At 44.9% G+C, this 72,089-nt stretch overlaps 1 protein-coding gene across 2 annotated transcripts; it reads right to left on the reverse strand.

Moving 5' to 3' along the window:
• Window positions 1-280: 280 nt before the first annotated feature.
• On the reverse strand, window positions 281-45,868 carry IGFBPL1 (insulin like growth factor binding protein like 1). 2 transcript variants are annotated; one of them, XM_066618132.1, is made up of 5 exons: window positions 45,356-45,868; window positions 5,181-5,290; window positions 3,734-3,850; window positions 2,722-2,880; window positions 281-499 (listed from the first exon to the last, which is right to left on the reverse strand). In XM_066618132.1, exons 1-4 carry the CDS (start codon window positions 45,807-45,809, stop codon window positions 2,731-2,733), a joined length of 831 nt encoding a protein of 276 aa, XP_066474229.1. In that variant the 5' UTR covers window positions 45,810-45,868; the 3' UTR covers window positions 281-499; window positions 2,722-2,730. The 2 variants fall into 2 exon arrangements, with proteins under 2 accessions (XP_066474229.1, XP_066474230.1); XM_066618133.1 differs by having other exon boundaries at window positions 2,718-2,880.
• Between the last annotated feature and the right edge of the window lie 26,221 nt (window positions 45,869-72,089).

Below are 72,089 nucleotides of genomic sequence, written 5' to 3' on the forward strand. Positions count from 1 at the left end.
AGAAAAGAAAGTAGCAATCCCCTTTCTATTTCAAGAGCCATGTGCATGATAGATTAAACACAGACTACTGCAGCTGTACAAGCAGAAGTCAAAATGTTAACAAGTTCTCCAACAGTCAGGTTGCCTCACTTTATACATGCAAGTAATATAAGCACAGTTCTGTTGTTGATTTGTCTCTGCAGAATGTTGCATTGAGAGGCAGGGATGCCATTCAGTGTTCTATTTCAAGGTGCACCCAGATGCTGTGCTACAATTGTATCCAGCTGCCAATCAAAAGACATTTTAAAATGGTAAAAAACATGCTTTTATTGAGCATCTGTTGCATTATTAACTATGTCTTATATTCTCTAGAAAAAGGTGTACAAGCTGCACCATTAATCAAGAAGCATATCAAAGATGTTTGCCTTCTAGTCCTTGGCAAATAGGAAAGTAAAGCAAATCACTAATTCACTGGTTTCTAGTCTGTGTTCAGCTGACTTCTCTCAGAGACAACTTCTTCCTAGAGAGATAAGGAAACAAATATTGTGAGAGTTGTTTGGTGACAGTGCCGGCAGGTATGGCTACTCATTTGTACATAAAGTTCTTCTCTAATGCAGAGATGCACAACAGGTTATGCACAACAGCACATATGGCTACTCATTTGTACATAAAGTTCTTCTCTAATGCAGACATGCACAACAGGTTATACACAACAGCAGATATGGCTACTCATTTGTACATAAAGTTCTTCTCTAATACAGAGATGCACAACAGGTTACGTCAAGAGCCACTTTTACTCAGGCAAATGATTACATTATTCAGTAACTGCTGAAAAGCCATTTGCTACAGTTTGAACTTTTGTTCTCTTTTGAACCCATTCTGTTATTTTCTTGTGCTCTATAGAGCTCTGTTCCTTTGCTCTCTTCACAATAATCAATGAATTCTGCTAACCCTCCTTTTTTCCTCTGCTCCATGGTAAACACTATCTCCTGTCTGTACTGTTATCCTTTTTCTCTGCCCCCCACAGGCTGCTTGGTACCCCCATCTGTTCCCTCTTTCTTCCTCTAGTTTTCACTCTGCTGGTGTTTTCTGTTCCTCTTCCTCAGAGTTCAGTTGCAACAGGACACAAAGCTTTCATTCTCCTAGCAGTCCACACAGAAAGGGAATCTCAGGTGCAGGTAGGCTAAGCAGTAGGGATAACTGATTGCAACAGGATACAGGACTGTCACCAACTCCATCACATGCCTCTGAATCCAGGAGCAATGCAGATGAAAACATCCTATCCCTATCCCATTTTTGATGAACTTTGGTAAGTCTGTTTCTAAAAAGAGGGGAGAGGATCATAAACAATGGGTGTTCGGTAGACCTGTAGGTGGCTACAAGTAAGGGGGAGGGCTCCTCTAGTGGGCCATGTGCTGGCCTGTTGTAGTGTGTCCCTGTCAGTAAAGCAAATGAAACACAGCACTAGCAGTGAACAATGGAACTAGGGCAAGTAAACTGTTATAGCAAAAGGGAAGACACTTCTGCCTTCCCTAGAGAGAGTGCTGCCTTTGCCCAAATGAAAGAATGAGGAGAGACTTGTAGGTATACAATACAATAGTACACTCAAAAGATGATCATTGTAGCAGAAGATATCTGGTAAATCACAGCTGAGAGGGATACAGCAGTGGTCTTGAGATGGCTTGTAACAAACTAGAACTTCCCTGCTTATTGAGACTAAGAGGCGATACCCAGTGTATCTTCTTCTTAAAGCCAAGAGCAAGGAACTATAGTGCTTGCATTGTTCCAAAGGCTTTTCCCATTAGAAGGTGGTTCTTGCAAATCCCTAGGCAGGATTCTTGTGCAACTGCATGGTGGGAATACTGCAAATAAGGAAGTTGCTTCCTCAGGCTTTCAAATAAAGGTTTTCTACAAAAAGTACAGTAAAAGACATTTTTAAAATCATGATTATGTAAAAAAAATTCACAACTCTCAATTAGAAAAAAACTATCCATGTCTTGGCCTTCTTGCAGAAGTTCAGTACAGACTGGGCTAGATGGGTTTTTCTAGGAAGTAGTCTGTTCTATAGCAAGATGTGGGTAGAGGAGGTCTGCTGAAAAAAAACAACCACCAATTCCTTGTAGCCACACACTTTGCCTCTGAAGGCAGAGACAGTCAAAGCAGGATGCCCTTCAAGCACATGGGGGATCAGACAGGAAATATGGTCCACAAGACACTGTTCTCAAGTCTTGAAGAGTTCTAAAGGTCAAAGCCAGCATTTTGAATGTTGCCTGGAAACTAAGTGAAAGCCAATATAGTTCCTTGAGAACAAAAACGATTCATCAAATAATGAAAAACTTGTTCCTACAACACATGTGTACTGCAGAAGTCTTCCCGGTATGGAAAAATGAGACACCTTGGTCCTTTGCTGAGAAGGGCAAGATAGAGTTTTTCAAAATAAGTAAACATGGAATTCCTATTGATTCAATTCCCCCTTCCAGGACCAAGATTAAGCTAAAGTAGCTTAACTCCCTAGCCTTTACTCAAATAAAACAAAGCCTAAATACACTTGCTTACAGTCATTCCCTGAAATCCAGACAGTAAGGTATCCCCAGGCAGGGCTTTTTGTTATGACATTCTGTACACAGACATTTTATTATCATCACCATTAAGTCAAACAGCTATTTAATTGCTGATCATCATGAATGGTGAGCATATCTTAAAATGGCATTCCTAGAATCAAAAAGAACTAGTACTACCAACATTACTCTGCTACTTCATGTCTTCTGATGCTGGGGAATTTGCCTTCTTATTTTTACTTTGCTCTAGGACTTTAATATTTCCTTCTGCGTGTGTTTCTCCAACCATATTTGAAGCATGACACTGGTAAACACCCTCATCTTCTTTTGTCAGTGGGTTAATCTAGAAAAACACAAACAGGAAAATGTTAACAGAAGCAACAAAATGGCTATCATGCAAAAGCTCCAGAAGATATAGCAGAATATAGGAACAGACTGAACGCTTCATACAAGTGAAACCCATTGACAAAAACATATTTTCAAGGACTTCAGCAACTGTAATCAGAGAGTACTAAACAAGTAAGTAAAAACAAGTTTTTAGATATAAACTTAATTTATATGTGATGGCTGAAGTAGTTGTATGTTGTAATAAAGTCATAACTTGCATAGATGTATGCGTTAATCCTTTTTGGACAGTGATTTTGGACAGACATTCCTCTGTGTTAGATAGCACTGCATGGATTTTAATTACGTCACAGTAACAAAAGCAAATGAAATGGCAATGATAAGCACAGTTTAAGAATTAGAAAAGAATGGCAAGCTGCAACAGCTGCCAAGTAGCTCTGCAGACTTTCAGGCAGGGGTCTTTTCCCAGATTGCGCCCAGGATCTTCTGCATACAAAGCAGGTATTCTACTACTGAGCTGCAGCCTCTCCCCAAATTTTTTGAGTAACATCAGTATGTACCAAGTCCACAGTAGGAGCACGCAGCCCCTGCAGACACAGGAAATTTGTGTTCTATCATGTATTTTTTGCATGAGTGGGATATTGCGTTTTTGTCTTTGGAAAGGAACATGCAGGAAAACTACCTAATAGCTAACATGTGGGTCAGGAGCCTGCTCTGCTTCACTGTTAAAAAGGCCCAGAGTCATTTTGAACTTTTCCCTTCCCAAGGATAGCCTTCCAACCCGCATCCTATATAGAATTTCCATTGGTTGCATCATCACAGACTTCCTTCTCCATCTCATGTGAACTTACCAAGACCCATCCTGTGCTCTCATGCTTAGAAGGGCCACCTCGAACCTGGACAGCCATGTTGACTCTGTCTCCAGGCAATTCCTCCAGAAGCTTAACTCCCTTTGGGGATTCCGTGACCTGCAGATGATAGCAATGTCAGCACACTGTCACCAGTTTTTCAGAAGCAGGGCCAGGTTGCTCTGCCTCCCCAGATCCTGATCACACTTTGGACAGTACTACTCCCTCTAGCACTGAAGATTCAGAAGTTGGGCAGTAGGGTCACTGATGGGCAAGGGTCCTCAGCCACTACTTAATTTATCTGCCATGATGTCATCCTGTTTGGAAGTGATAACAAAATTCACTCTCTGTGGAGCTGTAAATACACTGCAGGAGAGAAGAATTAGGGCCCAATCTTATCCAACTTTCCAGCGTCAATGCAGCCCTTAGGTAAGGAAACGAAGGGAACAAATGCATCTATGACTGCCCCCACCACGAGATGCAGCCTGTGCCCCACTAGAATGGCTGCATCAGTGCTGGAAAGTTGGATAGCATTGGGCCCTTAGTGTCCCAAGAAGATCAGGGGCTGCCACCTGAATTTTTTTAGACCTCCTGCTGGCAGTAAATAGAATTACTAAAACCAGTTCTATGAACATATCTAGACCCTGCAAATGAACCACCTAGACTTCTTGGTCAACTGCAAAGTCTGTTGGAAGCCCAACAAAGATCAGCAGACTACAATTGCCTATGTCAGTCTCTAAGCAGGGATCACAGGCTATCAGTGTAATCCTATGCATGTCTACTCAGAAGTAAATATCACTGAATCCAATGGTACTTACTCCCAGGTATTTGTGTTTGCATCCTATTTTTACAAGTAAAGTTGGGCAGCCCAATCCTAACCTGCCCTGGAGCAGGCAGAACAATGGGCCTGCCCTGCATCCAGAGCAGGGTTGGGGCTGAAATCGGCTCAGCCCAGGGCAAGGGGAATCACTTCACCTTACCCCGGGTAAAGCGGCAATAGCCCCAATGGGGATGCATCTCAAGAGGTGGCGCAGATCTGAGCAGCCTGGAGCTACCCCGGGCTGTCTGGTACCAGGGATAGGATCCAGCATAAGAGCCAGATACTGGCACTGTCCCCCGCTAATCCGCCTCCTGCCCACTGGTCTGCCTGCCCCCCCCCCCAGACCCCTGCACCAGCCCAGCTTGGCCAGTGCGGGCTTATTGTTGTGCAGGGCCAGTACGGCTTGGGCTGGCATCTGGAGTCGGCCTCCCTCCTCTTAGGTCATCATGAAAGTACTCTATGGCACTTTTGCAACTGTCATCGGCTAGTGCAAGGGACTTGCACTGGCCCAAGAGTGCTTCTGGACTGCACTCTCAGTATCACATTCCAGTGAGAAAGTGGACTGGCTTGGGTCTAGGAATCACCCCCTATGCAACATTTTGGAATTCAGAAGAACCACATATGACATACCTTTTTCCAAGTGATGATGGGTGTTGGGACTGCTTTCACTTCACAGGACAAATAGACTTGGGCTCCAGTTATATTGTGAATCTTTTTCGGTGGCACAACAATAGCAGGAGCTAGCAGGAGGGGGAAAAGTACATTTCAGAAATAGCTCTCATATATGTAAATCGGTTGAAGACTGCAGCCTTTGGCACAGCACATTTTCCAAGGAGTGCAAATGAGCTATTAAAAATAATCTGTTGAACAATTTCATTGTTGTTAAAACAGTTTGATTATTCATAGCAAACAGCAGTAGTGTACAAGCAATGTATTCATTTGCTGAAGACGGTCTCTGATTTGCAGTCCCGGAAAACTCTTCAGATATTCATGACACAACAATGCATTTGGAACCTGATGCAGAATTTGGATTCTTAAGAGCCTCAAACTTTGTTTAAAGTGAGCAGGCCTCTATAATTGTGGAGTTACATGGGACAAAGTTGCAGCTACTCAGGGCATGTTGCTCCTGTGATCTGTTCCACTTATGGGCTCCAGACATCTTTCCTTGCCAGGAGATCATATTGGATCATACATGGCTGTCTTCCTGCTACCAAACTGCTCTTTGTAGGTAATGTAATTTTCTTGCAAACCCAGTTTAAAAAAATTAACACATGCAAAGGAATTATGCAAAAGAAGAATTATCACAGCTTGTGGCCTCCATAATTTCGTTGCAGTATTTGAGTTTTCCGAGATCAGAGTTATGTACAAACTTGAGTGCAGACGCAAAAGATCAGACTTCAGAAGATCAGAGTTCAGAGAAATGGAATAATTTATACACTTAAAGTTGTTTAAAATTTCCAGGCAAGTAGCCTATATTCAGCCAGGATTGAAATACCTGATCACCTAGTTTCATGCATCCCAAGAGGGCCTTATGCACTTCATGAACAGCAGCCCTCCCCCCATGACACACTATTTTTGAAACTGAGCCAAGTTGCAAATACATCTTGTGACATGGCAGGACATTCTACTGTTCCAAATCAAAACTCCCTTTATGGATATGCAAGGCTTTGGGTGACCCCAGGTGTCTTTGGTTCCCAGCCATCATGTGCAATGGTTAGCTATTTAAAGTTCATTAAGAAGAAATATTTCATCCTATGCCACACTAACGTATAAGGAAAACATTTACATGATGTCTCAGTGCTTTCTTGTAGGGAGTCCCCCACAATGGTAGGCATTTCACAAGCAGGGGTGGAACGTGTCTCAATATTGCCCCCTCTGCTCGCATGCATCCCTCCGACAGGGCAGGCGGGATAACAAGGCGGCACACTCCTGTCCCCCCCCCCTTCCCTTTAGTCACAAAGCATGTGCTGTGTGGTGTCCTTGGCAAGTGCTTCTGTTTGAAATGAACAGGCACAGGGAATGCTGGGAACCCAGTATCCCTGGCTCCTGTTCACTACAAATGGAAGAGGAGCAGAGCAGAGAGGCCAAATACAGTGAGGGGTGGGCAGGCTCCAAATCACCTTTCCCTGCTTATTTGGTGCTTCATAAGCACCCCCACCCACTTGACAAGTGATGTGAAACTTCAGCAGCTTCCTCCCCTTACTTCTCCCTCCGGTGTCACTGGAGGAGGAAGGAGGTTGCTGCTTCAATTCTCTTACAACTTGCTTCCAGCAAGGGAGAGGAGCTTCCAGAGGAGTGGCAGGCTGGAGGGAGCAGCAGACAGATGGGTGGGGGGCATTTGGTGCCCCCCCACAAGCGTTGCTTCACACATTCAGGTGGCCTCGGCTGGGCCACCACATTCACGATCCAACTGCGATCCTCTTAGATATTCTGTGGCCTAATAACGGAGAACAGGGTTTTCATTCGCTAGAAGAAATGGTGGCACACCAGCTGGAGACGGACAATATTTTTTTCAGGGAGAGTCAAAAATGGCAGGGGGGGGGAAGATGGTTTTCCCCAGAATATACATGCATTTCTTGTTTTTTTCTTCACCTGTCTGAAAGAAAACTAAACCCAAACCTATTGTGAACCACAGTGGTAGCTTTCTGTGCCGACGTGTCTTGATATCTCCATTTTCATTTCACGCAGAGTTCTTTCTTAGCTGTATCTATGGCAACATTTTAGAGTGACAGCAAGCTTCCTAGTTAGGGGCACCCTTACCAAATTAAACCAATTTTCTTGCAAGCTTTTCATAGCTCTGAAAAAGAGGCAGACACCCTGCATACCCTCATCATTAGCCCTCTGCTTTCACAGACGACAATTATCACAGGAGGACACCTCTGAGTCAGTGTCTGCAAATACAGTATTGCTCCTGCTAGAGTCCCTTATCTAAGTTAAGCTTAGCTTTCCAAAGTTGACATGGCAGGATGTATCCCACACTGTTGGTACCACCACACCTGACACACTAGAGGTGCTAAGCCCTCTGTCTAAGATGCCCTCCATTTAGGTGGAATGAAGGACATGGACTTTCCACTGCTGGCAGCTGTCCCTGGTCACAGTTGCTCTTTGAAAGGCGAAGGGGAGGGGGAAAAAGACCATCTGTTAGGAGGGAACTCCCATCTGTAAAATTACCACTGACAAATGAATATTTGTATTCATGCCACTTAACTGAGTCTGTAAAGAGCTGAAGCCTCCCATTCAGAAACCAGAGTGATTCCCTTTGGATCCCAGGATTAATACCTGCTGAGCCCCTTCTGTTTCCCACCCTTGCAGTGGTCTAACGGCATAATTGTTTGCATCTGCTTTAAGATACAGTCACTTCTCAGATGTACATTTAAGGTTTTGGGGGCAAAAAACCTGTGCCTTGAACAGGAATTTTTTGATAAGTTCTTTCCAATATATTGTTCCTAAGATTAGTTGTCAGCAGTTCATTGAATAACAGAGGGCAGTCCCACAAAAATGCTTCTGGTTCACTTCCCAAGGCTTGCTAAGAACAACCCAAACATCAAGCAAAAATACAGCATTCCACTACCTCCCGTATTGGCAACCTTCAGTCTCGAAAGACTATGGTATCGCGCTCTGAAAGGTGGTTCTGGCACAGCGTCTAGTGTGGCTGAAAAGGCCAATCCGGGAGTGACAATCCCTTCCACACCGGGAGCAAGTGCAGTCTGTCCCTGGTCTGTCTCCCTGGCTATGGGCCTTCCTTCTTTGCCTCTTAGCCTCAGACTGTTGGCAAAGTGTCTCTTCAAACTGGGAAAGGCCATGCTGCACAGCCTGCCTCCAAGCGGGCCGCTCAGAGGCCAGGGTTTCCCACTTGTTGAGGTCCATCCCTAAGGCCTTCAGATCCCTCTTGCAGATGTCCTTGTATCGCAGCTGTGGTCTACCTGTAGGGCGCTTTCCTTGCACGAGTTCTCCATAGAGGAGATCCTTTGGGATCCGGCCATCATCCATTCTCACGACATGACCAAGCCAACGCAGGCGTCTCTGTTTCAGCAGTGAATACATGCTAGAGATTCCAGCACAGTTCCAGGACTGTGTTGTTTGGAACTTTGTCCTGCCAGGTGATGCCGAGGATGCGTCGGAGGCAGCGCATGTGGAAAGCGCTCAGTTTCCTCTCCTGTTGTGAGCGAAGAGTCCATGACTCGCTGCAGTACAGAAGTGTACTCAGGACGCAAGCTCTGTAGACCTGGATCTTGGTATGTTCCGTCAGCTTCTTGTTGGACCAGACTCTCTTTGTGAGTCTGGAAAACGTGGTAGCTGCTTTACCGATGCGCTTGTTTAGCTCGGTATCGAGAGAATGAGTGTCGGAGATCGTTGAGCCAAGGTACACAAAGTCATGGACAACCTCCAGTTCATGCTCAGAAATTGTAATGCAGGGAGGTGAGTCCACATCCTGAACCATGTCAGCTGGACAGCTGGACATTTCCACTACCTCACCTCTCTATAATTTTCATGCTGCCTAGGATGGCAAACTTCTGGAAAACAGGCATTTGGACTAGAAGTTCATTGGTCTGGTCTAGGAAAATTCTTCTCATATGATGTATTCATGGGGGCCAATATTAACTAATGGTTCATAAGTGTATTTTGCCACATAACATGGATCTCCATCACTCATGGTCAGGTTTCATAATAAAGTTGGTACCCTGGAAGGGCTTCATGGTTGTGAAGCATACAGAATTACTTATAAATATGTATAAAAATCAAAGAGATGTGAAAAGAATGAAAGCTATTTCTTACCGCCCAACCCTACGGTGGTTGCTGGTGCCATGATACAGTGGAGCCAAAATGGCCACCTCTGTAACCCACGGGGCCAACCAGCCAGTTGGAGGTCTCCTTGGGGTAAGGGAACCAATGTTCTCTTACCCCATGTCAGGACCAGGCAGCCCCTATGGAGCTACTCTGATCTGCACCAGCTCAATTGCTGGTAAAGATTCAAGTAGCCTGTGTAGGGTTCACAGGTGCATGAGGGCCCCCCTCCCCCCACCCAGAAACAGTCCTTGATGACTTTACCCAACAATAGCCTCTATGTTCTCCTATGGGAATTTTACCTATAAAAAGCTGGTCAGACCCAAGCATACCCCTTTCCTCCACTACACAAGGACCACCATGTCAGCTGGCACATTACATGCCTGTTCTTTCTAGCTTTTTCCCCAATATTGGGCTAGCATCCTTCCTGAAAGGGCAACCAGCTCAAGTGCACACTGAGCTGCCATCCAAGAAATCTTCCCCTGGCAAAGCAATCTCAGCTCCTTTGCCTTGCTCCTCTCCCTGAAGCTAGTTAAGGCTACTGCCTAGCACTCCTGAGCTTGCCTATAAAAATAATCTTCTTGTCAGAATTTCCTCCTTTTCTTTCCTCTTGCTTAGAAACCACTGATGCTTAAAGCCTCATTGTATTAGTATTTCACTATCTTTTTGAATCCCCATTCCAGTTATTGTATTATCCTCAAAATCAAAGCTCAATATTGTTGCACCTGTTTGCTTCCCTCTCTCTTCATTTAATGCCAGTTCATTGAGTTGTGCCATGAAACACTGCATTTAATTTTCCCAATGCATGCATGTTACATGTGTCTTAACATCCTTTTCTTTCCATCCACAAAACTTCCTAGACCTCTCAAACTTAACCACCCTGCAGGATTACTGTAAAAAGGAGATAACCCTCATGTATACCATCCTGAACTCCTAGGGAAAAAAATGACAGGACACAAATGCAATCAATACAGAGTTGGATTTCTATTGTCTTATGTTTTAATGAAAGATTATGCCTGGATTTGTTCCAGATATTTTTAGTACTAATTTTTGATAGATCATTTTATCCAATCTCACATCTGATTGTGACAGATACAGTATTTTTCTCCCTGTTGTCGCCCTATTCATTTTTTTCAGTTCACCCCCTCACTCTTCATCTTCATAGCACATTTCTGCAGAATTGGATTCAGCCTTCCTTCTCCACCCACTCACTTTCTTATCAGCACATTTTGTGTCACAGATGTCAACACAATTCTCTCTAGGTAGAATTCACCCCAGCCCCATTACAAAGACTGAATAAACAAGCTTTGTACGGGGAGCTCAACTAATGTTGAAGGGAGACAGCATTATCATTCACCATGGCTCTTATTTTTCTCTTACAACTTACCCAAGGTTCCTAGCAAGGAGAAAGGGGGTGTGAATTAGCATACAGTGCATCCTTTCCCAGAGTTCCTCAACTACCACTATTTGCTAAACAGAAGGAACTGCCCTACATATATCCAAGGCTACGTCTTTTCCCCCCCTCTCTCTATCAATGAGACCCAAACAACAACTACTCTGCAAGCTCTGTGCCTCCAATCACAAACATAAATATGAACCAGCCATAAGCAAGTCTAGTGAAAACACAGGCCTTTTATCTGCAAGGAGCCTCCAGTGCTGTTCACATTGGGAAAGAGGAAAAAGTGGTTGAGCTGCATAATGTGGGTCATGTGTGGGTATCCTGGAAGGTGGGATCTGCAGGAAGCCATCTGGGAAACCTATGGGGTCCAAACAAAGCTCTTGGGTTGCCCATTGCATGTCCTAATTACATGTACTCCGATATATGAAAAATGAGTCTCGAGACTTATTTTGTTTTGGAAATGAAGCTGCAAAATTAAACAAAACAAAATAAATGATGAGTAACAGATGCTTCTATTCATTGACCCCAGAATTTGTATTCATGGGGGTGGGGGAGAGATGGGTCATTTCTGAACATAAGACTTCTTTCAGCATTGCCACAAAGCCATCGTCAACATCCATCAAGTCTCAAAGTTGTGCCAGACACAACTTTGGAAAAGCTTCTTTTGCAACAAATATGTAGAAGGAATCTCCTCTATGGTCTTTTCTCCTAACTGGCATCTTTCCTCTTCAATAGGAAGAGACAGAAGCAACCCATTTGATCGGTGGGGGCAGAGGGTGTGTGTGTGCATTAGAGAAAGAGAGGGATAAGGCAGTTCCAGACGGCAATGCTCACCTGTATCAAAAGCTCCTTTGTGTAGGGAGACAGTAGATCTCCCTCTGTCCTTAATCTTCAGTGTCTGTGAGGTCACAAAAAAGGTTTAATAAAGAGAGGTGGGCTGAGGTTTATTAGTGAGTTACACTGAATTACAAGGTTGTCCCATCTAGTAACAATGGGTCAAGATGAGAGGCAGTTTACAAGGCACATTGATAAATTAAAGATCAATAAGCCACCGGACCCGAATGGCATCCACTCAAGAGTTATTAAGGAATTAAAGAATGAAGTTGCTGATCTCTTGACTAAAATGTACAACTTGTCCCTCAAAACAGCCACAGTGCCAGAGGACTGGAGGATAGCAAATGTCATACCAATCTTTAAAAAGGGAAAGAGGGGGGACCTGGGAAACTATAGGCTGGTCAGCCTAACATCTATACCGGGTAAGATGGTGGAATGCATCATCAAAGATAGAATCTCAAAACGCACAGATGAACAGGCCTTGCTGAGGCACAATCAGCATGGCTTCTGTAAGGGTAAGTCTTGCCTCACAAACCTTTTAGAATTCTTTGAAAAGGTCAACAGGCCTGTGGATTCGGGAGAACCTGTGGACATTATATATCTGGACTTTCAGAAGGCGTTCAACACAGTCCCTCATCAAAGGCTACTGAAAAAACTCCACAGTCAGGGAATTAGAGGACAGGTCCTCTCATGGATTGAGAACTGGTTGGAGGCCAGGAAACAGAGAGTGGGTGTCAATGGGCAATTTTCACAATGGAGAGAGTTGAAAAGCAGTGTGCCCCAAGGATCTGTCCTGGGACTGGTGCTTTTCAACCTCTTCATAAATGACCTGGAGACACTGAGCAGTGAGGTGGCTAAGTTTGCAGACAACACCAAACTTTTCTGAGTGGTGAAGACCAGAAGTGATTGTGAGGAGCTCCAGAAGGATCTCTCCAGACTGGCAGAATGGACAGCAAAATGGCAGATGCGTTTCAATGTAAGTAAGTGTAAAGTCATGCACATTGGGGCAAAAAATCAAAACTTTAGATATACGCTGATGGGTTCTGAGCTGTCTGTGACAGATCAGGAGAGAGATCTTGGGGTGGTGGTGGACAGGTAGATGAAAGTGTCGACCCTATGTGCGGCAGCAGTAAAGAATGCCAATTCTATGCTTGGAATCATTAGAAAAGGTATTGAGAACAAAATGGCTAATATTATAATGCCGTTGTACAAGTCGATGGTAAGGCCACACCTGGAGTATTGTGTCCAGTTCTGGTTGCCACATCTCAAAAAGGATATAGTGGAAATGGAAAAGGTGCAAAAGGGAGTGACTAAGATGATTGCTGGGCTGGGGCACCTTCCTTATGAGGAAAGGCTACGGCATTTGGGCCTCTTCAGCTTAGAAAAGAGATGCCTGAGGGGGGACATGATTGAGACATACAAAATTATGCATGGGAAGGATAAAGTGGATAGAGAGATGCTCTTTACACTCTCACATAACATCAGAACCGGGGAATTCCACTAAAATTGAGTGTTGGGCGGGTTAGAACAGACAAAAGAAAATATTTCTTTACTCATTATAGGGTTGGTCTGTGGAACTCCTTGCCACAGGATGTGGTGACGGCATCTGGCCTGGATGCCTTTAAAAGGGGATTGGACAAGTTTCTGGAGGAAAAGTCCATTACGGGTTACAAGCCATGATGTGTATGTGCCACCTCGTGATTTTAGAAATGGGCTATGTCAGAATGCCAGATGCAAGGGAGGGCACCAGGATGCAGGTCTCTTGTTATCTGGTGTGCTCCCTGGGGCATTTGGTGGGCTGCTGTGAGATACAGGAAGCTGGACTAGATGGGCCTGTGGCCTGATCCAGTGGGGCTGTTCTTATGTTCTTAAGGTGGTAATTAAGAGCTGCTTATAGCTTTCTAATCAAAAACTTTCAATGTAAATTTTACATTATGTCATCTTTTTTCTTCTGTGGCGTTCATTTCTTTTGAAGCATTGAGGGCTATCTGCTCCACCCTACAAATTTGGCTTTTCTCTTTTTGTCTAAAAAAGGTGGCAGAGTTAACATGCCACAAAAGCACTATTTGAAGAAAAAAAAAATCCCACAAAACCAACAATAGAAGGGTCCTATTTAACCTTAAAGACAAAGATCTTGATCCCTCTTGATACAGATGTGTGCATCAAGCAGCAGCCATAGATGGGAGCATGCAGCCGGCCAAGTTAGCAGGACTTGGGGGAATCATCTTGATGTGGGTGTATGTCTGCAGCAGCTGGGGATAGGGAAGGCTTTCCCCCTCTGATCTCCCTTGCTAGAATGGAACGGGAAGACTTAACCCTGCTCACAGGCTGTTGAACACCCACCAATTTCATAAGCTTAGAGTGCCAAACTAGACAAGATGTGAGAGACTTATGACCAGTCCTCAGTCATCATCTTCTCTGAAATGCAGTCAGCAAAGGGCTGTCAATTTGACTGAGTGACAGGCAGTACAATCCACTCCCAAGATGGCACCTGTTAAATCACATGGGGGAGTTTCAGCCTCTAGCAGCCTCTTCAGGGTAAGAAAACATTTGTTTCCCTGTCCTGGTCAGCCTGATGGCCTGATGGGTCTACTCGGTCTTGTGTTGGCTATATCGCTAGCACAGTTTGCATGGACCCAGGAATGCAGATCAAGGCTGGAGAGTTAGGTTTCAGCGTGCACCACTGCTACCGAGAACACCCTTCCTGGTCCCGATCCTCTTCCTCCCCACCCCGGCCCATCCCGCCCACCTCTATCTCCCTCCCATCCCCTACACAGACTTACCAGTGCCAATGAGTGTCTGAGTTCACAGCATGTGGAGCCAGCTGCCCCTGCCCCGCTTGCAGTAGCGGCAAGGCCGTTTGTTCCGGCATGTTGCCCGGCATGACAGCCAGAAAGCACTTAGTGCTATTGGAACACTTTTTCCATTGACAGCAACTGTTACCCTGCACATGCCTGATCTTGTCTGATCTTGGAAGCTAAGCAGGATCAGGCCTGGTTAGTACTTGGATGGGAGACCGCCTGGGAATACCGGGTGCTGTAGGCTTATACCATAGTCTTTCGAGATTGAAGGTTGCCAACCAGGCATCAGTAAGATTGTGCCCTGGGTGTGTGCATTTTCCCCCTTTTCTAAAGACTGTTCTTCCAACAAGAACAAGTTGCTTTTTCCCCCAGTACAAACTACACACAGGATTGCAACTTAACACATTTCTTTGTGTGCTGGGTGTCACAAGACTTGTTAAGATAAAAGCCTTCAATGGCTAGAGATAGAAGTTAGTATGAAATAACAGTTCAAATTTAGTAAGAAGATTGTTTTAAAAAGGTGTCGTAATGATATTCAAAAATATTAAATCCCCCCCATAAGCTGCAAACTCCTGGGGCAACACCTGCAATTTGACACTTTCAGCCTGCATATCTAAGCAAAATATCAGCTCTTAGTTCTTTTTGAAGCCATATAAGGAAGCATCACAGCATGTGTTGCCCTGGTTTCTGTCATCTTAAGCCCTTTCTGAGTTCATTATACTGTCAATCTCACTGAATATATTGCAGACCTCCAAGCCTCTTGAACCTTACAGAATTGCAGTTCTTTGCCAGCCTTTCCCGCAATTCCCAACAGTGGCCAAACCTAAGCAATTATCCTGCATATGCAAATCCAACAATTATCAGCTGGTATCCCTTCAGCTGCTGTATACAGCACACTCAAATTGGGCTCTTAGGGGTTAAATAACTAAAGGGAGGTAGCAAAACTAATGAACATCAGAAATTCAAAGTCATGTAATGACAACATCAGTGCCAGGTAAAGTCCTATTGGGGGAATAAAGCCAGTTGAATTAAAACGTAAAGTAGTATCTCTAGATAACACCAAAAACGACATTGTATATAGATTGAGACACTCAGCAACCATGCCTACCAATGCCATTTTTTTTGCTCAAAGTACAATCAAGCTATCTTTAATTCAAAAACTGTTTCCATCTTTCATTCAAAAACTTCTCCCATTGCCTCCTGAAATTGGAGAACATCTCCCTTGACAGTAATGTGCAATGTAGCCCAATTCTGAATCTTCTAGGGCAGTGGTTCTCAAACCTTTTAGCACAGGACCCACTTTTTAGAATGACAATCTGTTGGGACCTTCCAGAAGTGATGTCATTAACATGTAAGTGACATCATCAAGCAGGAAAATTTTAAACACCCTCCCATATGACAACATCAAATCAAGTAAATGAAAAGTTTGCAATAAGTTTAAAAAATTTTATTTTAAATAAAGAACCACCCTCCTAACCTTTCCAAGGAGCTGCTGAGCTGTTTTTAAAAAAAAATTCCCCAAACATCCCAAAGCTGCAGTCCTATCCATAGTTACCCAGGAGAAAGTCCATTTACTATCAAAGTGAAAAGCATAAACGGGTGGGCTTGGGCCCATATCTGCAGTTTCACTTAACCACAGATGTGGGAGGGCCTCCTATGACCCCCAGCATCTTCCTACTGCCTTTCAAAATCATAAAAACACCACTTCCACTTTTTTCCATGAAACTGGCTTTTTCAACCTAAATGGCCATTCTGAGGCCTGCAGAGGCTGTGGGCAGACACGCGTGGCCTTTTTGGCGCTCGGAAGACCCTCTGGAGGCGAGGGGAGTACGGCTTTCTTTGCTTCCAGAGGGCGGAGAGGTGGCCTCCCTGGTATCCAAAGATTCATGTATTCCCGGGGGGTTCTGGAACGGAACCGCCGCAGATACGGGGGCACACCTGTACATAGTAGCCTGTAAGAAGTACAGATCTTTAATAATTCCCAAATGCAGTCACATACCATGCTAGCATCAAGTCTAATATATTTTAAAAAAAACGCATTGAAATGAATGGGGACCCACCTGAAATTGGCTTGCAATCCACTGTTCGAGAAACACTTTTCTAGGGCTTCTTAAGAACAGCCCTGCTGGATCAGGCCATAGGCTAATCTAGTCCAGCTTCCTGTATCTCACAGTGGTCCACCAAATGCTCTAGGGAGCACACAAGACAACAAGAGACGTGCATCCTGATGCCCTCCCTTGCATCTGACATCTAACATAGCCCATTTCTAAAATCAGGAGGGTGCACATATACATCATGGCTTGTAACTCATGACAGATTTTCCTCCAGAAATTTGTCCAATCCCCTTCTAAAAGGCATAGAGGCCAGATGCCTATATAGGCCACCGGGTAGATGGGACTTGTTAGCCTGGGAAGGCAGCTCATCTGAGAGAAGGAAAACTCTGATCCCAAACGTCCACTGCCTTGTGGCTACATCCAGTTATGGAAAAGGCTTCAGGAGTCAACCTCGAGGCAAAATCCAGAGCCGGAGTCCCTGAGGCAGTTCATGGCTGAACACAGTCACGTTCTGGCAACTCCTGCGACGCCGCTGGAACCAACCGTATTGGCTTCTGCCTTTCCGTTGGACCATTTCAGCGACGTGGAGAGGGGGGATCTGCTGCATGGGTAACAGTCTATCCTCCAAATCTACTTTACCCAGGCTTCGCGCACTGGAGAAGGCACTGTTCCAGAACCACTATTCAGAGCGCAATACCATAGTCTTCAGAGACTGAAGGATGCCAACAGGCCAGATGCCATCACCACATCCTGAGACAAGGAGTTCCACAGACTAACCACACACTGAGTAAAGAAATATTTTCTTTTTCATACAATATGTTTTCAAGGTGCACACTTGCACTGTTTTAGGATGTGAATGTTTCAAGACGTGTGAAGTCAGCAAAACATGCCTTTGCAACCATATGTCTCCTACCAGCATATTTACAAAAGAAGCCACGATTGATTGCAGCCTCCTGTTATGGATACCCAAAATGGTCTTACTCTCTTAAAAGTCAGTACAGTATACCATCTACCTTCCCTAATGGGTTTTATTTCATCTCTTGAAACTCAACATGCTATTTGCATGCAGGCCAGTAAGGGAATGGCTATTACCGGGCCTGAACATCCAGGAAGGGGTTGGATTGTTCTCTCAAGAGAATGAAGTGCCCTGCCCAAACAACACAGAAGTTGGCTATTCCTGTTCTGCTGCACAGAAGGAGCTTTTATGCTAAACATTTGCACACTTGGTTAAAATGCAATAAAGACAGGGATTTGTCCTTAAAAGGAATTGGTTTGCTCCAGCAAAATGCTTGTTACAATTTGTCTTTCTATAATTCCTCTGTGCAGCTGGTTTACAATCTGCCTGTAATTGAGCAGAGCCAGCAGAAGCAAGTGCTGCTTGCCAATTCCTGCTCCCAGTGCAATTTTTTTTTGCAAAGAAATAACACGGGGCTATGGCCAAGCTGTGCAACAATTCATTTCATCCTTATTGTTCCTTTATTCCAAACCACCACCACCAGTCACAATGTTGTGTTCTTCAATACAGCTCCTCTTAAGAATTCAGCTCTGCAACTGAACCTGCAGCTCCAATCTGACCCATTCACACAAACCAAGGTTGTTATCTCCAAATTGTTGCTCATGTGTCTCATAGCCTGAGTTCTGTGCTGGGCCCCTCAACAGTCCCAGAGGAAACCCACAGTCCCGGAGCCTTTCCTGACCAGCAAAAGACTAACCTATGCCTTTCTCTGCTGAGAGTTAAAACACTTATTTTCAATGGGCTAGCACAGTTTGTACACACCTCATGGTTGGGTTGCCTCTCATAAGAATTGCTTTTACATGACCATAAATGCAGCTTTTACAGATGGAAAGGGTTGTAGGATTTTCTCCTGCCAGGTCATCAGTGTGCCACAATTAATACAACCACAAGTAGGCAGTAGAGCTCCTAGAATTTTGTTATTTGTGCATTTGTATTTTGGCCATCTTTTGGCAGAGCTCAGGGCAGGTTACATGGTGCTTTTGATAGTTATCCACACTGAAACTGAGCAGCTCACTCAGAAGACATGACGTGTAGGCTAGTGAAGAGCAAACTTCCCTAGCCTGATTTGGCATGGGCTCTACTAAAACGAGTTACAGTATTTTGGGCTTCTTTCAGACTGGACATGAATTGAGATTTGAAGCTTAGGCTCATTCTGAGCTCCAGGTCTTGCTGTGCTTTCAGTACTGTCATCAGAATCCAGAGAACATGAATTCAGATCTTTACCTCTCAGAAAGTAGTGACTACTAACAAACCACCTTCTATCTCTTATTAGTCTACATTTATTACCCTTTTTGCTCTCTCTCTCTCTCTCTCACACACACACACACTCACACACACAGAGTTTGGTATGGACAAATTATGCACTATGCATCTTTTTGAATTAAAAAAAGCGTTGTGGGAATTTACCTGAAGCAGAACCATGCCCTCCAATTCATTACATGGGAACAGGAAATCCTGTTGTTGATTCTGTTAATTGGGCTCAGTCCAGTGCCCTGCTAAGAAGTTTTAATAAGCTTTTTAATGTCTGGAAAGGAGTTCGGTTCCGTCTTTATTAGAATGGTTGTTTTTGTACTGCCAATGCCATAGGTCAGAGTCAAGGAGATACAGTTGTCTGTTAACTTTAAGATTAGCTGAGCTTTGCATTTCTTAAAACATTGTATTTATTTATTTTTGTGTCACATATTTTGCCTTGTGGAATGGCAAGATACTGCCTTTTTTCGGCCTCAATGACATTCAAGGAACTGAAATTACATCCCCTGCAGGGTCTCCCAGCTTCAACAGTGGGGCTGTCAGTGTGAATTCTGGGACTATGTGAACTTCTCTGGCCTCCACACTGAGGTTGCTACGTGCTCACTGTCAGTGAAAATGGAAAAGTGATCATTAGCAAGGCTGGGATCAGAGCTACCACTCAAAAATGAGAGGGGATGAAAGATTCTCTGCACTCAGCACTACCCCTCCCCCATATTCTGATTGACAGCAGGCAGCTAAATGTTTGGCTCCACTTCCAATGCTCTCTAAGAGACAGCCCTACACCTGAGCAATAAAAAGTGTCTTTGTCATGAAATGGTTAAAGTTAGCAGGCGCTGTGCAAAATATAAAGACAGACGGAAAATCCTGGCCCATCTCTTTTCCTGCAGGTGGACAACAACTGCATGAGGATGTTTGGGTAGGCAGAACCAACATGAGGAAGCACAATGACCAGTCTCCCTCCTCCAGGCACACAGCATCAGCATAGGAATTTGCTGATGCTCTCAAACTCCCTGGACTGGAGTATGAGAAGATAGGATCTCTCCCTCTTGGGCAGCAGCGGCATGTGGGCACAGCAGCTACTAGTGTCTCCCCCCCCCCCATGGGGTAGTAGACTACTACTACTACTAGTGGAGAAAAAGCAGACACGCCCTAGCTAAAACACTGTTTCTACCTGGAGTGTTTGCCATGGTGGACTGGCTCCTTAACAAGGTAGCAATAAGGTAGGCCAGTATGGGGACATTGGCAGTAACCCAGATGCTCTGCAGAGTCTGCCAGAGATAGGGAGAGTTTGAGACACTGGCAGACTGCAGATCCCTAGCAAGCTAATTTTGTTTATAGTTACTGAATAAACCAAAACAAAATGCAGATTCCCACCCTAAACACAGGCTGATCCCCCTCATCTACTGTGTGTGAACTAGGGAGCCGTATGCACTGTAAGGGGAGGCATTCAATAAAATCCATGATATATTCCTGCTGGGAAGGAGCAGCCTTAGCTCAGGAATCACCTTCCCTCCACTCTCAAAAATGGCATTTTCTTCCCTGGGCAAACTGCTCTAAAGGAGATCCACAATAACCTCTTGTCCATGGCCTCTCAAACTGCCACTGTTTCAAAGTTACAGGAGCAGAGCGGGGAACTCCCCCCCCATCACCACTGGCGAGTAAGCGATCTAAACCTTAAAGAGGGGGCTGACAAAATGACCCCCCCCGCTTTTAGCTATGAAGTGAAGCCCTTGAAATCTATATGTAGTCCCACAGCCGCCAGGTGAACAGTGAAGAAGTGGAAGACCAATTTCTAGTCACATGCCTACAAACAGTGTTTCAAGAGACATTGCAAGTTAATGTGTTAACCTTGCTGTATTTCCTTGATAGGCTGAACCTACCTGTACTTAACCGTTTCACCAACAGCAGTTCCTGTAGTGCAGAGTTCATACACCCAACAGCATATTAAACTACAATGAGGGATTATGCTAAGGAACTGTTCTGCAAAATCCAGCTGGTAAGTCTTCAGGAAGGGCTCGGTCACAGCTCCTAGTATGGCTTTGTGCAGCTTACCACATAGGGGTACTACAGCACAGACCAAAAGACTTCACATATGGAGATGTGACATCACTTATGGATATGGAGAAAAAAATAGCTTTGACTATGAAAATGCAAGTTTGATTTGGTTATGGCTTTTGATTCAACTTCTGCCTTTTTGGTTTTAATTCACCAGCTGATCTTAAGCGTTTTTTAATCTGTTCAAGAAACAAATGCTGAATTTGCTAGGAAAAACAAGCATATTTGTTTCCCTGTACTTTACTGGAATTATTGTTGGAGAGTCAGGATGAAGGGAAGTTAATTACTGACAATATTGTGCAGGATAGGTTTTTAGAAGATAGTGGTTGGATCCTACAGAGAGGGAAGAGATCAATATTAAACCAACCTTTAGATAAAACAATGCAAATATCTTTAGTCATAGAAATTGGGAATGGTTCTGTGTAAATTTGTCAGATTTCTCCTATTTAGTAAAACATTATTCGATTGTGATGATTTTTGTAATTCTAGAGCTGCCAGAGTGGATTCTGGGTCAGGAAAGTGGATGTCACAATAGAAGTACTGTAACAGCTTTACACAAACCATCTCATGGCTTCTGCCTCACATAGGGAAGGGCAAGGAGTTGTGCAGGTTATTGAAGCCTCACCAGAGTTCTTATCCAGCAATCCCTTCAGCTTCTGGCATTTTATCAGTATTGCCCACACACTTTCAATGATATCTTTATAACCTTGAGGTCTAGAAGCTTCACACACACACAAATCTAAGATTCTCAGGAAGCTGAATTCTAAAGCCAACACCACATTTACAGTGCAATCCTATGTATATCCACTCAGAAACAAGTCTTACTGAGTTCAATAAGTCTTACTCTCAGGTAAGTGTAGAAGGATCACAGCCTTAGGCACTATCAGGATCTGTGTTCTTACTCACACAAGCCTTGTATGCCATGTAATATTTGGCTATAACCAGATGCATACATCAGACTGAATGGAGAAGATGCTAGCATCCTATGTTAATCATACTTCAGACATGAAGTAGCTGGGTACTACTTGCTGCAGTGCATTTCATTTGAAACTGAAAAGCATCTGAATGGCTCTCAAGCATGAATCCTTTTCTCCTTTGTCTCTTTTACAGACTGGTCACCCAAGCCACTTTGTAGTTGCTTGGTAACATGCCACAAACAAGAATCAGTTGTTTAAAGCACTCCCAATTTGTAATTCACGTTCAACTTTTGCTGTGACACACAAGCTGAAAAATCATCATTATGTGCAGAGGTTATTGTTGCAGCACCAAGTTTTAATTGGCTCAAATTCAAAGCCATTCATTGATTTTGTTTAGTCTGGTAAGACTGCTGATGTTGCCAAACAGAAGCTTATTAAGTGTACATTCCATCCCTTGCAGTACATTGCATTTATCTCTCTCTCGGTATTCAGATGTCTCTCTCCTAGAAAGAATTTTTGGACTGCAAAGATAACATACAAAAGAACAGGGCTTCTGAGCTCAGTTTTTAGCAGGATCTATTTGGAAAACAGTCAGAGGACAAAATATATCTTGCTTTACTATTATAAGTAATTTGCTGAAACTTTAAAAATTAAGGTTAAAGCATTTCCAGAAAATTTCTTATTTATGTTCATTAAGCAGTAGCTACAGCCATGGACTGATTAAGGTCAGACTAAGTGGCAATATTCACTTCTTCTAAAAACTCCTTGTTTTGAATGCCTTTAGCTTGAAATGCAGACTGCAAAGAGCAACAATTTGACAGTTCCACTATGTATGCATTGCTTACCCTACTTGCCTTTTCCTTCCATTTGCATTACAAAATCAATGTTATACTACCATAAATGCATATCTTCCCTCCGACATTCTTTTCAGACTGCAAACACCCTTGAACTGCAATTCAAAAATGGAGGGCAAAAAATTAAACGAAGATTACAGTCTCAAGTGGAATTTCTTATGAAACACAAATATAATGGAGAGTTTCTGCAAGTGGAAAGCGGGGATGAAAGGAGGAATTGAATAGCACAAGAAAAGGAGAGAAAGAGTGGGAGAAAGGTAATGGAGCAACTTCTCAATTGGGCAGTAAAGCACATCTAGTGCTGGATATGACATAGAATGAAAATACTAATTATACACAAGAGAACATTTGGTCATGCACCTGGAATCGGGGAAAAAAAATCACCATATAGTTCAACTACAAGAGATACACCATGCCATTGTCTCTCTTGGGGGGCAGGATTTGGACAGACTGAGGTCAACTACTGAACTTCAGTGACCAACACAGTAGGCTACATTAAATCTGCACTGCAACTTGGGGCAGAAATGGAAGTACCACAACAGAACTGAGATATGGTTGCGAGATACTCATTGAAGAAAAATGTCACTGCGGTCAGCCAGCACTGGTTTTACCAAGTGGTTGCTTGCCACCTGTATTAATGTAGGCACTGTGTAATGTTCTTGTTTTTACCAGTATGCTTGTTTTTCCTGTATGCCATGATGATGTGATGCCAATTGGGAAAAGGCAGTACCCAAAGCTAGTCTTGTGTCTAGTGCTGTCTGAAGCAACAGCTTGTCTTCTCTGCTTTTTGTCCAAGGTTTTTCAATTTTAACGTCCACATTTTGATTCTAATATTGATTTACAAAACCTATATATTTAGTTACTGTGGTGTCTTTTTTAAATCACTTAAGATTTAGTGCTTGGATGAGTTTTTTTTTAAGGCACAAAACCATAACCCTCTCTCTGAAGTAACAATTCTGAGTTCATGGTGCGAGAAGTGAGCTTACCCGAGTATGTGCAGTATTAACCTGAAATTGTGCAAAACTGAGAAGGAACAGAGAATGTTGCAGGCTTAAAACAAATGGACTAGCCTTTTTAAATAGTCAATTTTTCCCCCTAAAAGAAAAAGAATGACACCAAAAATGGGAAAACGCATTATGAACTTCTTTGAAACAATACCATTATTAGTGTGATCAATGTTATTTCAGATTGTGAGCTACATCCAAGCCTTCAGAAGAACAGTGATGGAGGCTCCCTTCATGAACAGAAGGAGAATTCTACTTGTGCAAAATGTCTTTGTAGGAGTGAAATTCCGGTCATGGCAAGTGCTCCCAATGAGAGAGCTGTGTTCCACTAATGGTCTGGATGCAACCAGGTTAACCACTGCTTAGTAAGCAAAGTACTAAGAAATAGTGATAACACACACCCATCAATGCATGAAGGGATAGGGAGGTCTTTATAGTAAGAGAACTAGTCAGTATCTAGGAGGTACAGCCACAGCAAACAGAATACAGGCATGCCCTGGAACCACAGGGGATCTGTTCCGAGGACTCCCCTGCGGATATGGAACCTGCAGATAAGGGGGACACTTGTATTGATAGCACCTCCTGTGTGCCCCTCCATGCCCATTAGCATTGTTTAAAAGCTTACTAGCCAAGTGTTTCTTGATTAACAGGTCACTGTAAGCATTCGAGCTTATAGCTCTATGTCAGTAGGCTGCCAGCATCCTGAATGTGTGAAGAAAACACTAATAGGAAGCAGGAAGTTAACAGGAAACAACTAAGCAGGATATAAAAACTGGATAATAAAGCATCAGTTGTACAATTGCAAGTTGTGCCTGATTAGTGAACAAGTTTCTTGAACCCATTACCAATTTGTGTATTCAGGGATTTGGTTCTGAACCTTGGTTGCAAGAACCAAGAGATTTTAGGTTTGGATTTAGTTTTGGTTCATTGAAAAAGCTGAACAGAAAAGCTGGTTGACTCAAAAAAGCTGGGTTTTGGGTTCGGTTCAACTCCTTGCTCATGTACTCAGTTCTGACACTACCCAGCAGATTTTCATTACAAATCAGTTAGCAAGTTGTGCCCTACATATGTTCAAATTTGAATCTTGGATCATTCAAATTCAGCTGAGATCTGTTAAATATTTTTCCCCCCTAAAACTGCCTTTCTAATGCCACTTTTATTTTATTAATCTCATTTTCTATCTCTGCTAACAATTACAAAGACATTTCTACATATTCTCAAACAAAGCTTTCACTTGGGTTTCACTATTTACTGGCTTAATTTCATAGAATCTGCTTGCTGCTCTCAATAGCTTAACAGATTGCAGGTGTTCACAACACATCTCATTACCAGCTTAGATTCTCTATTTCTCTACTCTGTGTTTTGTCTCACAATATGCCGTTCATGGTTCAGCTAGGAACAAGGAGTCTTACAGTGTGACACAAAGAAGCAGCTTGTCGAAGAAGGAAATTCTTTAAGCACAGCTTATGTAAAGAATTTTCACCAAGGTGCAGTTGAAGAAAGTGTAGGAGTTCACATACCCCAAATATCAGAGGTTGTGGAATATCTCACCAACATGTGACGGGATCACAGACGCGTGGAGGTAGAGACAAGAGCATCCAGAAGTATATTTGCCTAGCCCTGGGGTCGGCAACCCGCGGCTTTTTCAGCTGTCTGCTGCGGCTCTGGAGTCCAAGCACTGCTGCGCTCCCCTCTTCCAGCGCCCACATTGTGTGCCCGAACGCCTCTGGGCGGTTGGATCGAGCTGCAGCCTGCAAGGAAGGGGCATGCGGAAAGCTGCCGGTCCCCCAGCTGGGCAGGGAGAGTGCACGACCCTGGAGACCCCCAGGAGCAAGATGAAGCGCGCGCTACCCACTTGGGAAGTTTGGCGCCAGTGGAGAGCCTCTCCCTGCAGGCGGCAGTGGGACACCTGGAGAGCTGGCTCGCTCCCTGCGCAGTGGTACCAGGGTGTGCAGCCTGCGCTGTGAGGGGGTTGCTCTCTGGGGGCTGCAGCGCTGGAGGGGGGGCGCAACATGGAGCTTTCAGGCTGCCCCCCAGTGCCTGCCATGGGGCGTTTCTTTCCCGCCACGTTGCACGACGCGCTGCTGCCTGCTGGTGCGTTTGGCTTGCAGTGGAAATGCGGGCTTGGGGAGGGGGTCTCCGCCTGCAGGCTCTCCCTGTCCCTTTGTTCGCACCCTCCCCTCGCCGTTGCTCAGCCTGCTCATTGCACGGGGGGGGGAGAAGAAGTGTGTGGGGGTGAGTAAGTGAGTATGTGTGAGTGAGTGTGGGGTGTGTATGTGAAAGGGTGGATGTGGGTTAGTGTGAGTGGGGGGTGGGTAAGTTGCTCAAAACTATATATGCAGTGTTATCTTCATTTTAGATGTCAAGAGGGTTTTGTGGCTCCCGAGGTTTTCTTTCCTATGGAAAACGGGTCCAAATGGCTCTGAGTGTTTAAGGTTGCCAACCCCTGGCCTAGCCCTTACATCATGGGATGGTGTCATGGCCCCAGTCCCAAGCAGTAGCCAGGGAGTGGACACAGAGTGGTTGATTTTGTGTTGCCCATTCTAATGGCAAAAGACTAACAAACAGTAGCCAACATTAAGCCTAGCTTGGTGGCCTAAAACTTGAGATCCCTGAATGTGGCCCATCAGAGACAGCTCCTTCTGAGTTCAATTGCCCCAAGAAACAGAGATCCCCCCATACCAAGCACCTCCTACTTCCAAAGTTCAGCTTACCAACACAGGAAGTGTACCAGGTGGGGAGAAATGGAGTGGTTGCAAGCTGTCTATTTAAGGTGTGGCTGTGGGCTGTCCCTCATCTCTACTCCTTAATCCAGAGGACTCCTTAACCAAGGGGTGAAGTCTAGGAGGGGCTGTCAGGGCACGCAGAGATACAAGGCATCAGCTGGAACAAGTTGCTAACTTGGAATACCCCAAGGTCTTGCAAGTTTAGCACTTTGCTGCACCTTCTAGGTGCTCTATTGTGCGCTCTATACCTATCACTGCACAATAAGACAGAGTTCTGGTACCAGAGTTCTGGTACCCATCACTGCACATTCAGGAATTGAACCCAATAATGTATAGTAAACCAATCCAACAAGTGACAGAGACAAGAGCAAGTAACAACATTAATGCATATGTTTTCATGGTCTTAATGCACCATGGTGCTAATGTGCCGGTCACTCTAGGTTTTGTTGTGTCTGGTCTGCAGCACCACAGCAACCAATTGTGAAGACAGTACAAAAGCCCCAGCTGGTATAAGAGTGTAGCTGTTTATACCTCTTGGGCATTTTGAGCCCCTCCAGACCTGTGCTCCATTTCCTTGATAGGCTCCTGGTTGATTTCAACTGCTACATCAAAGCCCCTTGTTCTGCTGCACAAAGGCATGCCCCTTGATCAAGACACTGTCAAAGAAGCTTTGCTCTTCTGGGAAAATGCAAATTACAAAGGAAAAGCACAGACTGAAAAGCATGAGAGCCAACAATTCAGAAAAAAGTAAGGGACTGCAGCTGTGGCACCTCCCCCCCCACCAACTCTCCTGATAACACTAATCCAGAGACAAGACCCTTTGATGGAAATACTACCCAGACTTCTCCCCCTTCAATACAAGCTTTTCCCACCACAATGACATATGCATTGTCCCTTCTTCTCCACAAAATACTCCACCAGGAAGACCCATACAAGATCCTTGAGAAAAAGGGAAAGGACTGCTCCAAGAACTAGCTTCCTCTGTACCTGCAAGCAGTGCTTACTTGCCACAAGTTAGCAAGAGGCTATATACAAACCAGTCATAGCAGATATGGCTTGCATTTTTAGTGTAGTCCCATCTCTGTCCAAGAGACCACAACAGTTGAAAATTCTAAAATTCTGCTTATACCAAACTGTTAACACTTGTTTTCATGGCCTCCAATTCCTGCAGGTTTGGGAAACCTGACTAGGCAGGTTACCATTACATCTTTTAGCACTGATGTAGACTAGACTATAGAATAATACAGATTCAGTAAACAAAAATTTGTACAAATGTCTCTGCACAGTGACACAAAACTACATGGCAAATGCAAGCCTGCTGCTGAAAATCAGCATCCCTGTTTCTCATCTTCCGCTTTCTCCCAGCAGTGACTAGTAATGTATGAAGAATTATCCGCATGCTTCTAAGTCACCATCAGCTGCTGTGTGTGGGGTGAGGAAAACCTGGAGTGCAATTATGTCATATTACTCATATTGTTTTACTAGATATTTTCAGCAGCCGCTACATGCTTCCCATAATCTCTATTTCTCCTCCTAGGCTGAGCATCCCTAATCCACAAATCTGAAATGCTCCAAAATTTGAGATGTTTTGAGTGCCAATGTGACACCGCAAATGGAAACTTTCACGCCTAACCTCATGTGACAGTCCAAGCATTGTTTCAGGCACAAAATTTAAAAAAAATATTGTATAAAATTACCTTTATGTGTAAAAGATGCATATGGAACAAAAATGAATTTTGTGTTTAGACTTGGTCCCATCCCCAAGATCTCATTTTGTACATACAAATATTCCAAAAACCTGGAAAAATCCAAAATCTGAAAGACTTCTGGTCCCAAGCATTTCAGATATGGGATACTCAACAAGTATTTTCAGTCATAATATGAGAGCGAGAGTGAGTTATCCTCAGCCCATTTCCTCCTTGGGCAATACGATATAGTTGCAACACAATCTAAAATATCCTGTCTTTTGACCTCAGCCTAGACTGACAGTTATTTTAATGGGGAACACTGAAGTGAGTGGTTATTTTTATCTTTCAGATTTCATGGTGCACAAACGTTGACATTTCCTTATCTTCCGCTTTTCTATTTTAGTACCTTGGGCACCGGAGATCATATTGCTGCCAGTGGAGACAGATGAAAACATAGCCGAATTCCATTATTAGATATAGAACCATGCTGCTCATCTTTACCGGCTAACATTTAAGATTTCTAAAGGAGATAAAGATAAAAGAGCGACACTGCCATGTCAATATAACTTTTTTTTCAGTACAGGGTTGAGGCCATCTCTCTAGAAGAATTAAAACGCACAAAATCAGCAACACAGAACTGTAGCTTCCCTACCTGGACTTGCATAACATGTGGAAGTTGATGTCATACATGCATTTAGATTGCTGTTTTTCAATGTACCACTGATGCACCACTTCTCATGGTCTAATTAACTTAAGTACCACTGGAAGTAACTGGCAATGATGTCACACTATCATTGGAAGGCCAGATGTGATGCAACAAACAACGGTAAGAGGCTCAGGGAGAGCAGGTGCGCTTTTTGAAGCCTGTGAAAACCATGTGCTGGAGCTCAGTGTGTCAAGCCGAGCCTCCTATTGCTGTTAGTAGTGTCGTGTCACAATCTCACTGACGGGCTGTGGGTGTCCCTTGAGAGTTGGGTGTACCACTGGACAACACCTCAAGCACCACTGGCTGAAAGACACTAATTTAGATCATTTCAATCTCCAAAAGGAACCAAACAGCAGGAAAAACAAAACAGAGATTTTCCAAGTCTTTAGATATGCTTCTAGAATGAGAGTTCGCTTGTATGTAAAATGTTAAGAAACAGCCAGGTGTGTGTGTGTGTGTGTGTGTTTGTGTGGCCAGCCAACAGATGCAAAAATCAGTTCTGCTAATGGAGACCACCAACTTGTTTTGAACAGAAGCCACAGAGAACAGGCAATTATGCTTGACCTAGAGCAGTGGCTCTTAACTTTTTTGGGGGGGGGGGGTTATGGGTTCCTTTGAGAATAAAAAGCTATGGAACCTTCCTCAGAAAAATGCGCATATGTTCTGCCAGATTCCCAATCCAAGCCTCACTTAGGGAACTTATGCCCATTCTAAGCTAATTAGCTCCCCTTTCGTTCCCCCAACAATGGCCCAGTTCTCTACTGCAGTACTGCTAGACTCCACCACCAGGGTAGCTTGCCTGTTTAAACTGCAGGGACCCAGTTCCTAAGGCAGCAGTCCTTCCAGGTATAGCAGCACACCTCAGCTCCCTAGCTCTCTGCAGCCTGTTCGAGTAGTCCGTTAGTGAGCCGTAAGTCAACAGTCCAGTAGGTCAGATTCCAGGTAAGTCAGTCAGATCAGTCAGAGTATGAAAGCCAAAGTCAATAAGCCGAGTCACAGTCCAAGGTCAGATTCCAGGTAAGTCAGTCAGATCAGCCAGTTGCCAAGCCGAAGTCCAGAGAGAGTGAGTGAGTGAGTCACCTCTTCTCTCCTCCAACCTGCACTCCTTCTACAACCCACAAACCCTTCCTGCCTCAGGTGCTCCTTATATCCCAAGGGACCTCATTGCCTGTAGTGGCTGCAGCTGTGCAGCACACCCTTTGCTGAAAGCAAACTTAAACTTTTAAACCCTTAACTCTTAAAGGGGCCACTGCAGACACCACATTCTACCTCCTCACCAGATCTTCTGTGATTCCAATACAGCATACCCACAATTTTTTTTTTGGCACCTGGTTCAGACTCCCAGAAGTACATCCATGGACCCCAGATTAAGGAAGAGTTCTTAATTTAGAGGCTTGTGATCTGCAGCCCGTGACAATGTTGCACTAAAAACATCACCACCAAAACTAGAATCATTTTGAAAGCCAAAGTGAAATGGAAGACAATGCACTGGAATTGCTGGGGAGCTTCAAACCTCCACTCAGTCATGAAACTTACTGGGTACCTTGGGCCAGTAACCCGCTCTCAATCTAACCTCCTTCAAGGGTTGCTGTGAAGATAAAATAGTGGGGAGGACCAGACACACCACTCATGCAGAAAGAGAAGAATAAAAGTGCAGAACACAATTCATCTTTAAGTGAAACATTGAAAATATTTGAGTGAACAAGAACTCTAGAACACGGACTGAAAAACAAGCCAGCACCATCTGGCTGTACTACACTATAATTAGAATGGTTGCTCTTTGTTGTACAAGAAACACAGTTTTGGGAGCTACTTGTTTCTCCTGTTATTTCTGCTGTTGTGCCATACCAGCAAGCTGCTGGGGCATGGCATATTTTAGATAGTTCTTACAAACCCAAGGAGAGAGAGCCCTACATTCCCAAAAAGATAAAATGCACTATCAGCCAAAGCTGCTGTTATTACTTGTCTCAAAGCACAAATGCACTCATATATACCTCACCTACTCCAGCCACAGCAACATCACATGTGGTCTACCTTAACACACTCCTGAACATATTGCACCAGTGTTTTGAGTTGCAACGGCTTCCAATGCATTTCTGAGCACTATTCAAGGCCCCCCTAATGTTGCCCATCTTCCAACTGACTATAAAACCTTTTTGTTCCATCAGGACTTTTGTTGAATTCATTTTTATTGCTACTTGATAGCCTTGCTTGCCATTTTGATTTGTTAATTGTGGTTTTTGTTTAATTTGATTTTAGGAATAGATTTGTTCTGTGCATTTGAGTTGACTGGATAATCAATTTGATAGGACCCAAAAGATGGCATTCAAATATTTTAAAGAAATAAAGTATATACTCCAATATGACCCTGCCCCAACGTCCTCTTTTGGATGTCTGAAATAGGTAGCTGGCATGAAAGAGTGCCTCCCCATTTGTGATGCCCCCATCTATGTAATGCTCTCCCTGCAGAAGCTTAGAGCTCAATCCTGAGCTTGGCGCACTGGTTTACTGCTAGTGAGCACTGCTGGTGCTCAGTGAGCCCTTAGCACAGGCCTGGCGCAGGGCTAGTGCTGGTGGAAAGCCGGTGCTCTATCGCTCAGCACTCGCCCTGACTGTTAGGTGGCGGAGAAGTGAGTGGGGGCATGAGGGGAGGGAGGGAGGAGGTGTTCTGGGGCAGGGGGAGGGGAGGCAAGGCAGGGGAGGAAGCTAGACAGGAGGGGGGCAGGACTGGCATAGCTCAGCTCCGCCGAATCCACAGCTCCGTATCAGTCCTTGCAGCCTGGCATGAAGGATCTTGATTTTGCAGCAGCCCTTGGGGGAAGGGAACAAACGTCCTCCTGAGGAGCTGCCGGCAGCTGCCTTGTACGCTTAGGATACCGCAGCAGCCATTCCAGTGCCGTGGGAGTCCCGGCACTCCAGACAGTTTAGGATTGGGTGGCTCCCTTTTATGCTTTTTCTGTGCCAGGTGAAAATAATTACCCTGGGTTATAAATCTGTGACAAATTCTTTTTAACTGCTGCTGTTTTCATGTTACTGCATATTTATTTCTTTATTATTGTTACATTCAAGGCTGTTTTGTAAGCTCCCCCCCCCCGAATGTTTTTTTTTTAAATACTGAAACACAGAATGTTCAATAGAAAACACACACAAACAATCTGGTTTTGATGAACAATCCGTGTCAGCAGTAGCTCTCACTTCGATTTCTGCTTAAGAAACAATTGCGATTGTTCCGTATACAACAAATGTGAAAAGCTTCATTAGTGTTCTGCTGCCTTCAATTTAACTAGAGTCTCACAGACATGACAGTTATATATGGAGTGCTTCAAATCTTGTATTGAATACTTTCAAGCAGATCTGTTTCAAAAGCAGGAAGACATGCAAGGTAGCCTAGGAACTGTAAATCCCAAAAGTACTATGTAAATGCTTTATGGACAGCGATGCCATTTGACAACCATGGCATTCCAAGCTACTAGCAGAAAATCCACTTCTAATCTCCATGAAAATGAGAGCATGAGACTTCAAGGACATAATTTTTCAAGCCTAGACAACATATAGCTCCTATGGGTTTGGTAAAAGCCAGGAAGAGCTCAGAACTTATTAAAAGACACCTACAGGCACAAACCAGCCAAAGCAAAGTGTGAGTCATAATTTAAATAGGAAAGGGAGGGCGAAACTAGACAACATGCAGGAGAAGTGAAAAGCGGTCTCTCAACTTTGACAACAGAAAGAGGATAAACTTCCTTTTCCTCTTCTATTCCACATCATGAAAGCAAACCAAGTCAGCCCACCTACTGTATCATTTGGTCACATGCTAGCCTGGACTGCATAGGTAACCAGCAATTTCCAGGTCCAATGCAAACTTTTGGCCATTACATGCAATGCCCTGCACATATTGAGCTCACTGTATCTCATGGAGCACCTTTGCTACAATGAGCTCAACTACTCCCTCAACTCTGATCAGCACCCCCTTTATTAGCAAAGAAGGGCATGGAAGAGAGACTCCTTTCAACAGGGGTGCTTGGACTGAGTAAGCCTCCACAAAGGGGCGGTGATGGCATAATAAGCCTCCGATGTATCCTAACCCCCCTCCCAGGCCTGAAAATCTTACATGGGGTTTCTCTGTTCCGTGTCAGCAAGTTAGCTGCTGCAGATTCAAATAGCCCCATTCAGCAAATGTTCCCTTCCTCTGAGGAGACCTCCCACCTGTTCCCCACTGTGCCGTTGTCTGACAAAATTGGGCTGTTAATTGTTTGCCTCACCAAGACTCATAGACTGATCTTATTCCCATTTGTATATTGTAAACAAGGGGGGGTCAAACTAAACTCATACAGAGGACCATATAGCATTCATGATGCCTGCTAAGGGCCAGTAGTGATGTCATTAAGCAGGAAGTGATGTCATTAAGCAGGTCATGACAGAACAAAGCACTTTTTTCTCACCTAGGAATTCATCAGCTACAAATAGAAGAGAAAATAAATCTTGATCATGTTTGCAAGATATGGGAGAGCCCAATTATCATGTGGGTTGCCCTTTCAGTAGTGACACCTCAGCCTTCTTAGCAGCTGAGAGCAGCTGATGGTGTTGCTGGGAGATGCCAAGGGCCAGATAAAGAGCTTCTGCAAGCCGCATTCAGCCCCAGGGCCTTATGTTTGACACCCCTGTTGTAAACACTTCATCTGAAATCAGTAGAATTTAAGCGCTTTCAATATTTTAAGCCAACAGGCAGGTCCTAATACTTGAAGCACCAGCAAGGAAATGTTTGAATGGGACATACCTATGTATACCTGCCTAATGGCACCTAGTTTGGCACAGAAAGTTATATTAGCATTGCAGGCAGAGTGAAGAGCCTTAGCGAGTGAAGAAGAAACTGAAACTGAACACCACAATGGAAAGACCCCAGTTCAAAATGTGCCTCGGCTGTGAACTCATTTGTTGGCCTTAGTCAAATCACTCTCCCAGACTTGGCCACCCTACCCTTCTTGTACCCCTCTCAAGATAAAAATACTGACTTAACAAGACTGTCACAAATATTACAACACAGTGATGACTAAAGTGCTCTAAAGCGTTAACACCAAATAATGTTATATCCTATAGTAAACCTTTAGGATAGCCTTTGCACCCTTTGTTCTAAGTTATGTCCAATACAGTATATGCCCAGCAGTATTTAGTTTGTTGCATGAGTGGTACATGAAAACATATATTAATTTCTACAGCTTGATCCCAAAGGCTTTGCTAGTCTCTCTACCTGCATTGCCAACAGTAATACTATGTCTGGATTCTGTGATGTTTTAGTATTTTACTTTTGGGTGTACTTTTGCATTTTAAGGTATTTATTATATTTATTTTTTAAAAACAGGCTAATAATTAGGCACTTGCCCAGTAAGTAGCTTGCAGCAAGTAAAAACCACATAATGTAGAAAGGCATTTTTCTATAACCAGGCAGATAATCGATTCCGTTTTATTTTAGGATGCCGATATGCCACAAGCAATGTTAACAGGAATGCGCAGGTGGTCCAGCAAATTTGTTGTATTAGCAACTTTCGGGGAATGATTTGCAAAGCTATTTTAATCTATTTTTGTTCCTGGTTGTCAGCTACAGTGGGTTTGTAAGGAGGTGGGCAAGTTAGCAGCCAAACAAGGGGGCAGTTCCCACCCCAAGTTATTTCTGAACCAAACATAGTCCAGACTACATAAAGGAAAAAAATGTTCCCATTCCATTTGTGGTGTGAACTCACCATTCCTGAGGATTATCTACTTAACCATGAAGACTTAAGAATTTGTACTAATCACAGTATTTACACCGCCCACTTCAAAAGCCCTATGTAGGAGCTTCACAGCCTCTTTAAATCCTGCTGCCTCGGGTCACACACACAAGACTGGACAAAAATCCTCAGTTCTTCAATCATGTCTGAAAGTTCCTGCACTGTGGCTGCTTGGGTGGGGAGGGTGAGGGCAATATACAATTCACACAGAGGAGCATCACATGCATTTTCACCATTAGAAACTGTTGATTACATTTGCTAATTTTCTACACAGTGTTGTGAATTTTCACAGGATCAGGACTTTGATAACATTGATTTCGGTCTCCAGTTCTGTTAGGAATGCATTGTTCACTGCAGCCTGAAGATTTGATTCCTTTTATTCAGACCCTCAGAGATCCCCAACAGGGCTCCAAGACTCCCCCCCCCCCAATTTCTGAACCCTCTTTAGGGTTAGAAAGCAATTCCCTTAATGGGGCAGACGGGCTGGTCTAGCAATGGCTGCTGCATGCCACAGCAGAAGTCTGTCCTTCAATTAGTTTAAATGAGCAACACAACTGATCAAAAATGCAGACAATGTGACATTGCCAGGCTTTTCAGGCAAGGGGAAAAGGTGCAGAATGAGAGGTGGTGGTCTTTTGGTCCCTAGAGGAGGCTTTAATAACTAGTACAGATTTCACAAGTATCACTTAAAGTGCTTTTGAGCTCTCCCCCTCCCCAGTCCATTAGCATGTATGTGCAAAGGACAGAATGCAGATTTGAATATGTTCACAACGTCAACTGATGGCTCTGCAGAAAAACAAACTTACAATCACATTCTGTCTTTCCTGTGTTTTTCAGGTTACTTGTGTGAAAAGATGCATTCCATATAAAGCACACATTCTTCCCTCTAGAGTAGCCGTCTCCAAACTGTGGCTCTGTGGCCCACCAGTGGGTTACAACCCAATTTTTAGTGAGTCGTGAAACTGACAAGGCAGATTAGGCTATTTCAGTGGGCCCCGAACTTCCCCGACTAGAAACTCCTTTGACCTACTGGGCCATTGGCTGTGTCTTCCCATTAGGGGTACAATCATAATCTTTGTATAGGGCAGTAGGTTTTTGAGATGATTCTGTGGCTTTCCTGGCTCATTTCCATGGCTCATCAGGGAGCCACGGCTCATAGTTTGGGAACTATTGGGCTATGTGTATCAAGGGTTAAACAACCTGCAACAGGGAGGGGAGGAAGCACTGCTGCCCAATCACCATTATAGCCACAGAGGCTTGAGCAGCTGATAAAATTAAGCTTTTTCTCAGGTGGGTCATCATGTTAAAGTTTGGGAACTACTGCCCTAGAGTTCTATAATGTGGGGAATAGCTATTTTTCCATATTTTAAACTCCTTGGTCGCTATTAACAAACACAGATCTCCTACCAATTCCTCTTCATCTACTTCTAAGTCTTTGGACATCTGCTGCACAACCATTTCCTTCACCCTCCCCTTGTCAGTGAAAAATTATGGATGCTGTCCCTGGAATCTGCTGGGCAGAGATAGAATGTGGCCCTTGCCACATTTGAAATTGACACCCTTGCCCTACAATCTAGATGAGCTTCAGTCAATAAGATGTAGAATCCTGCTGAAGCCATTTCTGTTTGCATCAGCTGATCTGTTAAAAAAAATCTATGACTTTTCAAACTTCTGCTTCATTCTGCATCACTGCAGAAGAATACTAGACAAGTCATGACAATGAGAACATGTGTGCATCTGCTTCTCTGCATTTTTTCCCCCACTAGGAAATATGCAAGATTTCTGTCACCAATGCAAAAAACAGAATGGGAGGTCATTGTTTCATCTTCTCAAACACAGAGAAGTATACATCAGCCCTGAATTAGGGAAGAATGACAGGCTCTTTAAAAAGGAACAGTTTTCTAAAGAAAGACAAAGGATTCATATACAATGCAGAAGTTGTTCTGTCAAGCAAATTATTTTCTACTTTTGTTAATGCAATTCTAAGCGATCATAGGTGTGGTCACTCTTGCTGTAACAAAAGACAGTATAAAGAATACACAGAGATACAGCCAGCACCACCATGGGCTACGCATGCACACACACTAAATCTAATTTATGAAAATGTAACTGTGCCCACTCTGGCAGTGAAACGAGCAAAGCTTCAGTCTAATCTCCTATTGGTCAAATCAGCAAGAGGATTAAAGAGTGTGAAAAGCACTGGTAGGGATGAAAAGGGATCTGTCATTTATTTCTTGATATATTCAGAGTATTGTAAAGCAAGCGCCAGGTCGGAGTAGCTCAAAGAAATCGCCAATCTCATGCGAGATATTCCCTATTTCTCCAAGTTCCGCCTCAAGCTAGGCAGACGCTGGGTGAGTGAGGGAGAGACTGGCTTTGTTCGGAGAAAGTGCTACAAAGCCATTAATGAATGGATCCGATTAAAAGGGAAGTGGGCGAAGCAATGAAATCAAGCTCCGTTCACGTACACACAAGGCTTTGAGCCTGGCATTGGCCAGCATTCCATTATACCTTCCAGGAGGAGGCAAATATTTCTAGCCCAACCACAGACTTTGAAATGCTGTCATTTTGTCTAGTACAGCCTTACTTCAGAAGTATAGTATCAAAATGGGGGGGGGGGAATTATCAAATCCCTCAGATTCCCATGATGCTCATTAAAAAAAGGCACATACAGCAAATTAGAAAGAAGGGGGCAGATTACAAATAGCAAGTGAAGCAGCTGTTACACACGCCCCAGCTCCCAAAGGAGACTGTTAAATATTACCCACTGATTATACATGAATAAATTAGTGCCCTTGGGTTAAGATATAATGAGGTACTTACTGACACAAGAAATGCCCCCTCCTTGGTTGAGTTTTCATTATCATTAGAATGGACAGCTAAAAACACTGGCAAGAATAAAATAATGAGCACCAACAACTCTGTCCTGACAATAAAATAGTATCTATGTGGCTTATTTTTATTATACTTTTCCAAGGAGTAAAACATTCATGGTTCCTCCCATCATATCCTTCCAACAACCCTGAGAGGTGGGTTAGAAAAAAAGAATGTGTAGCTAAGTCACTAGGTGAGATTGAACGTTGAATGGGGATTCAGACTAGAGTCTGTCCACTCCAACACCTAAACCAGCACTGATTTATTTGAAAAATGCAGACGGTGGCTCAGCTTGCATTAATGGAAAGGAGAAAACAATGTGGCCTTGGATGTTTGCTCTTGCAAATACAGGGTGAAATCTTGAGAACACCAAAGTCAAAAGCAGTTTTTTGCTACTGTAATGGTTGAGAGTTTTGGAGTTAGGGTACCCATCATTTAAATCCTGCAACAGTCATGAACTCACCAGAACCAATACTAATCCAAGAGCATGAACTGGTTTACCCAAGTCATAAGATTTTCAACAACTGTATTGATTGAATACAGGAGGTCTGGTCTAGAGGGTAGAGCCTCCGTCTGCCTGAAGATAACATCCACAAGGTCGCCAGTTCAAGGCCACCGGCACCGTGCGACCTTGAAGCAGCTGACAAGCTGAAGCCGAGCTATTCCATCTGCTCTGAGCGTGGGAGGATGGAGGCCAGAATGTGAAGCCAGATCGGAATGAAACACCTGAATGTAGTGGTTCTTGAAAGAAAGAACCTTCTTTCAATTGTAAAAATCCCTATTTAATAAGGGATTTAAACAAGCCTGCCTATGTAAACCGCCTTGAATAAAGTCTTGAATAAAGACCAAGAAAGGCGGTATATAAATACCTGTTATTATTATTATTATTATTATTATTATTGTACACAGACACAAGAAACAACAGGATGTGTAGTACTCTTAAACATATCTTATGATTTATTCTGGTTGAAATCTCTACCATTTTGTACAGAAAAATGTCCTGATCCCAAAAATGTATTGAAGGTGATATTGATAGATACAACTTTGTTCCAGATGTACAATGCTTGAAAAACCCTGTAAGACCTATTTAGTCAGAGCTGATAGTGGGAATAATTAAATACAAAGTACACACAGCCAACAATGGCTCTGATGAGTCACCTTCATTTTTCTGGGAAAACCATTGCTCCAACCAGTAGCATAGCTAGAGGAGGTGCAAAACAGCTTTGTAGGGCGCCATACTGCAGTGTGCAAGTGGCATCTCCCCCTCTCCTTTGGAACCATTCTGGTGCCTCCTACACTTTGCTCTAGCAGCCCAGAATGGCTCCAAAGGGGGGGGGGCATTTGCATGCTGTGGTGAAGCACCTTGCAAAACTTAGTGTCTGCACCCCCTCCAGCTATGCTATTGACTCCAGCCTAGGTGGCCTTAAGCAAGCCACAATCCTTTCACTCTCAGACTTTTAACTTAATGATCATAATGGTTGATCTACTTTGCAGGGCTGTTGGATGACTGAGATAATACATGGAAAGCTATTTGAATAGTCTAAAAATGCAAAGGATTATCATCCTTTCAGTAGAATGAAAACTGCGTCCATAGCCCCTAAACTCTTCCTCAAGACTGCACTAAGGCAGGTACTTCTTGAATCCAGGGTATGCCTGCTGGAATGAACGTTTGCACAGATACAAGCCTATTCAGGATCCTGATCCAGAAAGCACTGCCTCAGAATACTGAGACACTCTCTGAGCATAAACTATTACAGTAACTGCAGTAATTAAGAGTAAGGAAAGAGGCAAAATATTGTGGGTTTGGGGGGGGAAGGAGCCCTCTGGGAACTCACTGTATCTCCCATTTTATTCTACATTTCCAACATGCAAGAGGGATGCATGCTGGAAGCTTCCGTGGGGCTTCCTGCAACTGAGTGCCACTCAATGAGATCAGCTCCACATACAACTTCAGGATGGGATTTTTAAAGGAAAAGAAAAGCATGCAACTACACAGATCCAGTTGTTACATTGGTTTTTCGGTGCAATTTTAAGTCCTGACTTTGACCTATAAAGATCTAAAGGATCTGGGACCAAGGTTACCTAAAGTGATGCCATGTGCCACCCACACTTCCCTGTAGGCTTAGACCAGGGGTCTCCAAACCCCGGCCCAGGGGCCAAACGCGGCCCGCAGCCAACCTCCATCCAGCCCGCAGCCAGCCTCTTGTCCCCTGAAAGCCTCTGGCCCACTCAACTGAACATGACCAGAGCCGTGCTCTGCTCGCATCTGGAGGGTGTTCTGAGGGCTGAAGAGGCTGAGTGAATGAGCCCACTCAATCATTTATTCATTCATCTAAGTCCCATCTCTAATTTATTTATTTAAATTTTATATTTAAATTTTTTTCTAGCCCTCAGCACTGCACCAGATATTTCATGCAGCACTCTGGCGAAAAGGTTTGGAGACCCCTGGCTTAGACAATCATCTGAAGCTCTGTTCTTTTGTCACCCCTACTTGAAACTAGGTTGGTGACCGCCATGGCTCTCTCATTCCAGGTTATGGAAAATCCTCCTAGAGGAGCCTGCCTAGCCTGTTCACAGCTCTTTTTAAAAATACGTTAAGATGACCATTCTGCTTCAGAAAGTCCTTGAGATAGGGAGGGCTTAGGCTGATGTTTGGAACATGAGAAGGCAACAGAAAAATAATACAAGGGTGGATTTCTCATAAACTCAAATGGTCAGCAGACATATAGATGTTGATGATTCAGTGGATTGGGAATTTGCTGTGTGCACACATATTCTCCTCTTCTTTCTTCATCCCATCAGCAGCCCAATTAAACTCAGAGTGTCCTCCTTTGTTAAACTACAGTTTCCCAGTTCAAACACCAGAGGAAACTGCAGTTTAACAAACCAGTGCATGTGAATTGAGTTGGACTCTTGGGGGTAGGAGAAAAAAAAACGAAGAAACAGGTACATACACAGCTAGTTTCCAATTCAACACACAACAGTTTGTTGTATTGCCTGAACATATAGTTATATACGTTTTAAATGCGTTCCTACCAAGCACCCTAATGCCTAATTTTCAAATCTAAAGTCCCCCTCATTAAAATACCAGAGATGCTTAAGAGGCTTTTAAAATTTATTTGTCAATCACATCCCTTTAAAAAAATTCATCATCATTCATATAGTTGACAGCACCCCAAAGTAATATTGGTATTCACTAAAAAATTCAACCTTATATTGTACATAATAAAAACTTTAACAAGGAAAACATCCATCGCACACTCTTATACACAAATGTGCATCAAGCAGCTTATCTGGACTGAGGATGCAATTAGTGGGGACTCATCTTGCCAGACTTTTTTTACTTTTTCATAGATTTATGTGCATCCAGGTTCATCTTGCAATTATCTCAGATTCCTGATGGGGCTTCAGAGGAGCAAGACTTGCAAACAGACAATCAACAGGCCACCCTAGCGAGGCTGACATTGATTTGTGGCTGAAAGGGAAGCTTTAGTAAAAAAAGTTTTCTCCCCTTACATGCTGCTCATGAGCCAGAACAGAAGACAAGCACAGGAACATATGGGCAAGTAAATCTGTTGCTTTAGAATCTGACCAGACCAAAACATGGGGTATAAATTAATAGTAAAACATTTTGAAGGTTTCTTATGACTTTAGTTAACTCATTGGCAAGGTTAAATTAGCACATACAGAGGGCCCTTGGATGCAACACTATTGAATTCCACAGATTTGAAACACCATGGACGGCTTCCATGTGCCCCTCAGAACACCTCCAGGAAGCAACTGAAAGTGACTTCCAGTTTGTGTCTGCAACTTCTGGTGATACCCAGGAGGTGTTCTAAGGTGAACACCTCCAGGAAGCAAATGAAAATGACTTCCAGTTTGTGTCTGCAACTTCTGGTCTTACCCAGGAGGTGTTCTGAGGTGCAGGGAAGTCTGTGGCCCACACCATTGGCCTCCCTGTAATCTCAGCATGCCCCTGGAAGTAAACTGGAAGTCAAGGACACATACTGGAAGTCACATCCGGTTGCTTCCTGGAGGAGTTCTGGGTGCAGGGAGGTCAATGGATTGGACCAGGGGCCTGGCATGACCTCACAATAAGTAATTGCAACACCATGACCCTGTTCCATCTCGGGACTCCAGAATCCGCTGATTTTGGTATCCGCCAGGGGTCGTGGAATCAATCCCCCAGTGATACTAAGGGCCTACTGTATATAAACAAGGAAAATAGGGCAGAAAACACATGAAAATACTTAGCCTCAATCATACCAAACCATGATTTGCACTAACCATAGTTTAGAACATGTTCTGAGCATCCAAATATACTGGCAAACCATGGTTTTAGAGTTGCATGTCTGCATTTGATTTCCATCTACTCAGCAGCATTCCTTTTGGTCCAGAGGTCTCCTGAGGCAAAGTGATTCAAATATCACATCAAGCCAGAGTTAGCACAAACTATAGGTTCCAATTCAAGATTACTGGTTGATAATAAGCAATGATTTCTCAATTCAGACATCATACCCAAACTATGATGAACGTTCCTTACTTATGATTTGGCAGAGTTTCTGAACTGAGCTTTAAACTGATCCTGAAATCCAAGATCTACGTTACCAGGATATGCATAAAACTCCCAATCTATCCTCAAATGCATCACAATGGGCTCTTTTTTCCTTGGAACAACCATCACTTAAAACATGTAGTTGCCTCCAATTATAGCATAGACAGGTGGCAGTTCCTTACTGTCTTGGCTGGGTGCTGTCAATCACAACCACAGGTAGTGTCCAACACCACCAGAAGGGTAGGTATCTTCTCCTCAGGACATTCCTGAGCTCACTGCAGAAGCCAGTCCTGCTGGTTCTCCACTTTTGTCTCTTAGCTGTGCAGACCAGCTGGAGACCATTATGAGTAGAACACAATGCGTGCCTAGATGGCAAGGGTCATACATTCTGACACAGCCTAGCCAATTTCTAAAAATTTATCAATTCCTACTGGGAGCTGTAGATGTACATTGCAAACCCACTGGCAGAAATTGTGAACATTTCCAGTAAGTGCTCAGTACATTTTAAGCGGTATAGAAATACTATATTACGATCATTATATCCAATGGGATTCATCACGGTGTGCCAGTTTGGAATTACTGTTTTCAAAGGAAAACACCAGCACCAGCCATCCTACATGAACTCAAGAACAAATCTCATTGAATTCAAGTAAACAGCCATAGGACTGGGCTATCTGAACTCCCTCCTAACTCATCCATGGGATCTTATCCCAAAAATGTTCCACTTCTTTCCATCAACCTACTTCAACTTCATACACACAACCAAATGCAGTCTCTGTTAACCTAGGCTCATTCCTACCACCTTTTATTCTGAAATGAGCAAGACACACCTGCTATCCCACTTGGCAGGCCATGCCTTTCCTTGTTATCCCTGGCACCTATAACACAGTATTTAGAAGATCCATATTAATTCTAAGTTATCAACGTCCTCTCTCCAGCATAGCCCTCAGTCCTTACAAGATATCCCTTATACCACCCATGAAACCCCACATCAATATAGCCACAAATTCTCCCCACCTTCAGTGTTTATATAATCCATTTACATTATGCCTCTCCGAGAAAGCTCAAAAGCTGATTATAATCAGTATCTTAGAATCATATCGATATTATGCCAGCCCCCTCCATTGTACTTGCGCCCAAAGCCCGAGTGGGAGGGAGGTGTTCCTGGGTGGGGGGAGGGCGGGCAGTGGACAGCCCCAGGGACAGGCGGGTAGGGAGCAGGAGGTGGGTCTGGGATCCAGCAGTTATGCCGGATTCCAACCCCCATTCCCAGGGAGATCGGAGTGGCTTCAAGCTGCTCCCCTCGGACTTGTGCCACCTCAGGAGGTGATGCAAGTCTGCAGAGACCCATAGGGGCCAGTGTGCTTTACCCGGAGGTAAGGGGAAAGTTTCCCCTTGCCTCCGGCTGAGTCGCTTTGGGCCCCTATCCTGCGCTGGATACAGTGCAAGCCTCTTGGTTTGTCTGTTCCAGCACAGGGTAGGATTGTGCTCTAAATGACTACGGACCCAATCCTATCCAACATCCCATTGTTTTCATCCTGTAGTACAGGGCTTATCAAACTGGGGCATTGCGACACCCCAGCCTGTGGGCCCTGGCCTCTGCCCTCTTAAGGGACAGGGGCAGCCTGGAGGCAGGGAGGAGGCAGCAGCGCGATCCGCTAAGGGGGTGCACTTACCTAAGCCTCCTGCAGCCTCCCCGGGGTGCGGGGAGCCCAGTGCGACCTTTGGCAGGGCTCCCCAAAGCAGTGAAAGTGAAAGCGGAGCAATCAAGCTCCACTTCCGCTTTAACGGAGATGGGGCGCGCTCGCTCTGCTTTTATTTTCACTGTTTTGGGGAGCCCTGCCAAAGGTCGCACCGGGCTCCCCGTACCCCGGGGAGGCTGCAGGAGGCTTGGGTAAGTGCACCCAAGCCCCTGCAGCCCCTTGAGCGGCACGATCCTGGGAATCACGCTGCTGCCTTCCACCCGCGCCGCTGCCTCCCCCCCCCAGCCCCTGCAAACACTTACAGTGGCTCAAACTCTCCATGAGAGTTTGAAAACCACTGCTGTAGTAGGAAGACAGTCACAGAGGCCTCCTCAAGGGAAGGGAGCATTTGTTTCCTTACTTTGGATCTGCATTGCAGCTGCACCAGTGCTGGAAAGGTGGATAGGATTGGCCCCTAAGAGCACAATCCTAACCTTGTCTACACAGATGTGCAAGTCCCATTTTCTTAAATGGGGCTTGCTCTCAGGAGAGTGTACATAGGATTGCAGTCTGTTGATCAGGAACCATTTTCACATTAATGCTTACCACTCCACATTTACAACTGTACCTATGCCCTGGGCAGCCAATAAGGATCAAAAGCTGTGTGTCCCTGGAATTCAGGTGATATTCACCAACTAATGAGCTATAAAATTGCCTTTGCGGGACTCCTCCCAAAACACAGGCAGTTCCTTGCTCTCTCCATGGCATGTACTGTATATAGCTTGAACCCATTTCTTTGGAAACAAATCCCTTTGAATTCTGCAATTTTTTGTGTGTGTTCACAAATAGCACTTAACCTTGTTAAAGAAACCTTGTTAAACTTGACCTTGTTAAAGAAACTGAGCACAATGGAAATCAGGACTTACAGCTCAATCCTATAAATGTCTACTCAGAAGTAAGTCCCATCAGAGTTAATGGGGCTTATTCCCAGGAAAGTGTGAATAGGATTGGGCTGTCAGGCTCAACTTGCAGGGCCAGATTGTGGCTACTCAATGTTTCTCTGCACATCCTCAGACACCTTTCTCTCTTTCTTTCTTTCTCTCTGACATCTTCAAGCATAGGTTTGGGAAACAAGTCTGGACAAATCCTACTTTAAATTAGACGGATCAGAGGAGACATAACAGTTTGGTCCAACAAGTATTTGTTGACCAATTTAGGGGAGAAAAAAGAAGAAACAAAGAGGAAGAAATAGGACATTTCCCCATCCACAAAGGAAATTTTACATTGCAAACTCCTCCAAAGGGGAAGGCTAAACTTTCCTTTTGGCCAGGATGAAAAGCCACCTACTGCTCCCTCCCCAAGGGGTCCTCTAAGCCACCCTCCCTCTGCCCTGTGGAGGGACTCACCCAGGGTGGATCAAGGGTGCAGATTCCAGGGAGCCATGGGTGTGTGGCCCCCCCCCCCAAACTGTCATGCCAGGAGGGAAGGGCGCCTGCTGGGATGGGGAGCAAAATCAGATGCCAGGGGAATGCCCATTGGGTGGGGTGCCAGCAAGTTTGGCTGGAATGGGAGCTGAGGTCTGTCTGGCAGGTAGATCTGGGCTTCAAGTCCAGGCGGGAGAGCAGGTCTACCTGCCAAACAAACCTTGGCCCCAAGTTCCACGGGAGCCCAGGCTGAACTTGTGGTTTGCTGGGCAGGTAGACCTGCTCTCCTGCCTGGACTTGGAGCCGAGATCTACCTGCCTGGCTGGAGATCTACCTGCCTGGTTGACCTGGGCTCTAGAGCTGCTGGTGCTCATGCCCCCCCCCCCAAACACCAGCACTGGGTCCGAGCCCAGACTCACCCAGCTTGCACTCGCCGTCGTGCACCTTCCGAACGCGCTCCCGACCCCCGTGCTGGGCGCGCCAGCTGTGCAGGTGCAGGGCGCACACGCTGCCGTAGGAGCGGCCGTCGGAGCCGCAGACGGCGCCGTCCTCCTTGCACACGCAGCGCCCCGTGCCCTCTTCCTCGGCCTCCTGCGGCGGCGGCGAGGGGGGCTCGGCGGGGCGCTGGCTGACACACACCAAGCCCGGGCCGCAGCGCGCGCCCCGCGCCCCTCCGCAGCGCTCCCCTTCGGCGCTGAGGCAGCGCGGGCAGCAGTCGCACTCGTCCCGCGCCGTCAGCTCGGGCGCGGCGCAGCGCACGGGAGCGCAGAGCTCCTGCTGGCAGGGGGCGCACGGCGTCCCCGCCGCTCCCCTGGGCGCCAGGCACAGCCAGAGCGGCAGCAGGAGCAGCAGCGCCGAGCCGCGGGCAGGCATGCTTCTTCCGACGGGGAGCGAGCCGAGCAGGAGGTAGGCAGGAGCTCACTGATGAGGCGCCGCGCTGGCTGCAGCTCAAACAGAGCCGGCTCCGAGGCCGCCACGCCCCCCACAGCCTTGGCACGCCCACGCAAGCCGCTGTCCTGGCTGGGCACGTCGGGATTCCGCACCCAGGGCTCAATCCTGGCCCTTTTTCCCGCGCGCCAAGGGGGCGTGCGCTGCATCCAGTGGTGGGGAGGCAGTCACAGAGGCCTCCTCGAGGGATGGGAACATTTTTTCCCTTACCTCGGGGCTGCATTGCAGCTGCACCGGTGCTGGAAAGTTGGATGCCTGCTCAGTAGTAAGTTCCGTTATAGTCAATGGGGCTTTCTCCCAGGTAAGTGTGGATAGGATTGGGCTGACACCACCACTGACAAGCAAACACGTGTTACAGAGCCGGGTCACAGCCTTATTGATTTGTATTATGTTCTAATCAACTAAGGGTCCAATCCGATCCAACTTTCCAGCACCGGTGTAGCTGTAATGCAGCCCTATAACTGCCTCCCCTCCACAGGATGCAGTGCACACCCCATTTCACAGCTACCTTGGCACTGGAAAATTGGATAGGATTGGGTCCTAAATCAAACTTTTAGCACCTCACTTTTTAGAATGAGAATCTGTCAGGACCCACTGGAAGTGACATCATGACAGGAAGTGACATCATCAGGCAGGAAAATTTCTAACAATCCTAGGCTGCAATCCTACCCACACTTACCCAGGAGTAAGTCCCATTTGCTATCATTGTTAAAAGCATTTACAGAGTAGCCTGTTGAAAGTACAGAGCTGTAACATTTCCCCAATTACAGTCATATACTATGGTAGCATCAAGTCTAATATAAAAAATAAAATTGAAATGAAGGGGGACCCAACTGATATCGGCTTGTGACCCACAGTGTGGGTCCTGACCCACAGTTTGAGAAACACTGTTCTAAATAAAGAGAAAGCCTCTGGAACAGTTTGGAACAGAGAATTTTGCCTTCAATCCTATACAGCAGCCATTTTCAACCTCTGTGCCATGGCACATTGGTGTGCCATGAGTGGTCCACAGGTGTGCCATAGGAATTTGGGGGAAGGTCATTTATTAGTAAGGCCAGTGGGAGATATGAGCCCCCCACTGGCAGCATGGTGTGCCTTGTCAATTGTCAAAAATCTGACGGTGTACCTTGACAATTTTAGTATGCCATGAGATGAAAAAGGCTGAAAATCTCTGCTACACACACTTACCACACAATGTTATGCGTGTCTACTCAAAAATGAGTTCATAGGATTGCATAGGAGTTCATAGGTCTCCTTACCTAGGAGTAAATTCTATTAATTTACTTTCTTTAATTAAATTAAATGTATTAATTAAATTTAATTTCTTCTGAGTGGACAACCATCCACTCTGCATGGAAAGGTATTGGATTGCACTGTCTGAGAGGAATAGCTTAACTGTTTCTTTCCCTGCTAGTTGATTTTGTGTTTCAGATTCCTCCGTCCCCCCACAAGAAGTTTTCTATTTGTACTTGTTGTGTATAGTCTCTCCCCCTGGGGGGAGGGGGCTAATAGCAGCTGGGTGGTGGTGATGATTTAATGTGAAATGGGGTGAGGAGAGTTAAACATTTCACCTCCCAGAGTCTGTTTTCCAGTTAAAAATAAAAAATTTTAAAAGGCAAGAGATAGGGTCAGTGATCTCTCACTTCACATCAGGTTGGCTCTTTAAAAAGGCATCAGAGAAGTGTTAACTGCTAGCTAGAGGTGATTGAAAATGCTGTTATTTACCTTACTCAGATATAAGCCCACTGTGATCAAGAAGCTTTAGGCTGTAAAGCCAAGAGGCTTGCGCTGTATCCAGCGCAGGATTGCTGCCACAAGCGGCTCAGCCAGAGGCAAGGGGAAACATTTCCCCTTACTTCTGGGTAAGGGCTGCTGGTGCCTATAGGTCTCCTTGGACTTGCGCCACCTCTTGAGGTGGCACAAGTCAGAGGAGAGTGGAGCAGCTTGGAGCCACTCCGTTCTCCCTGGGAACAGGGTTGGGATCTGGCAGTTATGCCGGATCCCAGCCCTGCCTCCCGCTCCCCACTCACCCACCCCCAGGCTGCCAACCGCCAGCCCTCCCCCTTCCCAGGAACGTCTCCCTCCTGCCTCTTCCCCCCCCCCACCTTTTATCCTTGCGTCAGTACATCCAAGCTGATGGGAGGAAGCCAGCGTGGAGGCTTCCGTCAGCCTCTGCAGGCCAGCGCTTCTCGAAACACTGGCCGGGCTTCCTCCCAAGGAGGTGGAAATGTGTCTTACGGCAAGGGACTTGCAATGGCCCAAGCCCAGGTCAGGATTGCACCCACAAACACCTCTACTGTTAACATAAGCATGACTCTGTTGGCTGGGCCAGAATAAGGTTCTGTCTTGTCCAGCCTCCAGTTTTCCAGTAGTGGTCAGCTGGGCAGTGGTGTAGTTAAGGCATCTGGTAGCCAGGGGCACTAAAATTTTAACACCCCCATACCTCCCATAACAACTCCTACCATTTTTAATACCCCTCCTATATGACATTTAAGAAAGCTCTGAAAGACACTTCTGGTTTTTTGTGAAAAATGGAAGTGCCTTTCAGAGGCCTCTAAGACACCTCTGCAAGATGTGGTACCTGGAGCAGTGTATCCTCTGCCCCTCCCCTTAGCTATGGTACTGCAGCCAGGTGCTGGGCAGGACTGTTTGCTCAGTGGTCAAGCTTAGGCCTGCCCAAGATCTCCTGGAATCTGAGGCAGCGCATAGCCTGGCAGCTGCCTCTGCTGCTTCTCCTCCAAAAAAAATGAGGAAAAAGAAATGTGGAGAACAGGAGATAGTAGTTGGCTCTGACAGATTCACCAACCGCTCTCCTCTCATGCGCATTCTTCCTCTTCTGATCCCCTCATTTCAAGGAGGAGAGGGAGGAGCAGTGGAGAAGGAGCCCTTGCCAACTGCCCCAGTCAGCCTCTTCTACAGGCTGAACTTTGCTAGAGCACATGCATTGCATGCATTAGGTGCCAGAGGTAGCATGTTCAGTTCCTGGCATCTCTTAGTAGAGTGTGAAAGATCCCCTGCCTGAGACTCTTGAGAGTTATTGACAAGACACACTGTGCTGCTGGTTGGCTGGCTCACATCCCCCAATGGCCCTACTAATAAATGACCTTCTCTCCCCCCCCCCCCAATTCCCACAGCTCATCTGTGGACCATTTGCAGCACACCAATGTGCCATGGTACAGTGGTTAAAAATGGCTGGCATCAAAGATAAATGAAGTAGGTGGGCTAATAATTCTGGGAAGCTCATGAGCAGGGCATGCAGGCAATCACACCCCCCCCCATCTCAGGAATACTATCACTGAATATGCAGGTTCCATTTAAACTATGAGCAGGTTGGAATGAAACTAACAGAACTGGCTTACATCACATGCATGCTTCCCTCACTTCCTGGCAATCTGGGAATCTTTGGCTTAATCAACATGTATTGCTAATGTAATGCATGCATGTAAGTGCAGGAACAGACTGCACTTGCTCCCAGTGTGGAAGGGATTGTCACTCCCGAATCGGCCTTTTCAGCCACACTAGACGCTGTTCCAGAACCACCATTCAGAGCACAATACCATAGTCTTTCGAGACTGAAGGTTGCCAACTAATTGCTAATATTTGGACAAAGCGCCCCCCTACTTCACATGAGTAAGGTTAAAAGCCATGGTCTGCTGAGAAGTGAGCTGAGTATGTGGGCACCCATAGTACATTCCCAATGCAAAGGGTTTCTGAACCAAACTGTAATGGCAAGAGAGTGTTCTACAACCCCAACAGTACATTCTGAATGTGTTCAGCTCCTGAACTATAAAAACGGGGAAAACAGTGAGAGTGATCAGCTGAGGTTCAAGCGTCCACAGAGGTACGTGGAAAAAGATGAGAGCGATTGAGGAAAAATGGGGGTCAGGCCTAAAAAATGATGACCCTGGGGACATCAAAAAATAGGTCTAGAAATTTTTTTCTCCCAAGGCACTTGTGGGACCTGCGGGATAACTGCAGGTTCCCCAAGGGGACTAGAGCATCCACAAAAATACATGGAAAAAGATCAGGGCGATCATGGAAAAATTGGGTTCTGGCATGAAAAACGATGACCCTGTATCCTTAATTATGTAATACAGTGTGCTAGGGGGTCCCGCACTTCTCCTGCATGCCCCACATGTGCCAAGGGAAAACAAAATTTCTTCAACATTTCCTGACTGCGAGGTCATCGTTTTCCAACCCTGTAGGACATTCTTCCCCGATCGCCCTCATCTTGCCCCACAAATCTCTGAGTATGTCCTACAGTGCCTTCGGGGATCCCGCAGTTCTCCTGCATTCCCCACATGTGCCGAGGGAAAACAAAATTTTTTCGACATTTCCTGACCACAGGGTCATTGTTTTCCACCCCTGTAGGACATTTTTCCCAGATTGCATCATCTTGTCCCACGAATCTCTGAGTATGTCCCATAGTGTCCTCGGGGGTCCCGCAGTTTTCCTGCAGGCCCCACATGTGCCTAGGGAAAATAAAACTTTTTTGACATCTGATTACCCCGGGTTCATCGTTTTCCATCCCTGTAGGACATTTTTCCCCAATCGCCCTCATCTTGACCCACATATCTTTAATTATCTCCTACAGTGTGCAAGGGGGTACCACACTTTTCCTGCATTCCCCACATGTGCCTAAGGAAAACAAAAAATTTTCAACAACTGCTGAGCACGCGGTCATCGTTTTCTACCCCTGGAGGACATTTTTCCCCGATCGCCCTCATCTTGTCTCTTGTAACTTTGAGTACGTCCTACAGTGTCCTTGGGGGTCCCGCAGTTCTCCTGCATGCCCCACATGTGCCAAGGGAAAACAAATTTTTTTTGACATTTCCTGACCCCAGGGTCATCGTTTCCCACCTTTGTAGGGCATTTTTCCCCAATCGCCCTCATCTTGTCCCATGTATCTTTAATTATGTCCTACAGTGTGCTAGGGGTCATCTCCCCTCTCCTTCAAAAAACTTCTTATTTCATTCACCAAATCATGAAATCTTTGCAGAAATTTGTGCCTACTTAGCCACCTTACATCTGTGTGCAAAATGATTTCCGCTGCCCCTTCAAGAGTAAGATTGAAAAGCCGCCTTTGAAGTGATCTTCCATGAACTGAATTTACAATTTTGAAAGTGATGTCCATGACAGTCTTTGTATTGAGTCTCTTGCTTGCCAAAACTTGCTGGTGAATGATGCAGTGGGAAGAAAGGAAATCTGGGAAGTCGTCATGCTGTCTACAGAGGGTTATGAAACCGTTAAGTAGTGATGGAAACTCCATCAGTAGTGATGGAAACAAGTCTATGCAATGGAAGATTACACTTTGTCACAAAAGAATGGAAAGGACTGAATATTTCCTGACCGGTAGTTCTCCCCTTTAAAGAAATCATTCCAAGTAGTTCTTCTTTAAAACCATCTGGATAAAGACTAGTAACTGCACTATGTCTCTTATGTTTGTAGATTCATCCAGTAGATTTGCCCGGTATATAACACACTTCTGTTGGGGCGGGGGCAGGAATAGACGATTCTGAGAGGCAGGAGACCAGGTATGACGCCGGGCTTGAGGCATCTCGTCACGGGGCGCGGATGGAGGCCCCCTAGGGTACCCACAAACTATTGGCACAAAAACAACAAGCGACCCCAATACACCTGCAGGCAAGATTCCTGCAGGCAGGGAAAAAAGACAGGCAAAAGATCAGCAGCGGCGGCAAGCCCTCGGCAGACGACCTGCCGGCACAAGCTCTCTCCTAGCGATGGGGCGAGCTGCTGGAGAGATGGAGCCAAGTGGGGCTGGCGATCTGCCTCTGATCCCTCCGCGATCTACAGGTAGATCGCGATCTACCTGTTGGACATGCCTGATATAGGCAGGTAGGCGCTAGATAGGCGCCAGTTAGTTGTTAGATAGGCACTATATAAGTATTAAATAGGTGTTATATAGGTGCTAGTTAGGGGCTAGATAGGCGCTATATAGGTGCTAGATAGGTGTTAAATAGGCAGGTGCTGCATAGGCGCTATATAGGTATTAAATAGGTGTTATATAGGCGTTAGATAGACATTAGATAGGTGCTAAATAGGTGCTATATAGGTGTTAAATAGGTGTTAGATAGGCATTGTATAGGTGCTATTTAGGTGTCAGAGGTCCTAGATAGGTGCTAAATAGGTGTTAAATAGGCTCTATATAGGCTTTAAATAGGTGTTATGTAGGTGTTAGATGGGTGCCACATAGGTGCTAGAATGATGCTATATTGGTGCTAGATGGGTGTTATATAGGCATTAGATAGGTGCTAGATATGTGTTAGGTGCTAGATAGGCGCTAGATAGGTGCTAGATAAGCATTATATAGGTGTTAGGTGCTAGATAGGTGCTAGATAGGCGCTATATAGGTGTTAAATAGGCACTTTCAATACTAAAGTAAATACTACCTGCATCACAGTGATATGTTTTACTTTTGCAGGGTTGCAAGCCTGTATATTGCATTGGTGTGTAAATGAAAGGATATGTTGCATGTTATTTCCATGTAGGCAATACATTTTACATTGCATGCAGAGATGCATTTATACTATGCAAATTATCGTTACATTGCTTTACAGATAATGAATGCATCTTTCAAAAAAAACACAAAAACCCAAATTATTTTCTCTCCATGAAATTTGGGGGAGTTATGGGTATTTGATGTTTCTCCAGACTTATCCTTTCATTTTGCCCACCAGTATAGATACCTGACACCATTGCCCCCCTTGAAAAAAATAGTCGCCCCCCACCTCTAGAATCCTGGCTACGGGCCTGGTTCGGGGGGGGGTAGTGTTTCAGGACAGTATAGGCAGATGCAGGTGAGCAAGAGGGTAGGTGTGGACTCAGAGAACAATAGATAAAGGTATGTGTTCTAAGCTGTTTGGTGTGGCCAGATGTCTTGGTGTGGCTCCTGTCCTTTCTGCATTGTAAAGGCATAAGCACTGCCCCCTCCTCTGAAAGTCCAGTTTGCAGGAAAATCCTTGAGGGCGGGGAGAGGTGGGACCCTTGAAGCTTTGCTCCACCAGAGGCTTTTGATTCTATGCTGACTCTTGGGTCGCCATAAAATCAAGTAGCCCCATTGTGGGGCTACTCGCCTTACCTGGGGGAAGGGTACGGAAGTCCCCTTCTCCTGAGGAGCCTCTGGCACTGCCTGGGTAGTGCTCAGAATGTAGCAGCAGCCATTTTTGGTGCTGCTGCAGCCCCATGCACTGGACAGCTCAGAATTGAGCTGCCTGCCTGCCTTTTAATAGAAATGGGGGTGAGGGACCATAGTCAGCAGAGGGGATATTCACAACTGAATTCAGAGTAAAAGATGTGTGTGCTGGACAACAATAAAAAGGTAAGAGTGGAACTAGCTAGTCCCTGATCCATGAGTTTTGCCCCAGATAAGACAATTGTGCTAAATTCAGTTAGCACTTGGACTGTTGTCTGAGAGCCCAATCCTATGCCTGTCTACTCAGAAGTAAATCCCATTATAGTCAGTGGGGCTTACTCCCAGGAAAGTGTGGATAGGATTGCGGCCTAAGTTTGTAGGAATAATAATAATAATAATAATAATAATAATAATAATAATAATAATAATACAGGTATTTATATACCGCCTTTCTTGGTCTTTATTCAAGACTTTATTTAAGGCGGTTTGAATGAATGAATGAGAGAGCGAATGGAGTCTATACTGAAGAAACCAGCTAGTGGAGAAACATCCAAAGTCACCATTAAAGATAATGTCATTCACTGTATTGCTGTGCTAGCTTAATATATGGACTGAAGATAATCCACCTCAGTCCTATTGAGGCTGTCTCGGAGTCTGGGATTTTTGTGTATGTTATATAATAGGGAGTATATCGTGTATATGTGTATATGTGTACATGGGACTTTTGTGTATCATTTAAGTTACATTGTATATATGGGTCATGTTACTCAGAAGTTCTCATCTATCTACATGCCAGGCTTTGTTCTACTCTTGCCAGGTGAAACCCCTTGGCCCATCTGCACTGCTCAGCTCATCCATTTGCTGAATGTGCCTTTGCTTAATCCCTGCTCAGTGGCAAGGGATTGTTTATAGAGGCAGCCAGAGCTGCATTGTGCTAAACATAATAGCTCACTGTAGATTCCCACACCAGTTCTTGCCTGGCTGGGATTAGCATTTTCAACTGAGTGCTTTTAACATGATGGAGACAGTGCATTTGGTTGCAACACTTGGCCAGATTGGTGTCCAGTCTGTGCAACACATGATGTAGAGTTTTCAGGACTTTTAAAACCATGAAGCTGAAAACCAGTCCAGAAACCTTCATAAATCTTTTGTCTAAACCCTGAGCAGTAGGGGGCAGGATTAACAATTTTTGCATGCAAAAATATCTGCTCTAAATCAGAAGCTAGAGCCAGTGCAGAACCTGACTATCATGGAGCAGCTGTGACTTAGAGCATCTGAAGGAAGTGAGAGTCGGGTGTCCTTTTCCTGTAGGGCACAGACTCCATGGGGCCCTACCTGTGGAGTCTCAATTCAGGTAAAGCAGACCTTTATTGTTCCCAGTGATCTAGAAGTCTTCCTTTTAATTTGGAGACAACGAAGTAGGGTTTGAAATAGAGGGAGGAGAAAGGAGGAAGCCAGACAGCTTGAGATCTTTCTTTTTAGCCTCAGGATCCACCTAAAAAAAAGTCTCACTTCACCAGCCACTCAAACCTCTGTGGCTATAATGTAATTGGGCAATAGTACTCCCCCCAAGTAGCAATCTATTTAATCCTTGATGCATATAGCCTAATCTACCCTGTCAGTTTCACAACCCAACAAAAATTGAGTCTTGACTCACTGGTGAGCCACGGACCCACAGTTTGGGAACAGCTGATGTATAAGATTGCAGCCTTATTCTATAACAAACTTGCCATTGGAAAGGGGATGGTAATAAAAGACTGGGTTGATTCCCTGAAACACCCCACCCCCATATCGATGGTAGTGATAGAGCAAGTTGGTTGAGATACTGATGCTGCCACTCTGCCACCTTGACCTATAAAAGCACCAACATGCCGGGCCTCTAGGAGATGCTCCCATTGACTGGTGCAGAGGGTAGGGGGAAGCTGCTGGTCCCCCAGTGTATTGGAGGGAAGCAGAAGAGTCAGTCATCTTTGCATCCTCCATTCCCTAATGGAGTGCAGGGCGTTATGATGGCTCTTTTGTTGTCTAAAATACAAGGGAGATTTTGATCAAATGTTAGGAAGAATTTCCTGATGGTACAAACTGTTTGGCAGGGAAACAGTCTGCCTCAGAAGATGATAGGTCTTTAAAGGTCTTTAAGCAGAGGCTGGATAGCCCCCTATCAGAGATGTCAGGTTTTAAAGGTAATAACCAGCACTGTGAATTGGGACTGGAAACACACTGGTGGCCAGTGTAGTTGAGATAGGAGTGGCATAATGTGGTCAGACCCTAGAAGGACCCTGGATGGTGCATTGTGTACCAGCTGAAGCTTCCCATGCTCTGCATGGCACTTCTTTTAAAGGCAGTCCCATGTAGAGCAAATTGCAGTAGTCCAACTGCAAGGTAACTAGGGCATGGATAACTGTGGCCAAATCTGCCTTCTTCAGGAAGGGATGCTGGTGCACCAGTTGAAGATGGTTGAATATACTCCTGGACACATCTGCTACCTAGGCCTCCAGAGGCAGAGCTGAGTCCAGGAGCACCTCCAAGCTGTGGGCCTGATCCTGCAATAGTAGTGCAACTTCATTCAGCCCAGACTGCAAAGCCAACCCTGAAACAGATTTCCTACTGGATAACAGAACCTCTGTATGGCCTGGATTAAGTTTCATTTTATTAGCTCACATCCAGTCCTTCAATGTGGCCAGGTACGGATTCACAACTTGTGAACCTTCTATCAGATGGATAGAGGATACTGATGACACTGTACCCCAAATCCCACAACATCTCTCCCAGTGGTTTCATGTATATGTTAAAAAGCATGGGGGACAAGATGGGCCAAGGGTTGAGCAGTTGTCCCATCATCTGATACCTACCTGACAGATAAATATGGAACCACTGTAAAACAGTCACCTCCTAAGCCCATCCCTGCCCACAGTTCAGAACCAATACCATGGCTTAGATCTCCAAGCAACATGTCCACATCCTCTGGTGGAATAAAGTGGAACGCATTCATTGGAACTGAGCAAATAGATGTTTAAGAAACATCCTTTGCCATAAAAATTGTAACTGTCTTCACTGGTCTTCTATCCTTTTTTCTTTGTAAAGGATAATGACAATCAATTAAAAAAAACAAAAAAAATTAGTGGGTTGTTGCTTTCCTTCACTCCATATTTTGTGATTCTAACTGTTGCCATTACTGTAGTGTGGATAAGCTACTCTTACTGACTGCTTTGGAAGAGAATGTGTGGCACTGCAAATTTGAACATGCTTTATCCTCATTTGACCTCAGGGTAAATAAGGACACATAGTATGAAACTGTAGAGGTAGACCTAACTTCTGTGCTTTTGCCTGGGGATTGACTGCCATCTACTGGGAAATATTGATATGGCTTTCTTAGTTTCACATGCTTTTTTTTTTTAAGTGTGTCTGGTTTTGTAGAATGGTCTTATGAAATTGTTTTACAGTTGTGCACTTATATTTTATCTGTTTTTATTTTGATGTCATCCTGCAGAGTGGAGCTGTTAAATGAAAGGCAGAATAAGAACATAAAATAAAGTTACAAAATATAAAAAATTGAACATTTATAAAATAAAGATACAAAATGAATTTACAGAAAGAGCCTGGGCACAGCATCCACAGGTAGAAGATGTGACATAGGGCTCAATAGGACGCAGCTGCCCCATTGCTCCTCATATCCAAGCATGTCTTCTTTTCCCTATCCAGAATCCCAGGTGAATGCTGATGTCTGCTCATTAGGGGTAGATCATGCTAATCATAGGGCCCAGTCCTATCCAACTTTCCAGTGCTGATGCAGCCATGTCAATGGCGCATGTGCTGCATCCTGCAATGGGGGGGCAGCCATGGAGGCCTCCTCAAGGTAACATTTGTTCCCTTATATCGGGGCTGCATTGTGGCTGTATCAGTGTTGGACAGTTGGATAGGATTGGGGCCATGATAGGTGAATGAAAGACAACACCTACATTTGGGGGAGCTAACTCTTGCTTTTCTGGCCAATTTTAAGCACTCATTCTTTAAGTGTGATCACCACCAATTTTACAGGCACACACCGAGATTTTTGTAGGGCTCCTGATTGAGCTGCTTGAAGATGGTTTTGTCTTTTTTAGATATTGTTTGAAGTTCTTGAAACACCAGTTAAACCAATTTGACCAGAAACCAGGGGACAGAAACAAAAACACCTTGTTGCACATAGATACTGCAGAAATTAAAGGCTCACAATGCAATATCCAAGTCTCTCTCTTGTCTATAATTATATCTTTACTGACATGATTCAGCATGAGGTGAAACGCTTAACAAGATTAAAAATGGGAGTGATCAGTTAGTGAAGAACAGAAGAAGGTCTTCTGAATCTTTTCTCTGCTCATTTAGGTGGCCTTATGTAAACTCCTCTCCTTCAGCTCCTCCCCCCCCCATCTGCAGTATGGAGATATTGATCTGCTTTACAGAAGGGTTACAAGATGATAGTATATATAAAGCATGTTGACAATTTGAAAGCAATGGTGTCACTAGGGTTCGCGTCACCCGGTGTGGGATGCCAGCGCGTCACCTCCCCATGCAGTGGGCGGGGCAACACCCCAGATGGTGGGCATGGTGATGTACCATCACACTGCCCCCACTGGTTTTTTGGCTGTACCTTTTGATAGAACAAAGATAGAACACATTCTGCATGAAATTACACATTGATTGATATATAACATGCTGGTATTATTCCTCCAAACTCTGATTTTAGTGATTTTGGTCACCAGTGGTGTCACACACACCCCCAGGGCGTCAATTTACTAACACCTTATTGCAGCTGTTCTCAAATGTTTAGCATTGGGACCCACTTTTTAGAATGACAGTCTGTCCAAGACCCACCAGAAGTGATGTCATGGTGGAAGTGACATCATCAGGCAAATTAAAATAAATAATTATAAATAATTAAAGTAAAACAAATAATTAAATAAGCAGAAGCCAGCCTGTTCCACCAGTGAATTTCCTCTGTAGCCTGCCTGCAATAACACCCCCCTCCAAAATCAGTAAGGTTTTCAGCTCTACCCATTGCCCAGTCAATTTAAGATCTTCTGTTTAAACCAGATCACTGTCAGGATCCAACTGGCTTTGCAAGTCTCAAAAAGGTTCACCTTATCAGCTGAAGCCTCTGTTTTGATCCTTTTTAGTGGTGGGGGGGAGGCTGCCTTCTGGAGCACTTGTTTAGCTGCAGGTGCATAGCATCAGGACCATTCTGGTAGCCTTGCACTCTCCTTCACCTGATCTTCCACACCAGCCAAGGTATGGTTGCTTACTCATGAGTAAATGTGACCATGAGGCTTAGTTTCACTTTCCATACGGCTCAATACATTTGTCTGCTTGGAGGGAGGGAATTACTTCTCAGGTGTTTTGGGGGGCTGCATGCATTGGATCAGCACCATTCTGGTATCGTTGGATTCCTCTCAGCCTGCCCTTTCCAACTGACTAAGGCAAGTTCACATACTCATGAGTAAACATGTGATATGGCTCACTTTCACTTTCCAAAGGGCTCCATGCAATTTTTGTTCTCTGGTTTTTTTGGCCATAACTTTTGATAGAAAGGAGATATTTCACTCTGATTTTTTGCATTGCACTCCGCTTGAAATTCTGCATCTGACGATATATAACATGATGGGGTTACTCCTAACCACTGCAATTTTAGCTTGTCACCCCCCTGTGCGTGTCACCTGGTGTGGCCCGCACCCCCCACACCCTCCAGTGACGCCACTGTTTGAAAGCACTATATAGTCCTAACATCCCAATCATATCCCCTGCGGCTTTGTAACATATAGCTATGCCAATATAAGCTGTGCAACATGCTATGGGGTGGGTGGCAACCAGAAGGCAAATAGAGGAAAGTAAAAAAAATTGTACTTACCTCTGTGTAGGCTTTCTGGTCCCCTATGGGTCTCCTCCTCCTAAGTATGAGGAGCTGGCGTAAATCAGCCATGGAGCATTTCACAGTGGAGTTATGGGGTTGGGACCCAACATGCATGACTGCCTCTGGATCCCCTCCTTCAAGTCCCCAGTTCCTTCCCTGAAATGCCCCGATCCTTCCCTTTCCTACCCATGGCTCACCTCTGCTGTCAAGGTACCAGCACTGATGGTGGCTGAGCACTCTGGTGGCACTCGTGCAGGTGCCAACCATTCTTGCTGGCAACCCTGTTTTGTGCACTGTTGCTGCGACTGCTGTGCCTGTGGCCTGGGACTTTCCAATGTGAGTTCTGTCAGCAGAAGGCCTGGAAAGGATTGGGCTGTAAGTATATTGTATTACTGCCCTCCTCTCATACATCATGGCCATCCTCTGTATTTTGAGGGACCACTATATTCTCCAAACAGTAGTCCAGGGACTGGAAGAAGTGGATCCTTTCATAGAAGTCTGGGCCCTCTCATCACCTGACAGCAGTCCAAGGGCTCCACACGTATGGCACACTTATGCTTGAATCAAGCCTACATCATCAATGATTTTGAATTATCGATAGTGACTCGTGGCTAATTTTCCTTACAAGTAAAACTGACCAGAACTTTAACTGCATCTTTACAAAAAATTGGCAGGGTCTATACCAGATAAAAAAATTTTTGGAGGCTGCTTGTGGCCTTCTGGTCACCAGTTGGCCATCCCTACTCTAAAGTAAAGTTGCACAAGTAGTGTGTGTGAGTGTACTTCCTGATCTAAAAGAGATGTATTATATACTGTATTATGTTCTACATTATTAGTAGGAACCAGCATTATAGAAATGGGGACTCACTGCTGACTCCTTACCACTGTCCAGGCCCAGCCTCGGACAAAATGGTGCCCTGGTGTGGAAGGCCTTATCTTTGGTTGTATTTGTTCCCCTTCTTGCAACTTTGAAGAAATCTGTATGATTGATTAGCCCTGCCTTATACAAGGACACAGATCTACAGGCCCATGGGCTAGGGTTGCCAGCCCTTCATGACTGACCTGGAGTCACCAAGAATTAGCATCAGTCTCCATGTCACTACTGAAAACAATCTTGAAGACATGAGCAGAATGGCCAGAAACTTCTTGTGGTAATTATGCACAGGCACTGAGCTTAGCCTTAGTATGTGGCAAATGACAACAGTTGCGCCTGTGCAGCAAAGCATGCTTTGCCAGCCTTGGAAATATGCTGAGCCCCCAAGACTAGTGCCGGTAAACAATAGAATGTTATGGAGAAGCGCTTCTTATCTATGTTGTGGTTAGCTAGAGCTAGCCGGTTCCCTAGCAGTGTAATCTTTGTAACCTTCAGTAACCCTCTTTGTATTGCACGGTATTGCTTCACATGTTTAAGAGTCAATAAAGCTTGCAGAAGGCTGGCCAAAGGCAGACTCTCTCGAGACTCTCTCGGGACTCTCTTGCTTGATCTCAGTCTGTCCCGCTTCCAGCTCTGCTCTCCCTGCATTCTACCATTTGAATCCCTGTCTGCCGTGTCTCATTCATTGCTCTAATTCCTTGCTACATCAGCCCCTGTCTCAACTTTCTCAGTGCTCTTTGCACTCCCTCAGGCAACAAGGCCCCAAAAGCCTTGAGTGCCTCCCAAAGCAGTGTAGAACTGCTACACTTCTAACATTACATCTTGTTTTTAAAAAACACACGCGTGAATAGTTTCAATCAGAGTTGCAGCCCTACAATGTGTGTGCCAATTCATAAAAAACACATTTCTTCTTAACAGGAGCATTTTCATGGTAAGAATAAATGAGATGCCCAGCATCCCTCAAGGCTTGTGCTCCAGAGGGTTGTCTAGCTGTTCAATCCTATTGGGCTCTACTGCTTCTGGAACCAACTTCCTGGCAGCCGTAGACGTTTTAAGGCCATTGCAAACAACACTGCGGAAGCTTGCCGAATCGCATGTTTCTGGACCACTGCCAAAGAGTTTGGAGAGGCCCAACATGTGGTGGGGAAAGGAGTGTCCACCAACAAAGGAAAGTTGGCAGGAAGGGTGGAATGGGGGAAGAGTGGGAGGCATGTTAGAGGTGGGATGGGGTAGCAACCGATGCGGGCAACCTGCACTTGTGGGCAGTGCCCCATGGTAGCAGCTGACACGTTCCCTTTGTCTCCTTAGACTTTTTAGCTGGTGCAGGTCCAAGGAGACTCATTGGCAATTGGGAGGCTTATGGAGGGGTTGGGGAAAATATTTTTCCTTTCTCCTCCCAAGCCTCCTGATCTACTCCACCCCTCCTGTATATAGCATGGCATGTTTTGTTGCGGCTGCATTCTATGACAAGGAAATGGATAGGATTGGGCTGTAGGTTGCTTGCCCCTAAATGTGATCCTACCACTGTCTGTCAAGATGGGAAAAGAGGACAGCCCCATAGCCACCTGAAAAGAGCCACACCCAACTGAATAGTCTAGCTCTTGCCCTAGCGATGGGGCCAAAACAGAGAGAGAGAGAGAGGGAGAGGGAGAGCTTAGACCTTACATGGTCAGGAGGCATGATCTTTCACCTTGGCAAAGGGGATGCTGTCTGCCCAGACTGGGGGCCTAGATATTCCACAAGATGGGGGAAGAGGGCTACTGGCAAGGCTTTAAGTACCAGCCAACCTTCAACCAGCAAGGATGCCCCATGAAGCTCTTATGACACTGAGAGAGTGCACTTTTCATTTCTATGACTCAGGTAGGGGTTGGGAATTGACAGCCTTCCAGAGCCCCAGCTCGGAAGGTCTGAAGAGTGCTTTCACTGCTCTGAAGAGAGCTGAACTGAACAATGTTTTGCTGTAAAGCCTGCAGAATTTATGGAATGTGGCAAGGCATCCTGCAGTGCTAAAAGCTCATTGCCCTTTTCAGTTGTGACCTGCCTTAGAGGAATATGCAGGTTCCCTTTTGCTGCAAACAGCCACTTACTGCTGTGTGTCACTCTGAGCTTCCTTCTTGCATTTGAATCGGGAGTAATTTTTGAGGCAGTTAGTGCACACAGAACAAACTGAAGCATCCTTCTAGTGCACAATGTTTGTTTTGTATTATTGCCAATGAGTGGCAGTCACTAGTGGTGTGCAAACGTCTCTCAGCTCAGTTCCGAATGGGCTCAGTAATTATAATGTTCAAGTGAGCATTCAAGAAAATCTCTACCAGCTTGTAATGTTGGTACATGTGCACCAATGGCAATATGCATGTGTTCCTTATTATAGTACCCCTTTGCTGCTGCAGCTCCCAGCATCAGCTCTGGCTGTGAGATAGTTGGAAATCCAGCCTACCTAAAAAACACTTAATGAGAGGTCTTTAGATGAGGACAGTAATCACATAAAGCCACCTGCAAGAAACACTTGAAAGAATTGACCAAAATATATTTTCCAAGTACAATCTTGGCTTGGTTGACTGATCTGGTCACATGGTTCACAGCAATCAGTGAGAGAAAGGACTTTAAATTAAAGAACATCAGCATAAACACCTACAAGGCATTTGGCGATGGGCACCTGGTCGGCTGAATCATTTTTGTGCAGAATCTCATTTTACATTCTGAGCTGGAGGAGAACTTAGGAGGGAAGTGCTGCTTGATTTATGATACTGCTAAGGATTAGGAGCTTAACAACTTCATATTTCAAGCCATATTGCCATATTGCGACGCCACTGGAACCAACCATATTGGCTTCTGCCTTTCCATTGGACCATTCCAGCGACGTGGAGAGGGGGGATTTACTGTATGGATAACAGCCTATCCTCCATACCTTCTTTACCCAGGTTTCGCGCACTGGAGAGGACACTCCAACTTCGCCATACGGCGTCAGCACAACACAGGAAGCAGCAGTTACCGGTTATAAGTCTTTGCTCAATTGGCGTAGAGCGTGATGCCAGGGGCTGCTTCTGACGGTGGGAGAGATCATTGCATCTCATTGGGCAGCTACCGCCCGCCTTAAGCTGGGCAGTCCCCAGCCAGTAAGGTGTTGCCTCGCCACGGTCCGTTAACCTCATGGGGTGTGTGGGGTTTAGGAGACACTTGGCCAACAGTCTGAGGCTAAGAGGCAAAGAAGGAAGGCCCATAGCCAGGGAGACAGACCAGGGACAGACTGCACTTGCTCCCGGTGTGGAAGGGATTGTCACTCCCGGATTGGCCTTTTCAGCCACACTAGACGCTGTGCCAGAACCACCTTTCAGAGCGCAATACCATAGTCTTTTGAGACTGAAGGTTGCCAACAATGACAATAAAAAATTTCAAGCCAATGACTTGGCACGATCACGGTGTGGATCACATCACATGCCATTGCAGTGTTGCATGTTGTGAAGCATTCACGGGTTCCATTTCAAATAGGGAAGGATTTAAATAGGGGAGCAGGGAACACATGCCAAAAAAGAGTAAATTTTGAGAGCATTTGTTGTGGTTACTTCTTTTCTACTTCATAATCACTATAGCAGTGGTTCTCACAAATTTAGCACCGGGACCCACTTTTTAGAATGAGAAGCTGTCAGGAACCACCGGAAGTGATGTCATGACCAGAAGTGACATCATCAAGCAGGAAAAAATTTTTTGCAATCCTAGGCTGCAAACCTACCCACACTTACCTAGGAATAAGTCGCATTGACTATCATTGTTAAAAGAATATACATAGTAGCTTGTTAAAAATACAGATCTGTAACATTTCCTCCAATGCAGTCACATACCATGGTAGCATCAAGTCTAATATGTTAAAAATAAAATACTGAAATGAATGGGAACCCACCTGAAATTGGCTCCCGACCCACCTGGTGGGTCCCAACCCACAGTTTGAGAAACACTGAACTATAGGAATGTTATCAACACTGATGAAACAATTATTCAATTTTCAAAATTTAAAACCAATTAGTCTTTAAGTACCAGAAACTTTATATTCTATGAAACAAAGTGAAAGCCAAAACCATGATATTCAAAACTTAAACCTTTACAGAATAATGGGGTGAAGATCTTAGGTTTCGAGAAAATGTAAAGAAGATAGATGGCATCCCAAAATAAATTGGGTAACTGAAAGCAAAAGAAATGAAATAATTGAAATAAATGCTTAAGAACCTTAATGTTGTTGGAGATAGTGCTCCAGGCTTGTGAGGTCGAATACCCAATATATAGGATACCCTAACCCCTTTTGTCTCCCTACCTGCCTCCATTACATTATTATTATTTTTTATTATTTTATGAATTTATAACCCACCTTTTTGCCCAATGGGCACACATGCCTCAGATTTGTGCCTCAGATTTGTGCCTGCTGAATAGCAGGCATAATTCGAGGAGTCCCCTAGTGGCAGTGGAGATTTTCCCCGGGGTAAGTAAATAAAAATTCACTTGCCTTGCGGAGACCTTTCCAGCTGCCCCCCTCCCACAGATGCAGTGCAAACTCTGTTGGTACAGCTGCAAAAGTGTGTGTGTGGGGGAATTTCAGTAGGATTGGGCTGTAATACAGAGTCATTTGACTGTGCACAGAACCAGTGAAGTTTCACTTTTACAATCTGAAATTTCAAATGATGTCTGAAACACATATTCCTATATTCCTGAAACACTGTACTATCCAAAGGGCTATAAACAATTTTATAGTCCAATGTATGTCCAAGGAACAGTTGAGATGATGGGTGAATACCAGAGATTTTTTGTCTCTCCGTGGAATTGCAGAATTATACATTTATGCACATGGCTGTGGGGATATCCAGCTTATTAGGATTATCTGAAGTTCAAATAAGTTGTACTTCTAACAGTCAAATCCTATCACCCCCCCCTCCCCTCCAATGCAGCCATGTCACTGGAGCATATGCTGCATCATGCTGGGTGGAGGTGGGTGGGTTCCAGAAGTCTCCTCTAGATAAAGGAACATTTGTTCACTTGCCCCAGGGCAAACCTCCACTACCTGAATATGTCTACTTGGACATGCACCAGCAGTTTGGCTTGTGCAAGTCCAAGTGGACTTAGGAAGGCAGACTGAGGCCTAGAAGGGGGATAGGATAGGATATGCTGCTGCTGATTCCACCATGGCCTTGATCTGCCCTCCTTTTCACCCTGGCCTCTGCCCTGTTCTACTCCCTCCATACCACATTCTGCCCACCCGTATATCCCTCCTGCGCCCCCACCCCCGACTAACCATTGCTGGGACTTGTGGGGAGGCTGCTGGTGTGCGGCCATGGCCATTCACCGCTGGCGGTAGTGGCCCAGCTGCACAAAATAGTCTGCCATTGTTTCTGATCCTGCAATAGTGGTGCAACTTCATTCAGCCCAGACTGCAGTGTGCCAATAAGATTGGGCCATAAGCTGACTGAGGGGGAGGTGGGAGGACAACTCCAGGAGAACTGGCCTTTGGATAATCAACAATCCATGAAAGGTGTGCTTCCACAGAATGAAGCAATGGCTACTCGTTCAAAAATTTTGCTGATCTGGCCTCTGTTTCCTTCAATGGCAAGCCAGTGCTGCTAAAAGGAAACTGACAAAGGTCAGGAAGGCTACAGTCTTTGCCCACCCTTGCTTGGGATCAATTGATACTAAGAACTGTGCTGCTGAAACTGGAGTGCATTCAGTATAATTGTACAAGTGCAATTGTGCAAGGCAAGGTCTTGTCAGGATTCTCCAAACTGCAGGTTACCTAACTTTTAAATATGAGCCACTAGAGGACAGTATATGGCCACTTATAACCAGAAGTAGTCCCCCCCTCCCTCTTTTTTCTCTGAGAACAGACTGACATCAAGAAGCTGCCTTGCACAGTTGTTTCTTGGGCAAAATTAGAGGCTTCACAGATTATTTTAAAACTCCTAGTGTTTCCCCATAGCACTATACCCATCCAGCAATTGTAGTGCACTGTCCTAATACCATAGATTATAGAGGGAATGGAAACTGTACAGTAGGAGGAAATTTCCTTAGCCAAGAGCCCAGTTAAGCATTCAGTAGACTTGGGTCTGGAAATCTGGGTCTCTTCTGACAATCTATAAATATGTGAGGCAAAGGTGCATTCTTTGGGGTTATTCAAGAGGTGCCTGTCATATACACATTCCACCCAGTGCTCTCTGTTGCAAGCAATGAATTATGATGGGGGGGGGGGAAGAGGAGCAGAGAAGAATCACATTCTCCCAGCAACAGTGATTGTGCTTTGAGAGCTGGTATATGCATTATCCTGACAAAAAACAATGCCTGCAGGAAACATGTCCAGCTCTTCTGCAATGACTCAGAAATATGCACCATCATCTGGAAAGGCCTGTTTAACCCATTTCTGCCCAGCCCACAGGTGTACACATTTGATCTCTGTTGCATATATGCAACATTGGGCAGAAATGGCTTACAGCCCAATCCTATCCACCCTTTCCTGGGAGTAAGCCCCATTGACTCTAATGAGACTTACTTCTGAGTAGACATGCAGAGGATTGGGCTGTAAATGCACATCAATTTATATAAGTATTGTGGCCTCTCTGTGTATAGAATTATAAGGCACAGGTATTTTCCTTCCCACAGGGAGTAGAAGCTTCTTGAAACCTTGGTCACGATGCAACATTTATGAAGCGCCCCCTTACTCTATTCCTTCCAACTCATCTAGGCAAAGCCTTTGGCTTAATCTTTAGACCTTATTTCCAGTGGAAACAAAGCTGAAACACGTGCAGCTGCGTTTGCTCACATTTTTTCCCTTGTTACTTTGGTCCCTCCTTTCTGTTCCCTTACTTCTTGTCTCCTTCCATTGTTGAAAGTTAGATTGTAAGCTCCTTGGGACAGGGACTTGTCCTCTTTCTTCTGCTTATTTTATTTTGTAAAATATGTGGATGGAACAATATAAACTAACAACACAATCCAGTAATTTCAGTTGGCTTACATGTGCATCCAAGCATATAAGATCCACCCAGCTGGATTTGACCAAGGGACATCTAATTTGGCATTGGTTTCCCACAGAGGACAGCCAGATGTCTGTAGCAGGACCACAAGCAGGTCATGAAGGTGACCATTCCTTGCTCTTTGTCTCCTATATCTAGTACTCATAGGTCCACCACCTTAGATCATGGAGACTGCATTTGGTTGTAATGTTTGACTGCTCAATGATAGCTCCATCCTCCAAGTCTAATCCAGTTTCAAAACCATCAAAACAAGAAACCTTCTCCACTAAGGATTACTTCACATACAACATTTTTGAAGTATCCATCTATAAGGTTTTAAGTGTACATCTAAAATCTACTGACTGAATGTGAGGATTCTCACATGCATGCATTGCGATGCATCATTGAAAAAAGGTGCGGTCATTAGGGAGCCTTCCGGAAGTCATTAGGGTGACTGCCGTTCCCTGTTGTATGTACAATCACAGACTGGTCTCTGACTCTTAACACGGTGTTGAAGTGCTTTAACAATGGTCCAAGTCTAGCATCACTGCTCAGAAACAAACTGCAATTATGCATCAGCTTGCTGCATTTTATACTGAATGATGAGGAGCCAGTGGTGTTCCTGGAGAGGGGGCAAACCGCTAAGTTTTTCAGGCGCAGCCACACGTGTGTAAAGCACCCCTCCCCCTTGCCTTCAGAGCCAGTCATGGCTGTGAAAACCTTTGCTTTCAAAGCCATGACTGGCCCTGAAGGCAAGGGGGAGCGGTGCTTTACACAGGCATTGCTGCTCCTGAAAAAACTTAGTGGTTTGCCCCCTCTCCAGGAATGCCACTGTGAGGAGCAGACCTCATATCCTCTGAAAGAATAACAGTGACCTGAAGAATTAGTAGAACAACACTAATTTACAAGCCATTGTATAAAATAAGACTCAAGTTGGTGCTTTCCATCAAAAGTAGACACCTGTGAGGGTTTGGAGCTCCTTGCAGCTTAAACAGTTGCCTCTAACGACAGACAAAATGGCCTCAGCAGGCAGGAGGAAAGGTTAATAATATAATATAATAATATACAGTATTTATATACCGCCTTTCTTGGTCTTTATTCAAGACTTTATTCAAGGTGGTTTACATAGGCAGGCTTATTAAATCCACGCAGGGATTTTTACAAATTGAAAGAAGGTTCTTTCTTTCAAGAACCACTACATTCAAGGTGTTACACTCCGATCTGGTTTAACATTCTGGCCTCCATCCTCCCACGCTCCGAGCAGATGGAACAGCTCAGCTGCAGCTTGCCAGCTGCTTCAAGGTCGCACGGTGCCGGTGGCCTCGAACTGGCGACCTTGTGGATGTTAATCTTCAGGCAAATGGAGGCTCTACCCTCTAGACCAGACCTCCTGCCCCCTGAAGGTTACTTCATTGCCTCCTCAGAACTTTAGCTGAAGCTCTTATTAGCCAGCTCCACAAACTGGTAATATCAGTCAGTTGCATCACTAGGGTTCGTGTCACCTGGTGCAGGAGGCCAGTGCATCAGCTCCATGATGGAACTCCTCCATTGACCTGCCCCGCTGGTTTTTTGGGTATACCTTTTGATATAACACAGATATTTCAAGGTGGTTTTTTTTTAATTGCAGTCTGCTGTAAATTACTCATCAAACGGTGATGAGTACAACATGATGGTATTATTCCTACAAACTGCAATTTTAGAGATTTTGGTCACTAGTGATGTCACCCCCCAGGTGTCATCTTACCTTATTGGTTCCATGCTGTGTCATAATAACACCTCATTGGTTCTTCGAACAATCAGTCTCACTGGTTCATTATGAATTAAGGAAATGTACTTTTTTGTTACATAAGACAGTTGCATTTTTGTTTTTTGGTTTTTTTGACCGTAACTTTAGATAGGATGGAGATATTTCACTCCAGATTTTTTATTGCATTCTGCTGTAAATTACGCACTGAATGGTATATGTGTTGGTGGTATTCCTACAAACCTCAGTTTTATCATAGTGTGCATCACACACTCCCCGTGCGCATCACCTGGTGATGCATCACCTGCACCCCCTAGCCAGTCTTCAGTGTGAACAGATGACTCCGCTTGGTTCCAGCACCTATTATTCTTGACATCTCATAGGCGATGCATGTAGGCTGACAGGTTGGAAGTTGGTTGCCGGTTGCCCCACACAGTCTCTCAAATATCAGTGTATTGCACCCAGCTAGCTACGTGGCAAGGGCTGCCAACCCTCCGGGACTGGCCTGGAGCCTCCAGGAATCAGTACCAATTTCCAGGTGAGTACTGTAGGCAATCCTGGAGATTTTAACAGGGCCTCCAGGAATTGCTGACATTGCATCTTTAGGAGGGGATGTCTTTAGGAGTCACTTCAGTCAGACTTGGCTACCTATTCAAGCCTAGTGCTGCTGGAATGAGCATTCTGGTGGCGCTAACTGCTTTCTGGCTGTTGCAAAAGGCAACATGCTGGAGTGCATGGGCTGGCTGCTGCCACACGTGGCTGACTCCATGTATCAGCAACCTCTGGAAGCCCACAAGCCTCCATAAGTACATGTAGAGGGTGGGAGGGAGACAGGGTGAGCGGAACTGGGTGGCAATGGGGGAAGGGAGGAGGGCTGATTTGAACTGGGAAGAAGGTGGGTCTGACAGCAGCCAGGTCTGCTGAATCTAAACCCTTGTCCTCAGTTCGATCTGTCTTCATGGGGTCATGTGGACTTGTGCCAGTAATATTGCTGGTACAGCTGAAAGTTGACCTTTTTTTGGCTGGGCTGGGGCAAGGGAACTAAAGTTCCCTTGTCCTGAGGAGGCCTCCAGAGGCCAAAACTCCACTGAAGAATGCAGCAGATGCCACACTAGTGCCACTGCATGGCTGCTCAGGATGTTACTGTGGGTTGGGCCACTGGTAGTTCTTTGTTTAGACCCAGAAGGGCTCTTTTTGACGTCCCTAGGACTCGCAGCACACATGCAAGTCACACATTTACTTGTAGCTGTCAAATTCCCTGGTTCTTGCTATCTAGTACAAAGAGGAGCATAAAGCACTAAGGGCCCAACCCTATCCAATTTTTCGGTGCTGCTGCAGTTGAGCCCATGGGGTGTGTGCTGTATCATGTGGTGGAGGAACAGTCACTGGGGCCTTCTTAAGGTATGGGAACATGTGTTCTCTTACCATGGGGCTGCATTGTGGCTACACTGGAGCTGGAAAGTTGGATAGGATTGGGCCCTAAGCCCCCTAGTTGATTTGCTGCATGAGAGTTTTTTTTATATCACAAGCAGTGACTGAACTGCAATAGGACGGTACAGCGAGATGAAAGCTAGATTAGGACCTCCAAATTATGGCCGGGGCCCACATCTGGCCCACTTGAAGATTTTATCTAACCTGCAGAAAAAAATTTTTTGGTCACAGTATTGGCTAATGTTTGACATTTTTACTCATCATATATCATTTCTCAGTTTAAGCACAGTATTGTTTCTTTGTAATTGTCTCGTTTCATTTTTGTTCTGAAACATATGCTAATTATGAGAAAGATCCAAGTAAAACTCATTCATTCATTTAAATTTCTTTTATTCATTTATAAAACTGATCTCTTTTGGCCTGCAAAAATGTGTAAAACAGTGGTTCCAAAACTCCTATGGAGGAGTTGGGAACTATTTAAGTGTTTGCAGGATGTGGACAATGGCAGCAGCACGATCCCCAGGATTGCGCCAGTGCTGGGGTCAGAAGGGTTTTTCAAACTGACCTCCAGGGGGTGTGGGAAGCCCTGAGGATGCCTCCGCAGGGTTCCCCAAGCCTCCGATTGAGTAAAAAGAAATCTGAAACCACTCCCGGTTTCATGATCATGAAACCGGAAGTGGTTTCCGATTATTATTTTTACTCAATCGGAGGCTTGGGGAGCCCTGTGGAGTGTTTGCGGGGCTCTCCGCACCCTCCAGAGACTGGCACGGATGTCTGTAAGTAAAAAAAAAAAACCTTCTGACCCCAGTAGCAGCATGATCCTGGGGGCTGCATCACTGCCATTGCTCCATCTCACCCCTTAAGTGCCAGAGAGAAGTGCTTCCATTGTTGATGGATTGTGACCCACCAGTTTGGGGACCACTGGTGTAAAATATATATTGTGACCCTCAAACTGAGAAGTTTGGAGACCCCTGAGCTAGAGAGGAGATGGCCAACTTCTGTATTCTTCGGAACAATTCTATTGACACTAATTTTTAACCATTCAGTGCCTGCATATTCTACAGTCAGCACCACCAGTCAGGTACAGGCTCACAGGCATGGAGCGCATCCTGATGGCTTCCATGGAGCAGGTGCACTTGGACTGCCAGAAAATGTTGATTGCAGGGCTGAGAAATGAATAGGCTTCTTGGAAGTTCTGTCAAAAGGCAGATGGGCAGTAATCTGTTGCCATTTCAAAATGTGCGCGAGAGAGTAATTTGATAGCATGAAATAGGAAATACTCATAGAGATTCATTGCCTCTTTGCCTGTTCATCTGGTTTATTTTTTTTTAAAAAAGGATTAAGTTTTTTAGCTACAACTTTTTTGTTAACTACTTCTTAACTATGTTTTAACTATTTCTTTTAATTAGGCTGGGCTGTCAGAGCCAGTTAAAATGGCTTCAGGAGGAAAATTCATTCCACAGGCTACCATTTAGCCATCCATGTGTCAGATATAAGTGACCCTCTTCACCCCATCACAGTGTCTTTTCTAGTGGCTGTTTGTGTTTCTTCTGCATCTTTTTAGATTGTGAGCCCTTCTGAGACAGGGAGCCAATTATAGGTATCTAGAGCTGCCTGGGAGCAGCCTTACCTGCTTCAGGTGCTGGTCTGTCCAGCCCCTGCGGGGGAGTGGGGAGCTCCCATGTACAGCATTTAACGTGCTGTGAAAAGCATCATTGAGATAATTGCACAGGTTCCAGTAAACAGTTATTTCATTTTATCATTTCAGATTGGAACCTCAATTTGCTATCTATTTATTTGCTACTTGATTACCCATCTTTCACAAGAGACAGCTGGTCAGCTCCCAAAGCCAGAGGCAGCTCTGGATTCCTCTCTAATTTGATTCTATCTCAGTTGCTTATCCATCTCTGTAATAATAATGGATTTATTACGAGTTTCCCTTGCAGAAACCCATTTAGAATGCAGTGCCACATATTTTTATCGATCTCACCTCCCATGCAAGCAAGTGCCTTATTCTAATCTCCTCATTTCGAGCTGCATTAGCTGCTAGATTTGCTACTACTTCATAAACCCGATCTCATTTTGGAGGCCCAACTTAAATAGCTTCCTAAGTTTGTCATGATAGAAAGGAGT

This window comes from Tiliqua scincoides, chromosome 2 (assembly GCF_035046505.1).
Source record: "Tiliqua scincoides isolate rTilSci1 chromosome 2, rTilSci1.hap2, whole genome shotgun sequence".
In the NCBI taxonomy this organism is placed as follows: Eukaryota; Metazoa; Chordata; class Lepidosauria; order Squamata; family Scincidae; genus Tiliqua; species Tiliqua scincoides.

Bases quoted from the DNA above. Each gene is read 5' to 3' on its own strand.
- IGFBPL1 (XM_066618132.1), bottom strand. From the start codon at position 45,809: ATGCCTGCCCGCGGCTCGGCGCTGCTGCTCCTGCTGCCGCTCTGGCTG. The intron at 3,851-5,180 runs GTATGTCATATG...TATCATCTGCAG, and splicing joins CCATCATCACTTGGAAAAAG to GTCACGGAATCCCCAAAGGG. The intron at 2,881-3,733 runs GTAAGTTCACAT...GTGTTTTTCTAG, and splicing joins AGAGCACAGGATGGGTCTTG to ATTAACCCACTGACAAAAGA.